At 40.7% G+C, this 72089-nt stretch overlaps 1 non-coding gene and 1 pseudogene across 1 annotated transcript; both read right to left on the reverse strand.

Annotated features, from left to right (window-relative positions):
* Positions 1-36241: 36241 nt before the first annotated feature.
* On the reverse strand, positions 36242-36347 carry LOC120108131 (small nucleolar RNA R71). The gene has a single exon (XR_005509604.3). It is a non-coding gene; the product is annotated as a small nucleolar RNA R71 (small nucleolar RNA).
* Positions 36348-64027: 27680 nt separating this feature from the next.
* LOC120109268 (small nucleolar RNA R71) lies at positions 64028-64125 on the reverse strand (annotated as a pseudogene).
* Positions 64126-72089: the final 7964 nt, after the last annotated feature.

The following is a 72089-nucleotide window of genomic DNA, read 5'->3' on the forward strand; positions in this document are numbered from 1 at the left end:
AGTCGAAGGCTGGGCTGGGGACCGATCACGTCCGACCCGTCCATCTCGGGCGCGCCCGGGTGATGCCTCCGGAGAAACGGTAGTCTCGGCATCGGAGGGCTGATACAGCGTCAACTCCCGGTCCGCGCCCACGGCGTCCCCCTGATCGGTGGGTTCGGACCCGTCTGTCGGCGTCGGAGTCGCCTGCCGGTGGGACTTCTTCGCCGGTGGGGCCCCGCTCGGAGGAGCTCGTTTCTTCCTCCGGACTGCTTCCAGTAGGGACGTCCTACCAACAGCCGTTGCCTTGTCTGACCGCATGACGTCGTCGATCTCTGCAAAAAGGACGAAGTGGTCGGAGGTTGAGAAACTGAAGGAAAGAACGAGACGAAAGAGGAGAAAAGAGCTAAAAAAGAAATGGTGGCGGGCTCACGGTCAGCGGGGACCGAGCTCAGACCGACGTTCACCAAGGTATCCTCGGAAATAAGGCGAGCCACCGGGGGGAGCCGGCCCTCGGCAACCAACTCCTTCAAGACGGCGACGCCATCGGATTCCTCCCTCGACAACCTCGATAGGCCAATCGGGGACTTCATCGGCGTCTCCCAGGTTGCCCTGATTCCCCAAGAGGGATCTGCGTCAACGAAAAAGAAGCGCCCCTTCCAGCCGTGAATGGAGGTAGGAGCCTCCTTGACGAGGCCGCACCCTCGCCGCGCCGCAAAGCACCACCACCCTTTATCCTGGGGGTGGCCGCTCAGGCCGTAGCATTCCCAAAAGACATTCAGGGTGGCGGGAACCTCGTGCATGCGGCAGAGAACCTGAAAGGCCGTCAGGGCGCGCCATGAGTTCGGCACCAGTTGCGTCGGCGCCACTCTTAAACCCCGAAGCACCTGAACGACTAAGTCCGAGGGGGGAAAGCGGAACCCGGCCTAAAGAATGCCCTCATTGATGGCAACCTTCCCTGGAGGAGGATGGGACATCCTCTCCTCAGGCCCAGGGAGTGTAACATTGCAGGCCTCGGGAAGGTGGTATCGAGCCACGAACCTATCTAGGTCTTCGGCGACCAACTCCGACTTAATGCGGTCTGCTCTCACTTCGCCCATCCCTAATGGCCAGTGAATCTACGGTCAGGACAGGGTCAAGAAGGGGGAAAGGACCGGAACGACTGGAGTACACTAATACAAAAGGAGAGTATGGAGAGCCCTAAATTAAAGAATGAGGCAACTCACCGGAAGAGAAGGAAGAACGGCTCCGAGAGCGTCAAAGGAGGAGCAAGCGAACAGTCCGACGGCGATGACGGCAGCGCAAAGGAGAAACTCGAAGATGTCTGTAAAGAGAAAGGCGGACGGAGGAGGACCCCGGTTAAATAGGCGGAAAGGTGGGTGACGCCTCGGTGACGCCAGAGGACGCCTGGCTGCCGAAGGGTCGCTCGCGCCCCAAAGGCGAATCGACACCATTAAGGAAGGATGTCCGCCGAAATCCTCAGACTGCCAGGTCAGCAACAACCGCCATACGCCATAAAGAAGGCGGGGAGCTCGAAGCGCGCGCGCCTCTCCGAGGGATGGCGGCAATCTCGAAGCATCACTTCCTTCACCCGTTCCCCTTCTGGTTCCAGGCTCGGAAGTGGGGGGCTACTGTTACGGGGGAACTCAGCCACCATGCCCCACGTGACCGGCACGCGCGCCCAAGAAGACTACAGCTGCCCCTTGATCCAGTAACCCGACCCCGAGTCGGATATCTTCGGCTTCGCAGCCCGACCCCGAGTCGGCTGCCCCTTGATTCAGTAACCCGACCCCGAGTCGGATATCTTCGGCTTCGCAGCCCGACCCCGAGTCGGCTGCCCCTTGATCCAGCAATCCGACCCCGAGTCGGCAGTCTCTCGACAACGACAGGCTATTCCCCTGAAGCACGCCGCGACCCTCTGCTCCACTACTCCCTGCAACGGTCGTATCCGGCGCTGCTCCACGATCTCCTGTAACAGCCGTACAAAGCGGAGCTCCACTACGCCCTGTCATGGCCGTACCCAGCGCTGCCCCATGACGCCCTGTAACGGCCATGTCAGTGGCAACTCCATCGTGCCACACGATGACCAACCCCCCAGAAGGACCCCCCAGCCTGGTATATATGCGGCTGGGGGGGAGAAGGGGGGAGGTAAGCAAGAACTTCCAGAGCATTCTCCTACTTGCTACTATAATCTCTCCTTCTCCTCCAATCTCCTCTGACTTGATCGTCGGAGGGCCCCCACTACCCCAGTGGTGGTGCGAGGCTTGCTTGCAGGTTTTTCGGTGGAAGGTGGAGCGCAATCAACACCAACCAAGGCAACTCAAACGGAACCCCGTTCACACCGCTGTGCCAATCGTTCTCGGTTTGGACCACCAGCAACAAACACAATCTACTGAACCCACAGAACCGGATTCAATTAGATCAAACCCGGAGCCCAATGTAGAAGCACCATTAAGGCAATCAGGTAGAGTACTGCGTCAAGTGGATAGATACTATGGTTTCTTGGTCCAAGACGCAGATCCCATTGAGCTCGATGAGAACAATGAGGATCCGATCACCTATATGGATGCTATGCGGAGGTCCGACTCTGAGTTGTGGCTTAACGCCATGAGATCCGAAATGGAATCCATGGAAATCAATAGTGTATGGACACTAGTTGATCCACCCGAAGGGATAAAACCCATAGGGTGCAAATGGATCTTCAAAAGAAAGAGAGGCGCAGACGGAAAGGTGGAAACCTATAAAGCCCGTCTGGTTGCCAAGGGCTATCGTCAACGTTATGGTATCGATTATGACGAGACTTTTTCTCCTGTGGCAATGCTAAAATCTATTCGGATCATGCTAGCTATAGCAGCATATATGGATTATGAAATCTGGCAAATGGATGTGAAAACAGCTTTTCTAAATGGAGAGCTGGAAGAAGAGGTGTATATGATACAACCTGAGGGTTTCACATCCATAGACGAGTCCAAAGTATGCAAGCTACAAAAGTCCATTTATGGACTTAAGCAAGCTTCTCGAAGTTGGAACATACGTTTCGATAAAACTATCAAAACATATGGCTTCGTTAAGAACGAAGAAGAACCTTGTGTCTACAAGTGGGTTAACGGTTCAGTGATCACATTTCTTGTGTTGTATGTGGATGACATTCTCTTAATTGGGAATGACATTCCTGCATTACAAAATGTGAAACTTTGGTTGTCATCACAGTTCTCCATGAAGGATCTGGGAGAAGCATCCTACATCCTAGGGATGAAAATCTATAGAGATAGATCTAAGAGGTTGCTTGGATTGTCCCAATCCACGTACATCGACACTATGTTGAAGCGGTTCAACATGGAGAATTCCAAGAAGGGCTATCTTCCGATAGGCCAAGGAATTTCTCTCTCTAAGAAAGATTGTCCGACAACTTCCGAAGAGAGAGAGCGTATGAGTAGAATCCCATATGCTTCTGCAGTAGGTTCTATTATGTACGCCATGACATGTACAAGACCGGATGTTGCTTACTCACTAGCAGTAGCGAGTAGGTATCAGTCTGATCCGGGTGAGAACCATTGGAAGGTGGTGAAAACCATCCTTAAGTATTTAAGAAATACTAAGGACCAATGGTTAATCTATGGAGAATCTGACTTAAAACTTGTGGGGTTTACAGACTCTAGTTTTCAGTCAGACCATGATGACAGTAAGAGTATGTCAGGATTTGTGTTTACCCTGAATGGAGGAGCAGTCTGCTGGAAAAGTTCCAAGCAGCATTCAGTAGCCGATTCCGTATGCGAAGCAGAGTATGTTGCTGCATCAGATGCGGCAAAGGAAGCTGTTTGGATCAAGAAATTTGTAAATCAACTTGGTGTTGCTCCCTCAATCAACGGTCCAGTTCTTTTGTATTGTGACAATACTGGAGCCATTGCACAAGCAAAGGAGCCAAAGTCTCACCACAGGACCAAGCACATTCTGCGTCGCTACCACCTTGTACGAGAGATTGTGGAACGAGGTGACGTCAATCTTCAGAAGATCGATGGAAAGGAGAACCTAGCTGACCCATTCACTAAAGCCCTTTCTGTAAAGGAGTTCGATTATCACAAATCGAAGATGGGTATAAGATACTGTACAAATTGGCTTTAGTCCAAGTGGGAGTTGTTGGGAATTGTGTCCCAAAGCCAATTTTTAATTGTAAGAAATTGGATTATGTATATATATTTTATTAAAATGAATAAAAATTTATTCTGGTAATTTTCTATTCATCACAAGTGTTGCATCTTCAAATTGAACTCCTGTGTATTGTGATGAAGTCCTTAGGACTAATTTAGTGGATAAAAGAGGTTTTATCATTTAGTCCTTAAACCAGTTCGCGACCAAATGACAAGCTGTCAATTGGACGATAGCTATGTCAAGTATAGGTCGTTGTGTGCCATTTAGTTGGTTGTCCTCTTAAACCAAGGAGTGTGGAGACACTGTATGGCATACAGGTGAGATGTAGGAGTACATCGTCACTGAATAGTGACTCACCTGCGTAGCACTCCACTGTCGGGAGTTAGCTCGTAAAACGTATGGGCATAAGTACCCCTTAGACCTGAGACTGTCACGGTGACTTGCAAGCAACTCACTGTACTTAGGCACTGGATGACCTGAATTTCTAATTCAGGGATCGGAAGGATGCTGGGTGCAGTCAAGTACTCGCGAAGTCTGTGTACGAGTCAAGATGGGATTGACCGCTCCAGATTAGAGGAGTTGATGTCTTGCTGTATTTCAATTCAGTAAAACCTTGGCCAGGGTAAACCAAGTGATGGTCACTTGATTTGATTAATTGAAATATACTATGGATGACCGGATCCAGAGTTCGACAGTCCACTCTGAGGTCATCTTGAGCATCGAAGGTCATAGGGATGAATTATGCAACAACCATACGTCTAGGTTCTTGAATGTTGCTTTGCATATTTGACCTATCCGAACGTCGGGTATCATTGCTAGATGGTCACCTCGATTAGTGCATGGAGTAGTCCATGTACTACCGGCTTAGTGTTCGAACCTATCGGAGTCACGCACATTAGTCAAGCTGAGTAGGAAGGTCTTGACCCAATTTAATTAAGAATTAAATTATGGGTCATTTGGAATTTGGCTCTGTCCATGTTCAGCTAGCACTGAACATGAGGTACATGCTAAATTTCATGGATGAACAACTAATTAAGTCTGTATTTCGGGTCAATCAAGTTTTAATTAATATAATTGAACTTGATCAGGACTCAATTGTTGAGATTGGATTTGATTGGGTCTAAATTAGTGTAATTGGGCTCGATCATGATTTAATTGGGATTTAATTTCGTATTTGTTCTGATCTAAGTCGGACTTGGATCGAGCCGAAACTAGACCCAATTGAATCTCCTATGAGTCAGACTCATGTGGAATTTTTTCGGGTCAAAAATTCATTCAAATGGGCTGCAAATTTGGTTTAGAACCAAATAGACTAACTTATGATCAAATGGGCTAACCCATTTGTATCAAGTTGACTTTTTCCATTTTGTGTGGTTGCTGACCGTGAATAAATGCCGTGGACCCGTGGACCACTCCCTTCACATGGACCCTTAGCATTTGTTTTGTGAGCCGCGACTCACCTGGGACGCATGAAACAGAGCTTCTCTGTTTCACGCGTCCGCAAGCTTTCCGACCGGCGATTGCGCGGCCAACCGGCCTCCGGCCAGACGGCCGACTGGACCGGAATGTGCGGTTTTGAACCGCCAACATTCCAGTCCAGTTTGATTTTTGAAATCCGGCAATAATAGGCATTAATCGCTGGTTTATTCCATGGTTGTTTTTGAAACAACCGTTATCAAATTCATTCATATTTGATAATGAATGAATTCAATAACGCTGGACCATTACGCCTCTTAACTCCTCTCAGCGTTAGCCTATTTGTATGCCACCGTTTCCTCTCGAATGGAGAGAGAGAGAAAAAAAAATTTCTTGGGAAGAAAACGTCAGACAGAGAAGGAGATTTGATTCTGTGGAGAAGAAGAAGAAGAGAAAGGAAGGAGTCCTTTCTCTCTGGTGGTTTGGAGTTCGGCCCAGATCCGGTGTCCTCTCCTCCCTTCCATTCCCTCTGTGATCGGGATCAAGAGACGGGCATCTGTGGCTTGTGCGTGCTGTGAAGAAACGGGAGAAAAGAAACTGAAGAAAGAAAGAAAGAGAAGAAAGAAAGAAAGAGAAAAGGGAACGTCCTTTTTCTGGATTTCTTTTCTTCCAAGGGTCCTTTTTGCAAAAGATTGTTTTGCACGAGTAAAAACATCATCCAACCTTCTTGCGAAGTTTGACGTGCGTGCGAAGTAGAGGGCTTGTAGATCCAGGCCTCGCAGAGCTACCTTCAGGGATCTAGATCCAGATCCAGATTCAAATTACCTCGACCAACTTCCGCTACGGCCTTGAGGTAATTTTACACAAAAGTTAAATTTAATATTTATAATTGTTATAAATAAAATAAAAAAATTAAAACTGATTTTTCATGCCTGGCGTTCGATTTTATCGGACAACTCGGGAAATTTTTCCTTCATCCACACGAGGCAAAGTACCGATCGAAGCTTTTAGATCTCCCCGAGGTGCTAGATCCCTTGCAAAGATGGCTATTGATGGCTGATATCCTCCCTATCAATCAACTCTTGAATGCCTAAGGGAGGAGAAAGAAGAAGGATGGTTCAATGGAAGGAGAATAAAAACCCGCAGCCTTTTCTTTTTCCTTAGCGTTGGAACCAAGGAAGGGGAGGAAGTAGACCACGCCAAGAGCTTCTTTTCCCTTGCTTCCTTGTGGCTGAAAGGAGGAATGGAAGGAGGTTCCTTGCTGCCAAAAATCTCAAGAAAAACCATGAAAAATTCGGAGCCCCTTTGAACCCCTCTTTTATGGTGTGTGGATAGAGATGAGCTCCTAAATTTTAGAAGCTCATCTTTATCCCTTTGTGAATTCAAAATAGGTGGGGCATGGCCCCTTCTTTTTCCTTCAAGCTACCAACCAAGGGAGGGGCATAGGCCCCTCCCTCTTCTCCCATTTGGTTAGCCCCTACTTAATCTAATTAAGTGGGGAGGGTTGGGTCCAAGTGCTAGGATTCAATCCTATTCAAAATAGGATTTGCACCCATTTCAATTTCCTCCAAATCCTAATCTAATTAGGATTTAATTGAACCATGACTTAATTGAACTATTCAATCCTAATCCAATTAGGAGTCTTTTAATTAATTAGATTAAAATTAAAATTAATTAAGACTTAAGAAAATTCTAATCTAATTAGGACTTATTAAATTTCAGCCCTAAGGCAATTAGGACTTTAGAAATCCTACTCCAAATAGGACTCTAATTTAATTTGAAATACTAATACAATTAGGACTCCAAGGATCCTACTCTAAGTAGGACTCGTGATCAAGTTCAATTAATTAAATCTAATTAATTAAATTAAATTGCAATCCGTTTGCAATTATTTATTCTTCAACTCACTAACTCTTAGCGGGTTCACCAATTATCAATCAAATTGATTATTTGTGATTTCTAATCACAATTCAACCATCGGATCGATCAATACCTCTAATGTGTGTGACCCCATAGGTTCTATTCTGACTGGTAGTGAGATATATTGCGATCTCTATTACAATATCATTGAAAACTTCTTTCAATGGGTTGAAACAATTCCAACTCAACTCACCAGGGATCATCAACCATCAAGATGGTCCCTATGAGTCACACCAACCACCAGTGACACCTAGCAGCATGTAGTGGCAACCCAGTAGAATGGAATGATGAACCTCTAGGTGCAGTTATCGTATGATATAGTCCTTCTATCGTAGATCTCTACAGAACGGAGGTCATGGATAACTCGTCAAATTCCGTCGTCTGTCATATGTCTAGATTTATTCGACTTGAATTCAAGAGTGGAAAACTCTTTCTCTACTGTATATACTGCCCTGGCCAAGGTCTTAGAACTCAGTCTTATAAATTACATAGGATCACTCCTCATCTATCAAGGTCGATAGATTTCATGTAGGTGCATACCCTACTCCTACAGTGAACCTATGGCAGCCAATCTATACTACAAGGATTCAAATGACTAGAGACCATGTATATGTATAGTCAAACTACAATAACCTCACTGTGAGTAGCCGAATCACTGCAGGTCAAAGGACCAGTCACACTACTGCAACATCAAGCAAGTCACGGACGAGTGGATAGACATCCAAGTGACTTCTTATCTTGGTCACGCTCAGTACCCTTGTTCTCTAACAAGCACCTGCACTATCACTTTAGTGTCTCTACACTATGAACTCGAGTCTCGTCCATCCATAAGAAAAGCGATCTGTGCACTGATCTTATCGGATCGATCACCGTCCTCGTGATGATCCATTGATCAGGAGCATTTAGAATTTAATCACCAATGATACATGGCTCAAATTCTCAACTCTTGAGAATATGTATTATCATCTTATTAATTTCTTGGACGATTCATAGGCACATAAATAATGTGAATGAAAAAGATGCCCATTTATTATTCAATATTAATAAAGTCAAGTACAAAACAATGTCTCAGAATTAATAATGTGTCAGCCAGATTGGCTTCTAGGGCATATATCTAACAATCTCCCACTTGCACTGAAGCCAATCAGTCATATATCTAAGTCCCATCTTCTTAAGATGGGCTTCGGTCTTCTGCTGACTTAGCTTCTTAGTGAGCGGGTCCGCTACATTGTCTGCGGAGTCTACTCTCTGCACCTCGACATATTTCTTCTCGAGGTAGTCACGTATGAGGTGAAAGCGCCACTCTATGTGCTTAGACTTCTGATGAGACCTTGGCTCCTTAGCAAGAGCTATGGCACCATTATTATCGCAGTAGAGTGTGATGGCATCTGATGGCATTATATTTAGCTCTGCAATAAATTTCTTGAACAAGAAGGCTTCCTTTGCAGCTTCAGAGGCATTGATATACTCAGCTTCCATGGTAGAATCAGCAATGATCGGTTGTTTGAAACTCTTCTAATTTACCGTACCACCATTGCACAAGAATACATATCCAGACGTAGACTTTCTATCATCAATATCAGTCATAAAGTCTGAATCTGTGTATTCTTCTACCTTTAACTCTGATGCTCCTTCAAAAACCAAGAATAAATTTTTAGTTCTTCTCAAGTACTTAAGAATGTTCTTCACAGCTGTCCAGTGCTCTTTGCCTGGATTCGACTGATATCTGCTAGTGACACTCACAGCAAAGGTTATATTAGGTCGTGTACACAGCATAGCATACATGAGGCTCCCTACTGCAGAAGCATAAGGGATCCTGCTCATGCGTTGAATCTCTTCAGATGTATTGGAAAACATCTTCTTGGAGAGATGAATCCCATGCCTAAGGGGTAATAGACCCCTTTTGGAGTTTTCCATGCTGAACCTTTTCAGCACCTCCTCTATGTACATTTTCTGTGATAGGCCAAGCATTTTTTTAGATCTATCTCTATAGACCTTAATTGATAAGTGCTTAACAATATATAATTTAGTTATTTTTTCATAGCACTTATTGATGTTCTTAAACTGATAAATACATATTTTATCATAAAATTGAATGAACACTGAAATAAATTTAAAATATGGTAACAGGTAAATAATTCTTTTCTTAAAACAGACTCTGAACTTGTCTCTCTTCTGGTTGTGATCTTTCATGAAAACATATAAGGAGGAGATTGTGTTGACCCGGTTTAGTAACCTGATGGAGTTGTAATCAAGCTAAGGCTATGATTAAATAGGTTTTGGTCCTGATTAGATTATTATTCTTGTATGAGGAAAAAGGTTTGATTAACCCTTTTTATTAAGTCACGGTCCTGCTTTTAGTCTTATCAAGATCGGTCTGAAGCAGTTTACCAAGAATTAAATGACATTGGGCTCGAGAACAAGTTCAAGCAAATCAACGATCATGACCCACCTCAAACCCAAAGTCAATTTCCAACCAATTCCTTACCTGCCTTCATATAAAATTTATAATTTTAAAACAAATATATATATATAAAGAAAAATAAATAATATCCACTGTTGCCCAGAGATGGTCACCCAAGAGGGGGGTGAATTGGGTGTTTTAAAAACTTTTTGACTATTTAAAAGTAAAACACACAAATATAAGAGCTAAAGCAAGAATAAAGCTATGAAGACAACCAATCGCAAACACAGGCTTTTATAGTGGTTCGGAGCCTCCACTGCTCCTACATCCACTCCCCAAAGCACCTTTGGGAATTTTCACTATAATCCACGATTACAGTACGGTAGTTTTGCGAGTTCACTACCCAACTCGTTGTTTTACACCGGGCTCACAACAAACCCTAAAACCCCCAATTTAACCTAGGTTTGGGATGCCTTTCCCTTGTTCCAAGTCCCTTGACTGGAACAAGCACAATGTTAAAAGAGTTTTACAAACAATTGGAAAGCTCTAAATAAGCAAATATGACAATGATAAACAATAGAACCCGGAAGAATCCTTTTGCCGTTGGAAGCGTGGGAAATGGTGATTCTTCCGATGTGGATCGCGTAGGTTTGAGTGTGAGCTTTGAATGCACGAGCGGAAGAGAGTAGTTGAGCTTGAAATCACTTGGGAAGCTTGAAAGCACTTGATTTCTTCACTTGAATGCACTAACTCCCTTGAACCTCTTTTTCTTTCTTCTCTCTTGAATGATTTTGCTTTGGGTTGGTGAAGAGTTGTTTAGAAGCACTTAAGAGGTCCCTTTTATAGCCCAAAAAGCAAATATAGCCGTTAGAGATAAAGTGAAGGAGATTTGAAATTCAAACCAAACCTGAAAAATTGTCAGTCGCGTCCCAGGCGTTCCGGGGACGTCTCCGCTTCAACGAGAGACGTCTCGGCTACAAGATTTTACTTTTTACGTTGTCTGGGGACGACTCGGCTCTTTACGGGGACGACTCTGGAATTGTACCATTTGAATCCTTGCCTTTCTGATTTGCTGAGAGGGTCGTCTCTGCACTTTACGGGGATGTCTCGGCTTGTTTGCACTTTTTGAATGGGGACGACTCCGCTCCCTCGGGGACGACTCCGCTTCTTTATCTCAGAAAAACATGTCTTCTGGAATTCCCTGAGAGAGTCGACTCCGCTCTTTCAGGGGACGTCTCTGCTGCCTTATCACCGAAAAAATCATTCTCTGAAAAACCCTGAGAGAGCCGTCTCCGCTATCTAGGGGACGACTCCGGAGATCTGCTTTTTACTTGCGGGGACGACTCCGCGTATGGTGGGGACGTCTCGCGCATATCTCTTGAAAACTGCCTTTCTGCCGCCACTGAGAGAGTCGACTCCGCTATCGCGAGGACGACTCGGCAGGTGTCGGGGACGTCTCCAGATGTGCCAGTTCTTCCTGTTTGTGCTAGAGACGTCTCTGAGACTATCAGGAGACGTCTCGGCTGTCCCTGAACTTTTTCTTTCATCTCAAAAAATTCTTCAATAAATTCATAAAAATTATGGAAACATGCCTAGATATTTCTTAACAATATTCTTAATAAAACACATGAATTTCTCAATTAAATTGTTAAGATAAATGGAATTATACTCTAGTGTTTTGTATTCATCAAAATCCATTAGGGGGTCAACAATCTCCCCCTTTTTGATGATGACAAAACACTGAGTATATGCAAAATTCGAAATTTAAACATATACACAGTATTTGCTCAGATGTACAGGTATAATGTTTTGATTAGAACTAGATACAATGTGAAATGAAATATTGATGCTAAAGATAATTGAAAGCTAAGTTCTTTTTGACTCCCCCTTTCTTTTCGCCAATATTCTTCAATTTTATCTCTTCTAATTCAACTTTTAAGCATGAATTTTGTATTTTGCATTCCAATGTATCCATATTGGTTCTACTCCCCTTATCCATATTGGTTCTATGGTTCTACTCCCCCTTTTTGTCATCAACAATGAAGGGGACAAATTATCTGTAGGTGCTTAAAGCATACTTCCTAGTAAGATTCAGCATATTTCCATGAACCACTCAAGAATATTCAAGTTGTGCTCCCCCTGTCCAAGTCATTTCTATTAATGAATTCAGTCATTCATATCACTCCCCCTTTGTTTTGGAATTCATTTCAGACTCATCTTTTTGTTTAGTATAGTTATCACAAGATGTGCTCCCTCTGTTTTATATGCATTGTTTCTTTGTATCAAATTTGAACACTCAAGGTATGTGATAAGATTTTTATGGCACATCACAAAATCACATACACAATCACATACACAGAGTTAGAAATGTACACAGGGTTTCAAAAGAAATTGTATGTCATTCATATGTCATTGTAAAGCTTTGAAGTCAGTACATAGTCAAAAGAAGAAATCATTACAAGTATTGATTTCTAATACAAAAAGTGTTTCAAAATAGCCTAGGGTTTACAAAAAGAAGATCCCTAGATGTTTACAAAACGTCCCTTATCGGCGACGTTGCTCATAAACCCTACAAGCTGCATCTATAAAAGCATTGATTGAATCCATTAGGGTCTTAAATTGATCTCCCTGTGACTTGTGGAAGGCTGCCACAAGTGCTTCAAATTCTTCAGTTGCCATTTCAATCCTCCCTCTAAGTTGGGCAACTAAAGTGCCCACATTGCCTCCTGGGCTTGTCAACTCTTTGAGACTCTTGGAAATGGTCTTCAAGCTGTCCTTGAGCTCAATTGACCTGCAGGTTTGGGTGGCACCCACACCAATCATTTCTTGCGTTGTAGCTTCAATTTGAGCTCTAACTTCCTTCAGCTCTTGTAGAAGCCCTTCATGTGAAGCTCTGATGGGGGCCAACTCATTGGAGATCATGGATCTCATCTCCTCCCTCATCTGCTGGCAAATGACAGATGCTAAGGTGCGCATCTGATCCTCTGATAGGAAGGAAGGCCCACTGACTGGAGGAGATGGTGGCATGGATGTGGAAGGTCCAGCTGAGCTGGAGGGTATATCAGAGATATCCATGTGGCTAGGTGGAGGAGAGTGATGGTCAGACTCGTGATGTGGGATCTCAGGCTCTAGGGTTTGTGCTTTTCTTTTTGGAACCTTGACCCAAGATCCATCTATCTTATGAAACTCCATTCTTCTCATTGTGCCCTCATTATAGTAGTCGGTGTTTCTCAAGGGCTTTGCAGGTTCATTTTCGGGAATGTGAACCTTAAAGTGTTTGAAAACTAAGGTAAAGATCATGCCATAGGGTAAACTAAACCTAGAATACCTATGACATAGGGCAATGTAGTTTAGCATGAGTCTAGGGAGGTTTAGAGGAATCCCTAGTAGGATATGGTGCATTATAACTAAATCTCGCTCCGAAACAAAATCGAAGCGACCGGTTTTGGGAAACAAGACCCGGTTGACAATACTTAAAAGTAATCTCATTTCGGCGTTTAGGTCTTGGGAGTTGACAACATCAAGAGGGCCGCAGTCCTCTCGTCCTAAAAGTAAATTTAGGGCTGACTCCCTTTGGGGATGTGAGGTTGGAGCCTCACCGTCCTTAGGGATTTGCAAGACAGTGGATAGGACATCTTCATTGACTTCTACTAATGTCCCCCGGACATATGCAGTGTACCCTAGGTCCCCTAAGGCCATATTGCTAAAAAGTTCTCTAACTAGGCTGGGGTAGGTCGAGGTATTAAGGGTACAAAGGTGCTCCCACCCTTGGGCTCGGAGTCTCTCTCCAATAGAGAACCCCTCATTATCTAAAAATGAAAAATCTATATACCTACCGGTCGTGACTGTGCGATTTGCACAGGAGATGGTTGTGGTTGGCGGAGCAACCGGAGGAGACGGCGCGGAAGGTTCTTCCCTCCGTTCCTCACCGTCGGCCGCTGCCCTAGGTCGCCTTCCACGGGTCGTCCTAGCTCTTTTGGGTGCCATTGAGTGGAAATCCTAAGGAAATGTGGAGAAGGAGGCTAGGGTTTGTGATGGAGAACAAGCGGAGGCTAGGGTTTTTGGTTTTGGTCGGGAATGAGAGAAGATAGCTCGGGTCGGCTCGAGCTGTTTCACTTATTTTAAAAACCTTAGTTCGGTCCCCGAGACGTCTCCGCGACTAAGGCGAGACGTCTCGCCTGGGGGGACGTCTCTGCGATTTGCCAGAGACGTCTCCGGCACTGAAAAAATTTCAGACTGAACTCTATCTTTTTCCAATTTTTGTTTAATCACCCTAATCAACATGATCTCTTTTGATAAACTCAGAGTGAATTTGTTTGTGATCCTCCCCCTTAATAATACATCCTATAATAATTTGATAATGATTTTTGAATTATTAATATTGAAATGAGGAATGTTTGACCAAATTTCGAATACCTATGAAATAGGCTCTGAAAATATCTCCATGAAGAGTCCAAGGGAGGGTAACCATCCTCCGGAAAGTCAAACAGTTCGTCATTTAGCTTAGATGAATTCATGTTTTCACTTATGTTTACTTTGAGGTGGATTACTAGTTTGAGTAGCAAAGCAATGCAATACAAGTTCAATTCATTTACTAGGATCATACAAGCTCAAAGCATTCCTTAAGAAGTTGAATCTATCTTTACAAAGGGGCTTTGTAAAGGTATCGGCCAATTGATTTTCAGTGCATATATATTCAATCATCACATCATTTTTCAGCACATGATCCCTAATAAAATGATGCCTAATCTCTATATGCTTTGACTTAGAGTGTTGAACAGGATTTTTTGTTAAATTAATTGCACTTGTATTATCACATTTAATTGGTATATTATCCATTTTGATACCGAAGTCTTCAAGTTGTTGCTTAATCCAAAGAACTTGGGCACAACAGCTTCCAGCTGCTATGTACTCAGCCTCAGCTGTGGACAAGGCAACTGAATTTTGTTTCTTGCTAAACCAAGAAACCAAATTAGCACCCAAGAATTGACATGTGCCACTTGTGCTTTTTCTGTCGAGTTTGCACCCGGCAAAATCAGCATCGGAATAAGCAATTAAATTTATGTCAGATTGTTTAGAATACCATAAGCCTACATTAGATGTCCCTACTAGATATCTAAAAATTCTCTTAACAGCTTGCAAGTGTGATTCCTTAGGACATGCTTGGTATCTAGCACACATACAAACACTGAATAATATATCTGGTCTACTAGCAGTAAGGTAAAGTAAAGAGCCTATCATACCTCTGTACAATTTGCAGTCTATACTTTTACCTCTTTCATCTTTGTCAAGCTTGCAACTTGAGCCCATGGGTGTGCTGATTTCCTTTGCATCCTTCATCTTGAATTTTTCCAACATTTCCTTGATGTATTTGGATTGACTGATGAAGATGCCTTCCTCTGATTGTTTTATTTGTAGCCCAAGGAAGAAGTTGAGCTCACCCATCATGCTCATTTCAAATTCTCCCTGCATAAGCTTGGCAAACTCTTGACAAAGATTATCATTAGTAGCACCAAAAATTATATCATCCACATAAATTTGCACAAGCAATAAGTCATTTCCTTTTCTTTTGATAAAGAGGGTTTTGTCTACATTTCCTCTCTTAAATTTGTTTTCAATTAGGAAATTACTTAACCTTTCATACCATGCCCTAGGAGCTTGCTTAAGTCCATACAATGCTTTATGCAATTTATACACATAATCTGGATGTAAGTGATTTTCAAAACCTGGAGGTTGTCCTACATAAACTTCCTCCATTATATAACCATTTAGAAATGCACTTTTTACATCCATTTGATAAAGTTTAAAATCCATGAAGCATGCATATGCCAAAAGTAATCTAATAGCTTCTAATCTAGCAACAGGAGCAAAAGTTTCATCAAAATCTATTCCTTCCTCCTGATTATATCCTTTGGCCACTAGCCTAGCTTTGTTTCTTATTACTATCCCATCTTCATCTAGTTTATTTCTATATACCCATTTGGTGCCTATAATTGAAACATTAGGGGGTCTTTTCATTAGAGTCCAAACTTCATTTCTTTCAAATTGATTTAATTCCTCTTGCATAGCATTCATCCAATTGTCATCTTTTTCAGCTTCTTCTAGTGATTTAGGCTCTATTTGAGAAACGAAAGCAAGATAATTACTAGTATTTCTTAGAGAGGATCTAGTTCTTATACCTTGTGAAGGATCACCAAGGATTAGATCCTTTGGATGACCATGTGCATACCTCCATTCCTTAGGAAGATCTTGATTTCTTGATGGAGGTTGATCTTCTTCACCTTGCTGATTTGTATCTTCTTTGATCTCATCCTCATGTTGTTTGTCTTGAATGGAGAATTCCTTCATTCGGTCTTCAAGTATACCTGCATCACCATCTTCTTCTTTTCTAGAAGAATCTCCATTAGCTTCATCAAAAACAACATGAATGGATTCTTCAACAACGAGAGTTCTCTTGTTGAAGACCCTGTATGCTCTACTAGATGAGGAATAACCTAAGAAGATCCCCTCATCTGATTTAGCACTAAATTTGCTTAGATTGTCCTTTCCATTATTTAAAATAAAGCATCGACAACCGAAAACATGAAAATAGCTTATATTTGGTTTCTTACCTTTTATTAGCTCATAAGGTGTTTTCTTCAAGATGGATCTAACTAAAGCACGATTCAAAATATGACATGAAGTATTTATTGCTTCAGCCCAAAAATACTTTGATAGATCTGATTCGCACAACATGGTACGAGCCATATCTACTAGTGTGCGATTCTTCCTTTCTACCACCCCATTTTGTTGGGGTGTCCTAGGTGCCGAGAAGTTGTGATTGATACCATTTTCTTCACAAAATTTTTCAAAATACTGATTTTCAAACTCGGTACCATGATCACTCCTAATTGCTTTTAGTTTAAGATTGAGTTCATTTGAAACCCTATTATGAAACTTGATAAAAGCGGGAAAGGACTCATCTTTGTGTGCAAGAAATGAAACCCATGTAAAACGTGAAAAATCATCAACGATTACAAGACCAAATTTCTTACCCCCTAGACTAGCAGTTCTAGTGGGTCCAAACAAATCCATGTGAATTAGTTCTAAGGATTTTGATGTTGAGACTATGTTCTTAGACTTGAAAGAACTTCTTGTTTGTTTCCCTAATTGACATGCAGCACAAATTTTATTCCTTTTAAAGTCTATTTTTGGTAGTCCTTTGACTAGATCCTTTGTAATTAATTTAGAGATTAAATCCATGCTAGCATGCCCTAACCTACGATGCCATAACCAACTAGTCTCATTGACTTTGGGATTCATGGCTACAAGACATTGGCCATCCTTCATGGTGAGATCATCAAGATCTACCATGTAAACATTTCCATGCCTATGTCCTGTGAGTATGATCTCATTATCAATTGGACTACTAATTATGCATAGTGATGATTCAAATGATACTTTAAATCCCTTGTCACAAAATTGACTTATACTTAATAAATTATGTTTTAGTCCATTAACTAACAATACATTATCAATAAATGAGGAGGGTGATATGGAGATTTTACCAACACCAATGATTCGGCCTTTAGCATTGTCTCCAAATGTGACTACTCCTCCTTCTTTTGATTCCAAGGTGACGAAGAGACTCTTGTCACCGGTCATATGCCTTGAGCAACCGCTATCAAGATACCACATTCTCTTTTTATTTCCGGCTGCAAGGCATACCTGCAAAATGATCATGTGAAGCTCTTAGGTACCCAAGTTTTCTTGGGTCCTTCGTGGTTAGTGTGGTTGGTTCCCTTAGGCACCCATACTTTAGTTATGTTTTTGGCTTTCACAAATGTACTCTTGTTAGTTTGGATCTTTCTTTGAATACAAGAGTAGGCTTTATGTCCATTCTTTCCACAATGAAAGCATGTAGGTTTTTCAGTTTTTACATCTTGTGCTTTTATGAAGAAATTCTTTAGATACTTTTGTTGTTTGTTAGTTTTATATCCTAATCCGGCTTTATTGAAAACAACTCTTTGATTTGAAAGAATAAGATTTAGTTTTTCAGAGCTTTGTGTAAATTTTTCAACAATTGGTTTGTACTTATGTACCTCGTTCTTAAGATTCAAATTTTCTTTAACTAGTTCTTCCTTATCCTGTTTAAGAGATTCAACATTTTGTGCAAGTGAGGTATTATTATTGAGTAGGAATTTTATTTTTAGATTTAATTCCTTAATTAGTGTTTTTGCCTTTTCATTTTCAATGCTAAGTTTTGAATTTTTGATTTCTAGGTCAATAGTGTTAATATTTTTAATGCTCTCTTTTTCAATTAATAGGTTCTCAATATCTTCCTTCAGTTTTTGATTGGAGACTTTTAATTCTTTATTCTTTGCTCCTAACATACTACAATCACCCATAAGTTCTTGAAAAGCTTCATACAATTCTTCTAAAGTAAAATTTATAGTTGGGTTTTGACATACCTCGTCGTCTTCGAACGCCATGAAGCATAAATTGGCGGTCTCTTCCTTCTCTTCCTCGGAGGATGATGTGTCACTATCATCCCATGTTGCCTTCAATGCCTTCTTCTTCTTCTTTCCAAAGTACTTCTTTTGTTGAGGGCATTCAGAACGAATGTGTCCCGGTCTCTTGCAATCATAGCATATGATTGGGTCTCTTTCTTTTTCTTTTTCCTTTTCCCAATCATTTCTCCCTCCAAACTTTTTCCTAGGGAAGGGTTTCTTTTTCCTCATGAATTTTTTAAACTTCCTAACTATCAAACCCAAGTCCTCGTCCTCACTTTCTTCCTCACTCTCACTACTTTCTTCTTCACACACACTCGAAGTAGCCTTGAGTGCAATTATCTTCTTCTTTGGCAAATCATCTTCATGTTGCTTCATCGTGAGCTCATGCGTCATTAATGAGCCCAAAAGTTGTTCTAGCCCCAAGGTGTTGAGGTCTTTGGCTTCTACGATCGCCGTGACCTTTGCTTCCCATGCTTTTGGCAAAGACCTGAGAATTTTACTCACAAGTTCCGGGTTAGTATAATTTACCCAAACTTTTTAGACCATTAATTATATCGGTAAAGCGTGTAAACATGCATGTGATGGTTTCATTGGGTTCCATTTTAAACAACTCATATTTGTGAACTAGAATGTTCACTTTGGACTCCTTGACTTGATTTGTACCCTCGTGGGTAACTTCAAGCTTATCCCATATTTCCTTAGCGGAACTACATGTGGAGACTCTATTAAACTCATTTGCATCTAAAGAACAAAATAATGAGTTCATGGCTCTAGAATTGAGTTGAGCCATCCTATCATCATTCTCATCCCAATCCTCCTCGGGTTTGGGAACTCGAATGCCATTAACCATGTGTGATGGTTCTTGTGGTCCCTTGACTATAACCCTCCACAAGGCATAGTCTTGTGCTTGAATGAAGATTCTCATTCTAGTCTTCCAATAGGTATAATTTGTCCCATTGAAGAGTGGAGGTCTATTGGTTGCTTGCCCCTCGGCAGGAACATTGTTAAAGGGTGTTGCCATCTAGATCTTTGGCTAAGACGGTTAGGTCTTTCAAGAAATACACAGAGCACCCGCTCTGATACCACTTGTTGCCCAGAGATGGTCACCCAAGAGGGGGGTGAATTGGGTGTTTTAAAAACTTTTTGACTATTTAAAAGTAAAACACACAAATATAAGAGCTAAAGCAAGAATAAAGCTATGAAGACAACCAATCACAAACACAGGCTTTTATAGTGGTTCGGAGCCTCCACTGCTCCTACATCCACTCCCCAAAGCACCTTTGGGAATTTCCACTATAATCCACGATTACAGTACGGTAGTTTTGCGAGTTCACTACCCAACTCGTTGTTTTACACCGGGCTCACAACAAACCCTAAAACCCCCAATTTAACCTAGGCTTGGGACGCCTTTCCCTTGTTCCAAGTCCCTTGACTGGAACAAGCACAATGTTAAAAGAGTTTTACAAACAATTGGAAAGCTCTAAATAAGCAAATATGACAATGATAAACAATAGAACCCGGAAGAATCCTTTTGCCATTGGAAGCGTGGAAAATGGTGATTCTTCCGATGTGGATCGCGTAGGTTTGAGTGTGAGCTTTGAATGCACGAGCGGAAGAGAGTAGTTGAGCTTGAAATCACTTGGGAAGCTTGAAAGCACTTGATTTCTTCACTTGAATGCACTAACTCCCTTGAACCTCTTTTTCTTTCTTCTCTCTTGAATGATTTTGCTTTGGGTTGGTGAAGAGTTGTTTAGAAGCACTTAAGAGGTCCCTTTTATAGCCCAAAAAGCAAATATAGCCGTTAGAGATAAAGTGAAGGAGATTTGAAATTCAAACCAAACCTGAAAAGTTGTCAGTCGCGTCCCAGGCGTTCCGGGGACGTCTCCGCTTCAACGAGAGACGTCTCGGCTACAAGATTTTACTTTTTACGTTGTCTGGGGACGACTCGGCTCTTTACGGGGACGACTCTGGAATTGTACCGTTTGAATCCTTGCCTTTCTGATTTGCTGAGAGGGTCGTCTCTGCACTTTACGGGGATGTCTCGGCTTGTTTGCACTTTTTGAATGGGGACGACTCCGCTCCCTCGGGGACGACTCCGCTTCTTTATCTCAGAAAAACATGTCTTCTGGAATTCCCTGAGAGAGTCGACTCCGCTCTTTCAGGGGACGTCTCCGCTGCCTTATCACCGAAAAAATCATTCTCTGGAAAACCCTGAGAGAGCCGTCTCTGCTATCCAGGGGACGACTCCGGAGATCTGCTTTTTACTTGCGGGGACGACTCCGCGTATGGTGGGGACGTCTCGCGCATATCTCTTGAAAACTGCCTTTCTGCCGCCACTGAGAGAGTCGACTCCGCTATCGCGGGGACGACTCGGCAGGTGCCGGGGACGTCTCCAGACGTGCCAGTTCTTCCTGTTTGTGCCAGAGACGTCTCTGAGACTATCAGGAGACGTCTCGGCTGTCCCTGAACTTTTTCTTTCATCTCAAAAAATTCTTCAATAAATTCATAAAAATTATGGGAACCTGCCTAGACATTTCTTAACAATATTCTTAATAAAACACATAAATTTCTCAATTAAATTGTTAAGATAAATGAAATTATACTCTAGTGTTTTGTATTCATCAAAATCCATTAGGGGGTCAACATCCACAGTAATTTCGAGAAGAATTACTGGATTCACTGTTCATATGAACAGTGTCCCGTGAAAACACTGTTCATATGAACAGTGTTTAAAAAAAAATAAAAGAAGAGAAATATACTAAAAAAACTCCACTATTCATCTTCTTCCCCCACTCCGCAGTGTATCACGGTCGAGATTCTCGAGATGGCATCGCCTGAGAGATCTTCCATGAAATCTTCCACACGGCGCAGCCACCTCCCGTTCCTCCGCCTCTTCATCCGCCTGCATCCTCGCTTCCGCACTGCTGTTCCGAGCGTCCGACACAAGCTCCGCATCCTCCCAGCGTATCACACCATGGATCCGGCCACCTTCTTCTTCTGCTCCTCCCAGCATCGCGTCCTAGCCGCTCTCGGAGTCAGCCATTCTTCCACCCGTGACGCCTCCGACCCAGCAATCACCCAGCATCCAAGCATCTGCGTCGTCTCCCCTTCCGGATTGATCCCACAGCCGATAACCCAGCTCGGCATCCATCTCCAGCTCTGTCCCCGTCTTCTCCGAGATCCAGACATTCCGCATCAGCCTCCCATCGATCCCGCGGCCTTCTCGTCTTCTTCCATCCACCACCCGTCGATCCAGCGGCCAGCCCCATTTTCGGCCATCTACAGTCAATCCGGCGCTCCACGGGCCACGTATTCCTCCCAAGATCCAGCCATTTCCACGGATTGACGCCCTTCATCCTCTATAAAAGGAGGAGGTGTTAGAATACCCGCCCATGCCGCAGAAAAATTTCAAAAATTTCAGATGCAGCGGAAGAGGCATGCGCGGGATCAACCGTTCATCGCATGAACGTTGTTTAAAATCGTTCGTAGATAGATAAGGATTAAAAACTTTTTAAGAACATTAGAAGATCATATCTTCACCTTGTGCGGGTAGATGATCACCGCAAACTGATGATCGTGGTTTTTGGATGAAGGTTCGCTTGAAGCCGCTCAAGTGCCCGGCCTCTACGGGTATCCACACGAAGCAGGAACCGATCCAAGCTTTCTATCTCCCCGGGGTGCTAGCTCCCTTGCAGAGATAACTTTGATGGCTGATGTCCTCTCTTTTAATCAACCCTTGATTGTGCTTGGGAGGAGGAAGAAGAAGGATGAAGAGAGGAAGAAGATCAAAGCCCCTGCAGCCTTCTTTCTTTTTCCTGCGTTGGAAGGAAGAAGGGAGGATGATGAGGCCACCTTTTTTTTTCTTCCTTTGCTTGCGGCTGAACCAAGGAAAGGGGAGGAGAGGGGGCCACGAATTGGAGAGGGAGAGGGCTTCAATGAATGCCCTAGGTCAGCCCCACGCCTCCTCTTAAATAGCATGTGGAGCTCCTACTTTGTAGGAGCTCCTTGATTAAATTCCAAGAGGGGCGCCGGCCCCTCTTCTTTGCCGCACCAAGCAAGGAAAAGGAGGAGGGGCGTGTGCCCCTCCTTCATGGTTAACCTAATCCTCCTCTAAGGAGGATTAGGAAGGTCCCTCTTGGTTAGGTCCTAATCTAATTAGGTTTGGACCAAGGGTGAACCAATTTGGGTTTTAATCTAGGTAAGTCCTAATCCAATTAGAACTTGATGAGCCATGACTCAATTGAACCCTTCAATCCTACTCTAATTAGGAGTCATCTTGATTCATTAGATTAATAATTAATTGGGACTTAAGAAGTCCTAATTCCATTAGGATTTATTTAATTCTAGTCCTAATCCAATTAGGACTCTAATTTGAATTCGAAGTCCTAATCCGATTAGGACTCTAGAAATCCTACTCCAAGTAGGAATCCAAATTTAATTCAAAACTCCTAATCTAATTAGGATTATAGGAATCCTACTCCATGTAGGAATCCTAGTCCTACTCCAAATAGGATTTCCAGTCCAAGTAGGAATCCCAGTCCAAGTAGGAATTCCAGTCCTAATTCAATTAGGACTCCAAGAATCCAACTCCAAGTAGGACTCTTGTTTCAAGTCCAATTAATTAATTTCCTTTGTTCCTTCTTCAACTTATTATCAATCGAATTGATTACTTGTGATTCCTAATCACGATTCAACCATCGGATCATTCAATGCCTCTAGTGTGTGTGACCCCATAGGTTCTACTCTGACTGGTAGTGAGATATATTGTGATCTCAATCACAATATCATTGAAAACTCCTTTCAATGGGTCGGAACGATTCCAACTCTACTCATTAGGGTTTATCGATCATCAAGATAATCCCTATGAGTCCCACCATCCACCAGTGACACCTAGCAGCATGTAGTGGCTACCCAGCAGAATAGAATGATGAACCTCTAGGTGCAGTTATCATGTGATACAGTCCTTCTATCGTAGATCCCTACAAGACGGAGGTCATGGATAACTCGTCAAACCCCTTCGTCTGTCATATGTCAAGATTTATTCGACTTAAGTTCGAGAGCGACGAACTCTTTCTCCACTGTGCAATCTGCCCCGGCCGAGGTCTTACGAACTCAGTCTTATAAATCACGTAGGATCTCTCCTTATCTATCAAGGTCGATAGATTCCTTGTAGATGCATACCCTACTCCTACAGTGAACCTACTGCAGCCAATCTACACTGCATGGACCCATATGGCTAGAGACCATGTATTTGTGCAGTCAAACTACAATAACCTCACTGTGAGTAGCCGAAGCATCGCAGGTCAAAGGACCAGTCACACTACTGCAACATCAAGCAAGTCACTGACGAGTGGATAGACATCCAAGTGACTTCTTGTGTTGGTCACGCTCAGTACTCTTGTTCTCTAACAAGCACTTGCACAATTGCTCCAGTGTCCCTACACTATGGACTCAAGACTCGTCCATCAAAGAAAGCAATATGTGCACTAATCTCAGCGGATCAATCACCGTCCTCGTGATGATCCATCGATCAGGAGCAATTCAGGAATTAATCACCAATGACACATGCCTCAAATTTTCAACTCTTGAGAATATGCATCATCATCTTATTAATTCCTTGGACGATTCATGGACACATAAGAACATGAATGAAAAAGATGCCTTTTATTTATTCAATAATAAATAGTCAAGTACAAAATTATGTCCTAGAATAAAATAATGCGTCAGCCAAATTGGCTTCTAGGGCATACTTCTAACAATCTCCCACTTGCACTAAAGCCAATTAGCCATAAATCTAAGCCCCATCTTCTCAAGATGCGTTTTAGTTTTCTGCTGAGTTATCTGCTTAGTGAATGGGTCCACCACATTTCCTGTGGAGTCTACTTTTTGATCCTCTACTTATTTCTTTTCGAGGTAGTCGCTTATTAGGTTAAACCTCCGCTCTATGTGCTTCGGTTTCTGGTGGCTCCTTAGCTAGTGCTATGGTGCCTTTGTTATTGCAGAAGAGTGCTATGGCATCTGATGGCATTACACCTAATTCTGCAATGAACCTTTTAAACCAAAAGGTTTCCACTGCACCCTTAGAGATCGCTTAACATTCAGCTTCTAAGGTAGAATCTACAATGATTGGTTATTTGGAACTCTTCCAATTTACTCAACCATTATTGCACATATTCTGATGTAGACTTTCTATCATCAATATGTGTGCATCCTTCTACTTTCAACTCTGATATTCTTCCAAAGACCAAGAATAAATCTTTAGTTCTTCTTAAGTACTTAAGAATATTCTTCACAGTTATCCAGTACTTCTTGCTTGGATTTGACTGATATATGCTCGTGACACTCACAGCATATACTATATCATTTCACGTACATAGCATGGTATATATGAGGCTCCCTATAGCCGAAGCATAAGGGATCTTGCTCATCTGCTGAATCTCTTCAGATGTGTTAAGGCACATCTTCTTGGAGAGATTTATCCCATGCCTCAGGGGTAATAATCCCCTTTTAGAGGTTTCCATGCCGAACCTCTTCAGCACTCCCTCTATATACATATTCTGTGATAGGACAAGCATCCTTTTAGATCTATCTTTATAGACCTTTATTCTCAAAATATAGGATGCTTCCCCAAGGTCTTTCATGGAGAACTCTTTTAACAACCAGACCTTGACCGAGGTTAGCATGGGAATATCATCCCCTATCAGGAGGATGTCATCCATGTACAGTACGAGAAATACGACAGCACTCCCACTAACCTTTTTGTAAACATACGGTTCCTCTTCGTCTTTGATGAAATCAAACGTTTTGATTGCGTCATCGAAACGAGTGTTCCAACTCCGAGATGCTTGCTTTAGTCCATAGATGGACCTTTGCAGCTTGCAGACCTTGTGATCTCCATCACTGGAAGTGAAACCCAAAGGCTGTTCCATATAGATATCTTCATTAAGATATCCATTCAGGAATGCAGTTTTCACATCCATCTGCCAGATTTCATAATCATGAAATGCTGCAATGGCAAGCAATGTTCGGATGGATTTTAACATGGCTACAGGTGAAAAAGTCTCCTGATAGTCAATGCCTTCGCGTTGACTATACCCTTTCGCCACTAGCCTTGCTTTACAGGTCTCTACCTTTCCATCCGAACCTATTTTTCTTTTGTAGATCCATTTGCATCCAATAGGTACAATACCTTCTGGTGGATCTACTAGGGTCCAAACTTGGTTGGAATGCATGGAGTCTAACTCCAATTATTTCTCGGAATCGATATCAGATATCGCCTCGTCATAGGTTTTGGGATCTTGTATGTGATCCCTATCTCCCACTAGGAACATTTCCTCGGTATCCTCTTCTAGTATACCTAAGTATCTATCGGGAGGATGGAAGACCCTACTAGATCTACGAGGTGATTGAGGGACATCGTGTACTGGCTTAATATAAATAGGTTCTATAGGCACAATGGTTCGTTGCTATTTAGAGACTTTCTCTTCAAGCTCAATTTTCCTCCCACTGTCTCTATCAAGGATAAACTATTTCCATGAAGATAGCATCTAGGCTCACAAACACTTTGTGATCCTTTGGGATGAAAAGTCGTATCCTAATGACTCTTTAGGATATCCTATAAAACGAGCATTAATTGTCCTATCCTCTAGCTTGTCTGCCTGTAGTCGCTTGACGTGGGCCGGACATCCCCAAATCTTGAGATGACCAAGACTTGGTTTCTTACCATGTCATATCTCATATGGTGTGGTAGGAACGGACTTTAGAGGGAACTCTATTCAATAAGTAAATAGCTGAAAATAGAGCATCTATCTAAAGAAACAAGGGTAAATTAGTGAAGCTCCTCATGGACCGGACCATATCCAATAGAGTCTGATTCCTCCTCTCTGATACTCCATTGAGCTAAGGTGTACCAAGAGGAGTCCATTATGAAACTATACCATTCTCCTTGAGATAATCACGAAACTCTCTATTAAGGTGTTCACCTCCTCGATCTGATCGAAGAACCTTAATGAGTTTTTCTGTTTATTTTTCTACTTCATATCTTAACTTTTTGAAACTTTCAAAAGTTTCAGATTTGTGTGTCATACACATATCCATACCGTGAGTAATCATCGGTAAATGAAGTAAAAATTATAACCCCTAGCTTTCACATCGAATGGGCCACACATATCAGTGTGTACTAGGGTAAGTATTTCAGCGGACCACCCTGTGTCCTACAAAGGATAATTTGGCCATCTTTTCTTGAAGGCAGAATTAACAAATCGAATATGACTCGAAAGTCAATGAGCCCAAAAGTTCATTTTTTTTCAATTTGTTTATTCTGTCTTCTCCTATATGGCTAAGCCTGAGGTAGCAGAAATACTTTGGATTTATCTCATTTCTGGATCTATTAGATCCTATGGTATTGACTGTTTGCTCAGATACATTCACAGATACATCCATATGTATGTGATAGAGAATGTCAATCATTAAACCACGTTGAACTAATTTATTTCTCAAATAAATGGAACAGTAGTCTTATAAAAATCCTTTTTGTACTAAACAAAATACAGAAATCAAATTTCTGCTAGCAATAGGTAATAGTCCCTAAGTATCCTTGAGCATATCTGACATACCTTCTGAAGGTCGTCACCCTTCATGTTTTTATGCTTTCCATGTATGTAGGACAGTTCCTCTTCCAATGGTCGTCCATGATGCAAATGAAAACATTTTTCCTTGCAATTGGCCCTTTTCTTGGAACTTCCTTACTTGACGTTTTCTCAGTCTTCTGCTTCTTCGCAGGCTTCTTCTTCTTCCAAATAGACTCTCTCTTAGAATTAGAAACCAACTCGACAGCGAGAACGATGCCCCTTGAACTCTTCAATGTCCCTAAGGTAGTTACCAATTTATTTAACAATTCTGTTTTGGTGCATACAATCTTGTTCATATGATAATTTACTATAAACTGTTCATATAAAGCTAGAAGGGATTGTAGGATCAAATCCGTTTGCAATTCCTTGTGCATGGTCATGCCGAGCTTCTCAAGCTTCTCTAAGTCCTTTATCATGGTCAAACCATGATCATGGATAGACTGCCCATCACGCATCTTGGCCTTGAAGAGCCTCTTGGACATTCAAACCAAGCTGCGTGACTCTGATCACCATACAACTCTTGCAGGTGTTTTAATGTGTCCTTGGCAATCTTCATGTTCTCATGCTGGCATTATAATTTATTGGACGTGGATGCCATTATGTAGCACCTAACTTTATTGTCATCGTTCGTCCGCTTGGCATGCGTCTTACGCTGATCAGTGATCGGACAGATTGGTAATACAGGGATTCCATGGTCTAGCTCATACCCTAATTTCTCACAATTCAAAATTATTTTGAAATTTGCTGAGCCAGTCTTTATAATTGAATTTGGTCAAACGGTTGTTCTACAGGATATGAGTTAAAAATCTGGAAGCTGACATTATAATCCTCATAGAGTAAAGATTCTAGTTAGAATTTTGTACTTGTCCTTATTTGTTCTAGGGTCTTTTTTAGAACAAATGTACCTCCCACTATTTTCTCGAATTCCTCACACTCCCCTGGTAGGAAAACGGAAATCCTCGCGACTAGGGTTTCTAGTAGATACTGCGGTCTCACCAATCTACATGGCACCTCACCTAACAGTTATTGGTGACACATAGATGGATGAGTGTACAACTCTTGTACAATGCTTCTCAAGCATGTTGCAGTGCAACTTGGTCTCTAAGCCATGAAGACCTCACCTAACAGTTATTGGTTCCATTTCTTAGTTAAGTCAGACCCACCGTATAACCGTAGGAATAAAGTCGTCATTGGGTCCTCACCTAACAGTTATTGGTGCCCAACCCCACCTTTATCCTACAACATCTCATGTCTATGGAGAGGTCCAGCCCCCCGATGCAACTTGCCCACTGTATCCAGCCGAGACAAATCAACATCAGAAAGACCTTAGCAGCTCTACTACAGTGGAAGACCTATTGACTTAATATTGGTTAATCAGGTCTTAGTGTTTGTAACTTGAGCTCTTCATAAGAGGTAATCGAACAATTGGCCAGGTAAGCAGGTGGGAGGCTCCCCTTACTCAGAGAGTAAGGTCCTAATTAAGTAACCACCTTTCATGCTTTTCTAGACACCAATTAGATCAATTAATCTAATATGACTCGCTCATGTTGGTTCACTCTCGACTTGATTGAGGAGGTTTTAATTTAGGTCTCATTGGGTTTGCTACATCACATTAAACCTATCTACCCGACTCTCATTCACATCACATGCAAACGGCACATCACAGGCAGTTATAATCGCAGCATCAAATAAAGCTAAACTTTAAATAGGTGATGATCATGGATTCTAATTAGGTCGTATTACAAGCACATGCACGTCAATCGATCAACTGATCTTCAACTCTTGAATTGGTTCCAAGCCTCCTTGACTCGATCCTTGATCAACTCTTGATCCCATCACCATCAACCACTTGGATCGCCGTTCATCTCATGCCTTGTCTTCAACTTGATCGTTGACGTACATCACATCACAGAAATACAACCAGATGTAAAATAAAAATAATAACAAATTACATCCCCTTTTAGGAGGCACGCAGGCCTCTCAAAACATCAAATAAGATGCATGCAAGCATCTGAAAAATTACATGACATTACATATCACATCGCAGGTCATTACATTTGATACCAAAAGGGTTTGAATCCTATGATCATCACTACATGCAACAATTATAATTTTCAGATCTGAAATCTAATTGATTATCTCATGACATAGGTTGCTGATCATGCTAATCATGATTCTAAACTTTGTAATCCCATTAACAATGCAATTAGAATCATCTTTTTATCACATAAAAATCAGCATGCAAAAATCAGCATCCTAGAAAAAATCTGCATGCAGAAAATTTTAAGCATGCATAATCATTTAAATTTCAGATCTAATAAGCCTATGAATAATTAATCCTTATCTTAATCTACGATGCCTAGGTTCTGATACCACTGTTAGAATACCCGCCCATGCCGCAGAAAAATTTCAAAAATTTCAGATGCAGCGGAAGAGGCATGCGCGGGATCAACCGTTCATCGCATGAACGTTGTTTAAAATCGTTCGTAGATAGATAAGGATTAAAAACTTTTTAAGAATATTAGAAGATCATATCTTCACCTTGTGCGGGTAGATGATCACCGCAAACTGATGATCGTGATTTTTGGATGAAGGTTCGCTTGAAGCCGTTCAAGTGCCCGGCCTCTACGGGTATCCACACGAAGCAGGAACCGATCCAAGCTTTCTATCTCCCCGGGGTGCTAGCTCCCTTGCAGAGATAACTTTGATGGCTGATGTCCTCCCTTTTAATCAACCCTTGATTGTGCTTGGGAGGAGGAAGAAGAAGGATGAAGAGAGGAAGAAGATCAAAGCCCCTGCAGCCTTCTTTCTTTTTCCTGCGTTGGAAGGAAGAAGGGAGGATGATGAGGCCACCTTTTTTTTTCTTCCTTTGCTTGCGGCTGAACCAAGGAAAGGGGAGGAGAGGGGGCCTCGAATTGGAGAGGGAGAGGGCTTCAATGAATGCCCTAGGTCAGCCCCACGCCTCCTCTTAAATAGCATGTGGAGCTCCTACTTTGTAGGAGCTCCTTGATTAAATTCCAAGAGGGGCGCCGACCCCTCTTCTTTGCCGCACCAAGCAAGGAAAAGGAGGAGGGGCGTGTGCCCCTCCTTCATGGTTAACCTAATCCTCCTCTAAGGAGGATTAGGAAGGTCACTCTTGGTTAGGTCCTAATCTAATTAGGTTTGGACCAAGGGTGAACCAATTTGGGTTTTAATCTAGGTAAGTCCTAATCCAATTAGAACTTGATGAGCCATGACTCAATTGAACCCTTCAATCCTACTCTAATTAGGAGTCATCTTGATTCATTAGATTAATAATTAATTGGGACTTAAGAAGTCCTAATCCCATTAGGATTTATTTAATTCTAGTCCTAATCCAATTAGGACTCTAATTTGAATTCGAAGTCCTAATCCGATTAGGACTCTAGAAATCCTACTCCAAGTAGGAATCCAAATTTAATTCAAAACTCCTAATCTAATTAGGATTATAGGAATCCTACTCCATGTAGGAATCCTAGTCCTGTTAGATGTATGCCCTAGAAGCCAATTTGGCTGACACATTGTTGATTCTAGGGACATAATTTTGTACTTGACTGTTTATTATTGAATAAATAAAAGGCATCTTTTCATTCATATTATTTATGTGTCTATGAATCGTCCAAAGAATTAATAAGATGATGATACATATTCTCAAGAGTTGAGAATTTGAGCCATGTATCATTGGTGATTAATTTCTAAATGCTCCTGATCAATGGATCATCACGAGGACGGTGATCGATCCAATCAGTGCACAGATCACTTTCCTTCTGGATGGACGAGACTTGAGTCCACAGTGTAGGGACACTGAAGTGATAGTGCAGGTGCTTGTTAGAGAACAAGGGTACTAAGCGTGACCAAGACAAGAAGTCACTTGGATGTCTATCCACTCGTCAGTGACTTGCTTGATGTTGTAGTAGTGTGACTGGTCCTTTGACCTGCGGTGCTTCGGCTACTCACAGTGAGGTTATTGTAGTTTGACTGCACACATACATGGTCTCTAGCCATATGGGTCCATGCAGTGTAGATTGGCTGCAGTAGGTTCACTGTAGGAGTAGGGTATGCACCTATAAGGAATCTATCGACCTTGATAGAAGAGGAGTGATCCTATGTGATTTATTAGACTGAGTTCTAAGACCTTGGCCAGGGCAGTAATATAAAGTGGAAAAAGAGTTTTCCACTATCGAACTCAAGTCGAATAAATCTTGACATATGACAGACGATGGGGTTTGACGAGTTGTCCATGACCTCCGTCCTGTAGGGATCCACGATAGTAGGATTGTATCACATGTTAACTGTACCTAGAGGTTCATCATTCCATTCTGCTGGGTAGCCACTACATGCTGCTAGGTGTCACTGGTGGATGGTGGGACTCATAGGGATTATCTTGATGATCGATAGACCCTAATGAGTTGAGTTGGAATCGTTCCAACCCATTGAAAGGAGTTTTCAATGATATAGTGATAGAGATCACAATATATCTCACTACCAGTCAGAATAGAACCTATGGGGTCACACACACTAGAAGTATTGACCGATCCGATGGTTGAAAAGTGATTATGAATCACGAGTAATCAATTTGATTGATAAGAAGTTGAAGAAGGAACAAAGGGGATTAATTAATTGGACTTGAAACAAGAGTCCTACTTCGGGTAGGATTCCTAGAGTCCTAATTGGATTAGGACTGGGAATCCTAGTTGGAGTAGGACTGGGATTCCTACTTGGAATAGGATTCCTACAATCCTAATGAGATTAGGAATTTTGAATTAAAATTGGATTCCTACTTGGAGTAGGATTCCTAGAAATCCTAATTGGATTAGGACTTCGGATTCAAATAGAGTCCTAATTGGATTAGGACTAAAATTAAACAAATCCTAATTAGATTAGGATTCCTTAAGTCTAAATTAATTATTAATCTAATGAATCAACATGACTCCTAATTGGATTAGGATTGAAGAGTTCAATTGAGTCATGGTTCATTCAAGTCCTAATTGGATTAGGACTAGCATAGATTGAACCCAAATTTGGCCAATCCTAATTAGATTAGGATTAAACCATGAAAGAGGGACCTAATCCTCTTTGGAAGAGGATTAGGCTAACCAAGTAAGAGGGGCATCAGCCCCTCTCCACTTGATTAGGTGCGACATGAAGAGAGAGGGGGCCGGCGCCCCCTCTTGGAAAGTTGTCAAGGGCTCCTAACTTGTAGGAGCCCTTCATCCTTATTAAAGGAGGACTAGGGCCGGCGCCCTAGTTGAATCTTTTTCCTCCTCTTCAAGCCGTGGAAGCCCCCTCTCCTCCTCTTGGTTCAGCCGCAAGCAAAGGGAGAAGAAAAGCCAAGAGTTGGCGGCTTCCTTTCCCTTCCCTTCCTTCATCCAACGCAAGGAACAGCAGAAGGCTGCGTAGGGGCTAATCTTCATCCTCTTCTTCATCCTTCTTCTTCCTCCTTCCAAGCACAATCAAGAGTTGATTGAGAGGGAGGACATCAGCCATCAAAGCTATCTCTGCAAGGGAGCTAGCACCCCGGTGAGATAGAGAGCTTGGATCGGATCCTGCTTCGCGTGGATACCCGTAGAGGCCGGACATTTGAACGGCTTCAAGCGAACCCTCTTCCAAAACCACGAATTCAGATTTGCGGTGATCATCTACCCGCGCAAGGTGAAGATCTGATCTTCCTAATAGTTTTAAAAGTCTTAATTCTTACCTAATTACGAAAGGTCTCGAAACAACGTTCATGCGATGAACGTCGATCCCGTGCATGCCTCTTCCGCTGCCACCTGATTTAATTTTTGAAATATCAGCGGCATGGGCGGGTTCCCAACAAGTCCTACTCCAAATAGGATTTCCAGTCCAAGTAGGAATCCCAGTCCAAGTAGGAATCCCAGTCCTAATCCAATTAGGACTCCAAGAATCCAACTCCAAGTAGGACTCTTGTTTCAAGTCCAATTAATTAATTTTCTTTGTTCCTTCTTCAACTTATTATCAATCGAATTGATTACTTGTGATTCCTAATCACGATTCAACCATTGGATCGGTCAATGCCTCTAGTGTGTGTGAACCCATAGGTTCTACTCTGACTGGTAGTGAGATATATTGTGATCTCTATCACAATATCATTGAAAACTCCTTTCAATGGGTCGGAACGATTCCAACTCTACTCATTAGGGTTTATCGATCATCAAGATAATCCCTATGAGTCCCACCATCCACCAGTGACACCTAGCAGCATGTAGTGGCTACCCAGCAGAATAGAATGATGAACCTCTAGGTGCAGTTATCATGTGATACAGTCCTTCTATCGTAGATCCCTACAAGACAGAGGTCATGGATAACTCGTCAAACCCCTTCGTCTGTCATATGTCAAGATTTATTCGACTTAAGTTCGAGAGCGAAGAACTCTTTCTCCACTATGCAATCTGTCCCGGCCGAGGTCTTACGGACTCAGTCTTATAAATCACATAGGATCTCTCCTTATCTATCAAGGTCGATAGATTCCTTGTAGATGCATACCCTACTCCTACAGTGAACCTACTGCAGCCAATCTACACTGCATGGACCCATATGGCTAGAGACCATGTATTTGTGTAGTTAAACTACAATAACCTCACTGTGAGTAGTCGAAGCATCGCAGGTCAAAGGACCAGTCACACTACTGCAACATCAAGCAAGTCACTGACGAGTGGATAGACATCCAAGTGACTTCTTGTGTTGGTCACGCTCAGTACTCTTGTTCTCTAACAAGCACTTGCACAATTGCTCCAGTGTCCCTACACTGTGGACTCAAGACTCGTCCATCAAAGAAAGCAATATGTGCACTAATCTCAGCGGATCAATCACCGTCCTCGTGATGATCCATCGATCAGGAGCAATTCAGGAATTAATCACCAATGACACATGCCTCAAATTCTCAACTCTTGAGAATATGCGTCATCATCTTATTAATTCCTTGGACGATTCATGGACACATAAGAACATGAATGAAAAAGATGCCTTTTATTTATTCAATAATAAATAGTCAAGTACAAAATTATGTCCTAGAATAAAATAATGCGTCAGCCAAATTGGCTTCTAGGGCATACTTCTAACAGGAGGGTGGCCATCGGCTGAAGGGGGGCGGTTGAGGAAAAACAGGGGAGACCCCCTGTTTCGGTGAAAAGAAGAAGAAAGCCAAGAGGGAACCAGAGAAAAAGAAATAAAAAAAAGAGAGAAAGGAGGGGGAGAGAGAGAGTATTTTGGATATTTTGGGAAGAATGGGAGTGGAAAACTTTCACTTGAAGATGGGAGGTCGTCCAGAAGCCATGAGCGGCTAAACGTCCAATCTAGGGCTGGATGAAGCCCTAGCAATGTATCAGGGCAATTGTAGTTCTTATTTTTTTTATTATTATTTTGGAGCTTATTTAAATTCTTATTTTCAATGAAATATTTCTTTATGATATTTAAACTTTGAGCTTGCTAGTTACTAATCATATTTGCTAAAGTAGTCTAAGATGATCCATGCCTAGGAAGATGAAGTGTGCTACATCCTAGATTAGTATACTTAGGTAGACACTTCATGCTACACCAAAGATGGATCTTCCTAACACGCTTTATGATTTTATTTTAAAAGGCTTGTAGCCAAATTGCATGCCTCTCCAAAAGACAAAAATTAAGAACACAGTCCTTGATGCAATGCTATGTGTTGGATTCCAAATCCTAGATCCATTTACTCTGATAAATTCCAATTCGCATTCATAGTTTAATTTAGTTAATTCGAGTTAGCAAATTCTTCTTCTTAATTTATATTTAAAAGAAAAATAATTTATTCTTCAATCCCTGTGGACCGACACCCGTAATCACTATCCTACAGGATACGTGCTATTGCGTGGTTTATTTTCAAAATTGAAAGAACCGATCAATTTTTGGCGCCGTTGCCGGAGATTGCTAGCATAGTTATTTTTCCTATCATTAAAAAAAATTAATTAAAAAAAAACTTTCAAAATATATATATATATATCTAAAATGTTACTGTTCTTATCTCCTCTTTCTTTCTAACTTTTAATTTTTCTTTTTATATTATTTTATCAGGAATCGAGAAAAAAATCTGGGATGATCAGAAGAGAACTGCTGGAAAAGAAATGCTGCAGAGGTTTGCCTAAAAAAAAATAAATTTAATTGCTGGAAAAATTTCCTTTGGTAACCTCTAAACCTTTCTTGTTTAAATTGATTATTAGCTTAAAATTTTGTGGTGATTGTTTAATTTTAATTTCAGCAAAATTGTGAATGCATGCCTAATAAACTTACACCAATTGATCTACACTTAGTAAGGGAAATCACCCCAACAAGATAAGAGTCGGATTTCATCACCGGACTCTTGCCCAACTTAGGTGAACTCAATCTCACATAGTGTCACATTAATTAAAATCAATTAGACGTTGGCTCCTAGGAACATTCGAGCTCAATAGGACGAAGATCACCGAAAGTTGCACCAGTTTCGCTCTGTGGCTCAGTTAATGTCTAGGCTAGCTTTGTCCCTATAAGGGAGACAGTTCATCTGTTTGAGGCAAGTGGGTTTTAAGTGGGACCTTTGCGAATGCATCGTGACCCCTCCACTTACCTGGGAGCTTACCTGGTCAACTCGGTTCATTAGACCGGATTGGAGGCTTAGGTGCCCTCTTCAAATAAGTTAGGAGCTGTCTAGTAATTTTAGGACAAATACAAGGATTGATGTGTTTTTCTTTTATTGCATGCTTGATTGATCAAGTACTAGTGTATGCAAGGGAGTCATTCTAGAGTATGTAACCTATTACCTTTTGACCCTGAAATAGAACGGACCCTTAGAAATATTCGAGCTGAGATCAGAACAATAGAATCATCCCCACCTCTTGAGATGGCAGAAGGACAACCCAAACTCCTGAGGGAGTACTTTACTCCCACCATTTACACTTCCCCATCTTGCATTCGATTATCTGAAGTAGCAGCTGTACAATATGAAATAAAGTCTAGTGTGATCCAAATGCTCCCATCTTTTATGGGCTCACCAATGAAGACCCTTATAAACACTTAGATGAATTTCTTGAGATTTGCACCACTGTCAAGATTCAGAACTTCACTGATGATGCTCTGAAACTTAGATTATTCCCCTTCTCCCTTAAAGATAGAGCCAAACAATGGTTGAATTCTTTAGAAGCTAATTCGATTCGTTCTTGGGATCAAATGCAACAAGAATTCCTTAAAAAAATACTTTCCCATAGGAAGAACGAACCAGTTTAGACGTGCCATTACAAGCTTCTCCCAAACCGAGGGAGAAGAAATTTTTGAAACTTGGGAGAGATTTCGGGACCTAATCCGTAAATGTCCACATCATCAAATACCTAAGTGGCAGCTAGTGCAATGTTTCTATGACGGATTGACTGAACGAAACCGTCAGATGATTGATGCTGCATGTGGGGGGACTTTCATGCTTCAAAATGAGGATGAAGCATGGCAATTATTTGAAAATCTTAATGAAAACTCCCTCCACCATGCTTCATGTTCTCGTCAAGCACCCCCGAATTCTCAAAGAAAAGGGACCATTTGTGAAATAAGTCATTCTATGGACCTGTCTAGCAAGGTAGATGCATTGTCCCATAAGATTGACCAACTGATGATAGGTGGGCATTACATTAACTCTTCCCAAGCACAAGTGTGTACTATCTGTTCTAGCCTATCCCACCCTATTCATGAGTGCACTTCAGTGCCCTAATTCCTTGAACTCGTGCAAGAACACATCAATGCTGCTCAAACACAGCCTAGACCGGGTAGTAACCCATTTTTCAATACATATAACCCAAGATGGCGGAATCATCCAAACTTTTCTTAGAAGCAGCAAGCTTCGAATACAGCCCAACCCTATTTCCAAAATTTTCAAAATTCTCAGAATTTTCAAATCCCACAAAATATTCATCCCTACTGTCCCTCGATTCAATTTCAACACACTCCTCCTCCACCCCAAAGAAACACAGCCTTTGAGGAGAAAGTGTTGAACGCCTTTCAAGGTTTGGAAACCATTACACAATTGGTACACTCTCACACGCAATCCATCGCCAAGCTAGAATCCCAAATGGGGCAACTAGCTAATGCACTGAACAAGCGAGAGGAAGGAAAGCTTCCAAGCCGACCATTAAGTAATCCTAGGGGACAATACATGGCTCAAGAAAATCAACTAAATGCAATTCATCATGAATAAGCCAATGCTTTGACTACCCTATGGAGTGGACGTGTAGTAGACAATAAGATTGGGGAAGATAACAATAAGGAAGATGAAGAAGAGGGTAGACATGTGTCAAATAAAAATCTAAAACCTTCTTCTTCTTCAGCTAGTCCACCTTCTGCCAAAACTCACATTCCAAAGCCCCATTTTTTGAAGCTCTTAATTCACCCTCTTCCTTTGACAGAAAGGGAACTTCACTAGAGGAAATGATGGAGGTTTTCAAACAAGTGAAAATCAACCTTCCGCTTGTTGATGCTATTAAATAAGTTCCCTCCTATGCTAAATTTTTCAAAGACCTTTGTACCCAAAAGCGAAAATTTAGGACACATGTGCCTAGAAAGGTCTTCCTAACTGAGCAAGTGAGTTTTATTCTCCAACACAACACCCCTCCAAAATTCAAAGATCTTGGTGCTCCCACCATCTCCTGTGTCTTAGAAAATAATTTAATTGATCGAGCACTCTTAGATCTAGGGGCAAGTATCAACCTTTTACCTTATTCAGTTTATGAGAAACTTGGGTTAGGTGAGTTAAAACCAACCTCGGTATCCCTTCAATTGGCTGATCGATCTGTAAAAACACCACGTGGGATAATTGAAGATGTTCTTGTCAAGGTAGACAAATTCTATTTTCCAGTAGATTTCATTGTCCTTGATATGGAACATGAACCTAATCCTAAGAAACAAATCCCCGTGATCCTTGGGCGACCCTTTTTAGCAACAGCCAATGCGTGCATCAATTGTACAATAGGGGTAATGAACATATCATTTGGGAACATGAAGGTAAAATTAAATGTGTTCAATGCGGACGACCAATTCATAGAAGGAGATGCAAAAACTACCTCACTGTGTCTGGCTGAAGACAATGAACTTAGCGTTTGTTGGGAGGCAACCCAATTCTTTTAGTTTTCTTTAACATTGAGGACAATGTTAGGTTTAGATTTGGGGGTATATTTTTAAATATTTTAATCATTTTTGTTTTGTTTGCATCTCTTGCATTCGTTTTCACTTCACAATGTCAGGTTTAGGTTTGGAGGTATTTATCTTGATTTTCATCCAAAAAAAAAGTCTTCATTTTTTATAAAATAATAATAAATAATAATTAAAAAAATTTAAATAAAAAAAGTTTTTGTTTTAAAAAAATCTAATTTCTGTACATTTATGCAAGAATGATAAATACACAAGGTATATAAAATCTAAAAAGCCCAATGACTAGCCGGAAGTAATACAAAATTAAGTTCTTTTTATTAAGTCTCTCTTAGGGAGTTGCAAGCTAATTAATACTTTGGAATTTCACTACACACTGGCCGACCCTTCTAAGGTCTAGGCTCAACAATATGTTGATAGTATAGTAGCAACCTTGGACCCTAATGAATCATACTTATCTAATTCAAAAAAATAAAATCATCAATAAAAATGGATTTAGTCAGAAACATCGAAAAGGGCTACCTATTGTCAAAGGTCAAGTGGGCTTGTGATGAGGACTCCGAGCATAAGTCCATAGGGGAGTCTTGATGCCCGACACCTTATGCCAACTGGTGTGAGAGTTGTCGACTGACTGCTCGTTACACGAAAAAATCACTACAAGAGTAAAAGTGCACAATTTATATATCTTTAAAAAAAAACTCTGTATTGACCTTGAAAAAGACAATAGTGTGAAAGCCGTCGTCGTAAAAATTTGAGTAAACTAAAATATTACAGATAAAGCTCGTGAGGTACTAAAGTAAACATCCACAACTTTCGAAATTCTGTAGATAAGATGATTTTGAATCAGTGAGCAGGTCCTTTCAACCAATCCTTGGAAACTACTAGTATTAGCAATATTTTGGAGATTCGAACTCTTAGCTTGTGTACGGTTCAGATTTCACCGAGCACTCCAGTATAAATGAGTCTTATAACTTTCTAAATGGAAACTTAATGACTTTAACTTAAATTGCATACTAACCTAGAATTTGGGTTGACTTAGTAAATAAAACCATGTGTACTTTGAAATTCTTATCATTTATGTATCTTAAATTAGATTTTAATAATAAAAAAAGAGAGTTTTTGAAATTCTTTACTAGTATGCATTTGGAATTTGATTTTCACTTCATAGATCAATCGATCTAAAAAATAAAATAAATAAATAAATAAATAAATAAAAAAATATAATAATAATAATTTTTTTAACAATAATAATAAATGATTTATTTTAAGATTGAAGTTTGTGGATATCTTCACTGGAAATCCTCACGAGACTATAACTCGTCCACTAGGGTAACCTAGGGATTTAAAGACTTGTTGCATATGGTAAATGCAATCGCGATGCCTGCGAAAGTGAGTTAGAGTTTTTCTTTTGTAATTTTATTTTGCTCGAGGACTAGCAAAACATAGGTTTGGGGGTGTGATAAGTGCTTAACAATTTATAATTTAGTTATCTTTTCATAGCACTTATCGATGTTCTTAAACTGATAAATACATATTTTACCATAAAATTGAATGAACATTGAAATAAATTTAAAATATGGTAAGAGGTAAATAATTCTTTTCTTAAAACAGACTCTGAACTTGTCTCTCTTCTAGTTGTGATCTTTCATGAAAACATATAAGGAGGAGATTGTGTTGACCCGGTTTAGTAACCTGATGGAGTTGTAATCAAGCTAAGGCTATGATTAAATAGGTTTTGGTCCTGATTAGATTATTATTCTTGTATAAGGAAAAAGGTTTGATTAACCCTTTTTTATTAAGTCACGATCCTGCTTTTAGTCTTGTCAAGACCGGTTTGAAGTAGTTTAGCAAGAATTAAATGATATTAGGCTCGAGAACAAGTTCAAACAAATCAACAATCATGACCCACCTCAAACCCAAAGTCAATTCCCAACCAATTTCTTACATGCCTTCATATAAAATTTATAATTTTAAAACAAAATATATATATATATATAATATCCACAGTAATTTTGAGAAGAATTACTGGATTCACTGTTCATATGAACAGTGTCCCGTGAAAACACTGTTCATATGAACAGTGTTACAAAAAAAAAAGAGAAATATACTAAAAAAACTCCACTGTTCATCTTCTTCCCCCACTCCCCGCAGTGTATCAAGGCCGAGATTTTCGAGATGGCGTCGCCTGAGAGATCTTCCACGAAATCTTCCACGCGACGCAGCCACCTCCCGTTCCTCCGCCTCTTCATCCGCCTGCATCCCTGCTTCCGCACTGCCGTTCCGAGCGTCCGAGACAAGCTCCGCATCCTCCCAGCGTATCACGCCATGGATCCGGCCACCTTCTTCTTCCGCTCCTCCCAGCATCGCGTCCTAGCCGCTCTAGGAGTCAGCCATTCTTCCGCCCGAGACGCCTCCGACCCAGCAATCACTCAGCATCCAAGCATCTGCGTCATCTCCCCTTCCGGATTGATCCCTAGCACCAAGCCGTGATTGGCTCCCAACAGCCGATAACCCAGCTCGGCATCCATCTCCAGCTCTGTCCCCGTCTTCTCCGAGATCCAGACATTCCGCATCAGCCTCCCATCGATCCCGCAGCCATCTCGTCTTCTTCCATCCACCACCCGTCGATCCAGCGGCCAGCTCCATTTTCGGCCATCTACAGTCAATCCGGTGCTCCACGAGCCACGTATTCCTCCCAAGATCCACCCATTTCCATGGATTGATGCCCTTCATCCTCTATAAAAGGAGGAGGGTGGCCATCGGCTGAAGGGGGGCGGTTGAGGAAAAACAGGGGAGACCCCCTATTTCGGTGAAAAGAAGAAGAAAGCCGAGAGGGAACTAGAGAAAAAGAAATAAAAAAAGAGAGAAAGGAGGGGGAGGGAGAGAGTATTTTGGATATTTTGGGAAGAATGGGAGCGGAAGACTTCCACTTGAAGATGGAAGGTCATCCGGAAGCCATGAGCGTTTAAACATCCAATCTAGGGCTGGATGAAGCCCTAGCAATGTATCAGGATAATTGTAGTTCTTTTTTTTTATTATTTTGGAGCTTGTTTAAATTCTTATTTTCAATGAAATATTCTTTTATGATATTTAAACTTTGAGCATGCTAGTTACTAATCATGTTTGCTAAAGTAGTCTAAGATGATCCATGCCTAGGAAGATGAAGTGTGCTGCATCCTAGATTAGTATACTTAGGTAGACACTTCATGCTACACCAAAGATGGATCTTCCTAACACTCTTTATGATTTTATTTTAAAAGGCTTGTAGCCAAATTGCATGCCTCTCCAAAAGACAAAAATTAAGAACACAGTCCTTGATGCAATGCTATGTGTTGGATTCCAAATCCTAGATCCATTTACTCTGATAAATTCCAATTCGCACTCATAGTTTAATTTAGTTAATTCGACTTAGCAAATTCTTCTTCTTAATTTATATTTAAAAGAAAAATAACTTATTCTTCAATCCCTGTGGACCGACACCCGTAATCACTATCCTACAGGATACGTGCTATTGCGTGGTTTATTTTCAAAATTGAAAGAACCGATCATTAATCCCCAAAATATAGGATGCTTTCCCAAGATCTTTCATGGAGAACTCTTTTGGCAACCAGACCTTGACCGAAGTTAGCATGAAAATATCATTTCCAATTAGGAGGATGTCGTCCACGTACAGTATGGGGAACACGACAGCACTCCTACTAACCTTCTTATGTATATATGGTTCCTCTTCGTTTTTGATGAAATCAAACAATTTGATTGCATCATTGAAATGAGTGTTCCAACTCCAAGATGCTTGCTTCAGTCCATAGATGGACTTTTGCAGCTTGCAGACCTTGTGATCTCCATCACTGGAAGTGAAACCCAAAGGCTGCTCCATATAGATATGTTCATCAAGATATCCATTCAGAAAAGCAGTTTTCACATCCATCTGCCATATTTCATAATCATGAAATGCTGCAATGACAAGCATTGTTCGAATGGATTTCAGCATGGCTACAGGTGAAAAGGTCTCCTGATAGTCAATGCCTTCGCGCTAACTATACCCTTTCACCACTAGCCTTGCCTTATAGGTCTCTACGTTTCAATCCGAATCTATCTTCCTTTTGTAGATCCATTTACATCCAATAAGTACTATACCTTCTGGTGGATCTACTAAGGTCCAGACTTGGTTGGAATACATGGAGTCTATCTCTAACTTCATGGCTTCCAGCCATTTCTCGGAATCGATATCTGATATAGTCTCGTTGTAGATATTGGGATCCTGTACATGTTCCCTATCTCTCATGAGGAATATTTCCTCGGTATCCTCTATAAGCATACCTAAGTATCTATCAGGAGGATGGGAGATCCTACTAGATCTACGAGGTGGAGGAGGTACTACGTGTACTAGCTCTATGTGAATAGGTTCTATAGGATCCATAACTCGTTGCTTTTCAGAGACTCTCTCTTTAAGCTCAATTTTCCTCCCACTGCCTCTATCAAGGATAAACTGTTTTTTCAAGAAGATGGCATGTCGGCTCACAAATACATTGTGATCCTCTGAGATGTAAAAATTGTATCCTAATGACTCTTTAGGATATCCTATAAAACGAGCATTAATGGTCCTAGCCTCTAACTTGTATGCCTGTAGTCGCTTGACATGGGCCGGACATCCCCAAATCTTAAGATGACTAAGACTCAGCTTCTTACCATACCATATCTCATACGGTGTGGTAGGAATAAATTTAGAGGGAACTTTATTCAATAAGTAAATTGCGGTAAGTAAGACATCTTTCTAAAGAAACATAGATAAATTAGTGGAGCTCATCATGGATCAGACCATATCCAATAGAGTCTGATTCCTCCTCTCTGACACCCCGTTGAGTTGAGGTGTACCTGGAGGCGTCCATTGTGAGACTATGCTATTTTCTTTGAGATAGTCCCGGAATTTTCCACTAAGGTATTCTCTCCTCGATCTGATCGAAGAGCCTTAAGAGTTTTTCCAGTTTATTTTTCTATTTAATTTTTGAACTCTTTGAACTTTTCAAAAGATTCAGATTTGTGTCTCATAAGATACACATACCCATATCGTGAAAAATCATCGGTAAAGCCAATGAAGTACGAATAACAATCCCTGGCTAGCACATCAAATGGGCCACACACATTAGTGTGAACCAGGGTAAGTATTTCAGTGGTCCTCTTTCCATGTTCTACAAAAGGTAGTCTTGCCATTTTTTCTTAAAGACAGGATTCGCAAACTGGATATGACTCGAAATTCAATGAGCCAAGAAGCCCATCTTTCTCCATTTTGTCCATTCTATCTCCTCCAATATGGCCAAGCCTGAGTTGCCACAAATACTTCTGATTTATCTCATTTTTGGATCTTTTTGATCCTATGGCACTCACTACTTACTCAGATACATTCAAGACACATCGACATGTAAGTGATACAGACTATCAATCATGAAACCACGTGCAACTAATTTATTTCTAAAATAAATAGAACAACAGTCTTTGTCAAATGTGAAACATAACCATTCTGTGCTAAACATGAAACAGAAATCAAATTCCTGCTAGCAGCAGGGACAGAATAACAGTCTCTAAGCAACAAACTAAAACCAGACGGCAGTCGCAGAGGATAGGTGCCTGTTGCCCAAGGTGACAAGCCAAGAGGGGGGGGGGGGGTGAATTGGTTTCTCTTGATTTTTACTATATTACTTATGTCAATTGATGAGTTAGTGGAATTTAACAAAGCACAATACAAACACACAAGAAGTATAGTGGTTCGGTGCTCTCCTAAGCACCTACGTCCACTCCCCAAGCGACCCCTTGGAAATTCACTATAACCTGCGGATTACAGTTGGATTGTTTTCCGGGCTCACAATCCAAAAATCTTTACACTTTGGTTTTCCGGGATCACCAAAAACCTATGTCGGTTTTACGGGCTCACCAACGAACCTATGCTGGTTTTTCGGGCTCACCAACGAACCTTTACAATTGGTTTTACGGGTTCACCAATCAACCTACACCGTTGGTTTTGCGGGCTTACCAACAAACCTTTACAAGGTGATTAATAAAAGAAGTAAGAAGATTTAAGCTCCTAGATGAGCAAATATAACAATATAATCTACAAAGAAGAGTTTAGAGAATAGTTATCGCTTGATGAGACTTCTCTCTTCTTTGTCAAGGATGCTTCACTCTTCAAGGGTGGATGGAGCTCTTAATGACTCTTGGAATCTGCTCAACCACTTTCTTTTTACTCTTGAATGAAGCACTTGGATGAAGAAGATTAGGGCACTTGTTTTTCTTGTGTACTCTTTGATATTTTGCAAAAAGATGTTTTCTCTGATGAATAGTGCCACTTTAAATAGTTTTCTTCATCCATTGGACAAGCCCCAATGGTTAGAATTCAAAAACTAGCCGTTACTCACTGTTGGAAGGACAAAAAGTACTTCTGCAGAACTAGCCGTTATGCTTCTACCCGTGCTTGGGTCGACTCAACTTTTACTGGGGTCGACCCAACTTTCACTTGGGTCGACTCAACCTTTCCTTGGGTCGACCCTCTCAGAACTACAGAACCTTGCAATTCAGCCTTCCTTCACTTGGGTCGACTCAACATCTTTTTGGGTCGACTCAAGGTTCAGTTGGGTCAACTCAACTTTCACTTGGGTCGACCCTCTCAGGGTTTCCGGAGAACCTATTTTGAATGTCATTGCCTTTGGGTCGACCCTCTCAATGTTTGGGTCGACTCAAGTTTGGGTCGACTCAACTTCCTCTTGGGTCGACCCTCTCAGTGTTTCCAGGGAACTGCTTTCTTGAGGCTTGAGAGGCTTGAGGTTTGGGTCAACTCATGCTTTCCTTGGGTCGACCCAACTACTGTTCATCCGTGCCATTTTTGCAGAAGTGTGCCAGATGCTTTCTTGATGTGCCGAGGTCGACCCAATCAACCTTGGGGTCGACTCAATCCACACTTTGCTGCAACTCAAGGTTAGATTCATCCATATAAACAATGAAATGCATCTTTATCTTATTATACGAATATACTGAGAGTAACAGACCTATAAATGAAGTATCGAATTAACTTGTAACATACTCTTGATTATTGTATTAATCATCAAAATACCACTATCATCCTCAATTTTTTTCTTTTTGATGATTACAAAATATAGAGTATGAGCCTATTGATACTTATCTTAAAATTAGTTTTAAAAGGGCTCAAGTTGCTGAATTTCAGTTTTTCAAATTTGAGAGCGAAGTCTCCCCCTATTTCATCCAAATGTTTCCAATTTGACTTTTTGAATTACTCCCCCTTTCTTTTATATTTCATTAAAGATGAAACTTCAAAAATTTGAGATAAAGCATGAGTTTCAGATTATGTATCAAGGTGTGAAAGGTATGTGCCAAATTCTGAAATTCTATGTGCCAAATTCTGAAATTCAATATAAATTTTAGATTTGATCATTTTTATTATTACAAATTGCTCCCCCTTAAATGTATATGCTTTCCTATTATAATTTTCAACTTGTTTGACAACTTATTTCTCTTTCCTTACTCAACTTATTTCTCTTTCCTTACTTCTCCCCCTTTTTGTTATCATCAAATAGGTGCATGGGAATAGACACAATAATTAACAAACATTTAAACTTCATTGATCAAAAAGGAACATTTTAGTACAATAATGCCAAAATAAAAACAAATACAATATTCCTCAATCAAAGTTCAAAATACATGACCAACACAAAATATATACGAGAACTAGATACATATCCTAGGCTCTAATCAGAAATGCTAATATCAGCCTAGGGGATATCTAATGGCTGTGATCTAGTCCTCATCCTCCTAGCATAAGTGGCGAGGGGAGGTCGAGCCTGATGAGACTGAGTCTGGCGTGGAGCACGGTGAGCTGGATGACTCTGTGCCGAAATCTCTGACTCAGCTGCCTGTGGCACAGATGGTCCATGAACCTCTCTCTCTCTCCGTAGAGCTCCTATCTGCTCTCTAAGATCACTGATCTCAGCAATCATGATATCTAGTCTGCTCGTCAGCCCATCAGTGATAGTCCTCGCCTGAGCTGACATAAGCTCATTCATCCTACTCCAAAACTCATCTGTGTCTCCCGCAGGAACAGATGACGAAGGTCCAGCCTCTGAAGGTGCAGTAGGATGATCCGTATGCTCCTCATCCTCAGAGATAGGGTCTCCAATATCTGGTGCATCACTCTGAATCCCTGCTCCAGCACGTACCCACTGCCCGTTCACCTTCTCATAGCCCATGCGAATAAGGGTTCGTGCAGTGTATGTGTCAGTGAAAAGTAGATGCCTGAAGATCTCTCCCTCTACAGATATATCGTGCTGTCGGAAGATCAAGGTGAGTATCATACCATAAGGCAGGGAGACTCTGGAGTTGCATATCACCTTCCTCATCTGCCTCAGTATCATGGCCGGGAGATTCAGGGGAATACCCTGAATAATATGCTCCATCACAACTAGATCTCGCTCTGAAATGAGATCAAACCTCCCGCTCTTCGGAAACAGAATCCGACCAATGAAGTTGTGCAACAACCTCATTTCTGCAGAAAGAGAGCTTGCTATAACATTCTCTGAGTAGTCGAAGTCTTCATTCTCAAGAATTAACTGCAAGGCTCTCAATTTATTTTCTGGCTTTTCTGGAGTTGCTCCTTCGCAGAGGAGATGAAGCAACTCACTCAAACTCTCTTCGAAAACTCGAACCCTAACTCCTCGAACTTCCGATATAAGCCCTCCCATCCCAGTTTTGAGGAAGGCATAGAACTCACGGACTAGTCTCGGGTATATCACCACATCTAGGGAGCAGAGATACTCCCATCCTTGCCTTCGGATCCATTTCCCCAAACGGAATCCTTCTTGATCTAAGAACTCGGAATGGATCCTTCTCCCCGTTGTAACCGGTCTCCCCGCAAACTTTGCAAGTTGTACTGAAGGGGAGGGAGGAGGAGGTGGCTCTACACGTGTCTTACCTTGTGGAGGCACTGTAGATGGCTCTGTAGCTTCCCTATCCGCACGTGTGATCCGTGAGACTCTCCCGGATCGCTTGGCTACGGCTCTCTTGGGTCCCATTTCTCCAAGATTTTGAAGTAATCTACTGTTTGGAGATGATTGGAGGAGATTTGAGAGTGGGGAATAGGGTTTTCGAAAGAGGACAAAGTGAAAACAGTGCCCTAGATAGCTCACGGGTCCCCCTTTTAACAGTGGGGTCCCGACGTTGGGTCGACTCAAGAATTTTCTTGGGTCGACTCAACGTTGGGTCGACCCTATTCTGGGTTGGGTCGACCCAAGTTCAGAAATTTTTCCTTTCTCTTCCTTTTTCCTTCTAAAAATTTTCCTTACTTCCAATCCTTACAAATTCTTTCTGGGACAATGATACATGAGTAAGGAATCTATAGATGATAAGTTTGACTCATGTTTCATGGATTTTTAGAAATGGGAGGAGTATATCATGAGACTGCTTGCTCCCTTTTATATCTCTTCAATAAAAAGGATCATATATGCCTAATTCCCTCCTAAGCGTGCAAAATCTATCTTCACTCAAAGGTTTTGTAAATATGTCAGCTAATTATTTCTCAGTACATACATGCTCAATACATATGTTTCCATTTTGCACATGATCTCTAATAAAATGATATCTTATTTCAATGTGTTTGGCTTTAGAATGCTGAACCGGATTTTTAGTAAGGTTGATGGCACTAGTATTATCACACTTTATAGGAATGTTATCTAGCTTAACTCCATAGTCCTCTAGTTGTTGCTTAAGCCATAGTATTTGAGCACAACAACTGCCGACAGCTATATATTCAGCTTCAGTTGTCAACAGTGCCACTGAATTCTGCTTTCTGCTAAATCAAGATACTAAGTTATTTCCTAAAAATTGACATGTTCCACTAGTGCTCTTCCTATCTAATTTGCATCCAGCAAAATCAGCATCTGAGTATGCAAGCAAATCTAGACAGGAGTCTCTCGAGTACCATAATCCTATGTTTGTAGTTCCCATTAAATATCTTAGGATTCTTTTAACATCACTTAAATGTGACTCCTTAGGATCTGATTGGTATCTAGCACATATTCCTACACTAAACACGATGTCTGGTCTACTAGCAGTAAGGTAGAGCAAGGATCCAATTAATCCTCTATAAAGCTTAATATCAATATTCTTTCCTTTCTCATCTTTGTCTAGCTTACTAGTAGGATTCATTGGAGTGCCTACTCCCTTGTGATTTTTATTCCCAAACTTCTTTAGTATTTCCTTTGTATACTTAGTTTGATGAATGAAGATACCTTCCTTAGTTTGTTTGATTTGTAATCCTAGAAAGAAACTTAATTCTCCCATCAAACTCATCTCGAATTCTCCGTGCATTAAATCAGCAAACTCTTTGCAAAGATTATCATTTGTGGCACCAAAGATTATGTCATCTACATATATTTGTACCATTAGCAGATTTTCGTCCTTTCCTTTGAGAAAAAGTGTTTTATCTACATTTCCTCTACTGAAGTCATTATTTAGTAGAAATTTGCTTAATCGATCATACCAAGCCCTAGGTGCTTGCTTCAATCCATATAATGCCTTATGTAGTCTAAACACATAATTTGGCAATTCATGATTCTCAAAACCAGGAGGTTGCTCTACATATATTTCTTCTTCTATAAAACCGTTTAAGAATGCACTTTTTACATCCATTTGATACAATTTGAAATCCATGAAACATGCAAAGGCTAGAAGTAATCTAATAGCCTCTAATCTAGCTACAGGAGCAAATATTTCATCAAAATCTATCCCTTCTTCTTGATTGTATCCCTTAGCTACAAGTCTAGCTTTATTTCTTATAACTAACCCATTTTCATCTAATTTATTTCTAAAGATCCATTTTGTTCCAATTACAGAATTATGCTTTGGTCTTTCAGTTAATGTCCATACATTACTTCTTTTGAATTGATTTAATTCTTCTTGCATGGCATTTATCCAATTGGTATCTTTTTCAGCTTCTTCATAAGTCTTAGGTTCTAACTGTGAAACAAAAGCAAGATAATCATTTAAATTTCTAAGAGAGGATCGAGTTCTTACCCCTTGAGATGGATCACCAATGATTAAGTCTTTAGGGTGTCCATATGCATACCTCCATTCCTTTGGCAAGTTTTGAGATTGTGGTGGCACGCAATCATTTCCCTTATCTTGAATTGGCACGTCATCAAGATTCAACTTTTCAAAGTTAATAATTCCTGCATCATCATCAAGAATATTTTCTTTCCTAGCAGACTCACTATCAGACTCATCAAATATAAAATTAACTGACTCTTCGACTATAAGAGTTCTTTTATTGAACACTCTGTATGCCCTGCTAGATGTGGAGTATCCTAAGAAGATACCTTCATCTGACTTGGCATCAAATTTACTTAGATCCTCCTTGCCATTGTTTAAAATGAAACATCTACATCCAAATACTCTAAGATATTTAGCGGTTGGTTTCTTATTCTTCCAAAGTTCATAAGGAGTTTTCTTGGTTATAGGTCGTATTAAAACCCGATTTAGAATATGGCAAGCAGTGCTTATAGCTTCAGCCCAAAAGTACTTTGGAAGATTTGACTCGCACAACATCGTGCGTGCCATTTCTGCCAAGGTCCTGTTTTTTCTTTCAACAACCCCATTTTGTTGAGGCGTTCTAGGTGCTGAAAATTGATGTGAGATACCGTTTTCATTACAAAATTCTTCAAAGTGTTGATTTTCAAATTCAGTTCCATGATCACTTCGAATTGCTACTAAGGTGAGCTTCTTTTCATTTATGATATAATTATAATGTTTCAAGAATTCTGAAAATGCTTCATTCTTATGTGCCAAAAATGAAACTCATGTATATCTTGAAAAATCATCTACTATAACTAATCCATACTTCTTCCCTCCTAGACTCGCAGTTCTAGTGGGTCTAAATAGATCCATATGTATGAGTTCAAAAGGCCTAGTTGTTGATACTATATTCTTTGATTTGAAGGATGATTTAGTTTGTTTTTCTAATGAGCATGGTCCACAAATTTTGTCCATTTCAAAAATCAATTTTGGCACATCTTTTATTAATTCCTTCTTGACTAGTTTTGATATTAATTCCATACTAGCATGTCCTACTCTACGATGCCAAAGCCAACTTGTTTCATTTTTCTTTCTTCATTAGTAATTAAACATAATCCATTTTTCTTGCCTAAATCATGAAGATCTACCATGTAAATATTTTTTTGCCTTTGTCCTACAAGTACAATGCTATTATCTTTAGGATTTGTGATTATGCATACTGATGCTTCAAATGTGACTTTAAACCCTTAATCACAAAATTGACTTATGCTAAGTAGGTTATGTTTCAAACCATTAACTAATAAGACATTTTCTATGAAGGTAGATGGAGTAATGAAAATTTTATCCTTTCCAATGATATACCCTTTTTCATTGTCTCCATAGGTTACTACTCCACCCTTCTTAGATTCCAAGGTGACAAATTGGTCTACGTCACCGGTCATGTGTCTTGAACAGCCGCTATCTAGATACCATCATTTTTCCACTTTGTTAGCTGCAAGACACCCCTGCAATCAAGATCAAGAATGAGCTTTAGGTACCCAAACTATGTTGGGTCCTTTAGGGTTAGTACTTGATGTTCCTTTTGAACCCAAACTTTCTTGAATTTAAGCTTATGATTATTACTCAATTTATTTTGACTGGACTTTCTATAGTTATATTCATATGCTTTATGTCCTAATTTATTGCAGCAATGACAAGTAATATTTTCATTTTTAGCTTTTACAAAAATATTCTTTAAATATTTTTGTTTTCTATTTGTTTTATATCCTAATCCAGCCTTATCATATACAGCTTTTTGACTATCAAGAATCATATTTAATTTGGTTGAACTAAGTGTAAACTTATCTACTAAGGATTTATATTTTTCAGCATCTTCTTTTAACTTGACATTTTCAGCAATTAGATTCTTGGTTTCATTTGTGAGTTTCCTACTTAATGTTTCATAGTTATGAGATAGTTTTAATTTATCTTTGATAAGAGATTGATTTTCTTCTTTTAGAACTTTATTTTTATTGATTAGTTTTTTATGTTCTTCCATGAGTTCTAAAAATGCATCATGTAATTCATCAACAGTAAAATCACATTCAAGTTCAGAATCTACCTCATCGTCATTGGCCATATGGCATATTTGGGCCGTCTCTTGATGATCTTCCTCTTCCGAACTTGACTCCTCACTTTCACTCCATTCAGCCATGAAGTTCTTTTTTTTAAGTTTTCTTGCCATCCACTTTAATTCCGGGCAATCTATCTTATAATGCCCGAGTTTGTTACACTCATAACAAATAGGTGTTTCTTTTTCCTTTTCTTTGTCCTTACCCTTTTCTTTGCTTGAGCTACCTTTGAAGAAGGGTTTCTTTTTATAAAATCTATTCTTACCTCTCATAAATTTTCTGAATTTTCTTCCAAGCATAGCCATTCCTTCTTCATCAAATTCATCATCATCATCAGAATCTTCCGACTCAGTTTGTTGTTTTGGAGTGGTAGATTTTAGGACAATGGTCTTTCTTCTCTTGACCTCATCTTCTGAATTTTGTCTCATGGTCAACTCATGGGTCATGAGTGATCCTAGAAGTTCCTCTAATTGCAGTGTATTGAGGTCCTTTGCTTCCTGAATTGCAGTTACCTTGGCCTCCCAAACTCTTGGTAGAGACCTGAGAATTTTTTGCACCAATTCAGAATTAGTATAAAACTTTCCTAAACTCTTTAGCCCATTTATAATTTCAGTAAAACGAGTAAACATATCAGTTATGGACTCAGTGGATTCCATTTTAAACAATTCATACTTATGTACTAATATGTTTATTTTTGACTCCTTAACTTGATTAGTTCCTTCATGTGTGACCTCAAGTTTGTCCCAAATTTCTTTTGCAGAGATGCATGTAGATATTCTATTGAATTCACTTACATCTAATGAACAGTAAAGTACATTAATCGCTTTAGCATTTAATTGTGCTAATATTCTATCACTTTCATTCCAATCCATTTCTGGTTTGGGTATGATAGTGCCTTCTATACTAATTGTGGGTGTGTGAGGTCCTCTAATTATAATATACCACAATTAATAGTCTAGAGCTTGAATGAATATCCTCATCCTAGCTTTCCAGTATGTGTAATTTATGCCATTAAATAGAGGAGGTCTATTTGTGGATTGCCCCTAACTCATAGAACATCCCACTTGGGTTGTCATGATCTTTAACTCTTGATTGTGAGATCAATAAATACTATTGGAGCACCTTGCTCTGATACCACTTGTTGCCCAAGGTGACAAGCCAAGAGGGAGGAGGGGTGAATTGGTTTCTCTTGATTTTTACTATATTACTTATGTCAATTGATGAGTTAGTGGAATTTAACAAAGCACAATACAAACACACAAGAAGTATAGTGGTTCGGTGCTCTCCTAAGCACCTACGTCCACTCCCCAAGCGACCTCTTGGAAATTCACTATAATCCCGCGGATTACAGTTGGATTGTTTTCCGGGCTCACAATCCAAAAACCTTTACACTTTGGTTTTTCGGGATCACCAAAAATCTATGTTGGTTTTACGGGCTCACCAACGAACCTATGCTGGTTTTCCGGGCTCACCAACGAACCTTTACAATTGGTTTTACGGGTTCACCAATCAACCTACACCGTTGGTTTTGCGGGCTTACCAACAAACCTTTACAAGGTGATTAATAAAAGAAGTAAGAAGATTTAAGCTCCTAGATGAGCAAATATAACAATATAATCTACAAAGAAGAGTTTAGAGAATAGTTATCGCTTGATGAGACTTCTCTCTTCTTTGTCAAGGATGCTTCACTCTTCAAGGGTGGATGGAGCTCTTAATGACTCTTGGAATCTGCTCAACCACTTTCTTTTTACTCTTGAATGAAGCACTTGGATGAAGAAGATTTGGACACTTGTCTTTCTTGTGTACTCTTTGATATTTTGCAAAAAGATGTTTTCTCTGATGAATAGTGCCACTTTAAATAGTTTCCTTCATCCATTGGACAAACCCCAATGGTTAGAATTCAAAAACTAGCCGTTACTCACTGTTAGAAGGACAAAAAGTACTTCTGCAGAACTAGCCGTTATGCTTCTGCCCGTGCTTGGGTCAACTCAACTTTTACTGGGGTCGACCCAACTTTCACTTGGGTTGACTCAACCTTTCCTTGGGTCGACCCTCTCAGAACTACAGAACCTTGCAATTCAGCCTTCCTTCACTTGGGTCGACTCAACATCTTTTTGAGTCAACTCAAGGTTCAGTTGGGTCGACTCAACTTCCACTTGGGTCGACCCTCTCAGGGTTTCCAGAGAACCTATTTTGAATGTCATTGCCTTTGGGTCGACCCTCTCAGTGTTTGGGTCGACTCATGTTTGGGTCGACTCAACTTCCTCTTGGGTCGACCCTCTCAGTGTTTCCAGGAAACTGCTTTCTTGAGGCTTGAGAGGCTTGAGGTTTGGGTCGACTCATGCTTTCCTTGGGTCGACCCAACTACTGTTCATCCGTGCCATTTTTGCAGAAGTGTGCCAGATACTTTCTTGATATGCCGGGGTCGACCCAATCAACCTTGGGGTCGACTCTATCCACACTTTGCTGCAACTCCAGGATAGATTCATCCATATAAACAATGAAATGCATCTTTATCTTATTATACGAATATACTGAGAGTAACAGACTTATAAATGAAGTATCGAATTAACTTGTAACATACTCTTGATTATTGTATTAATCATCAAAATACCACTATCATCCTTAGTGCCCACAGCTACAGCAGCAACTCTTTGCTCCGTTGCCAACCTGAAGGGTTACTGCACCTTCCGCCAGCCTCCTACTTTTCTTTAGACCCTGCATAGTAGTGCACAAATGAGCACTAGAACCAGAATCTATAACCCAACTAGAAGTAGAAGAAATTGTAAGGTTAGTTTCAATTACGAGCAAGTCTAACATACCTTCTGAAGGTGTGTCTGCCTTTTTGTTCTTCAGGCTCTCGAGTTATGAAAGGCAGTTCTTTTTTCAGTAGCCGTCGATGTTGCAGTGAAAACATTTTCCTTTGTCATTAGCCTTTTTCTTGTGAACTTCCTTCTTAGGCTTCTTGTCTTTCTTCTACTTCTTAGCAGGCTTTCTTTTCTTCCAAGTAGACTTTCTTTTGGAACCAGAAGTCAGCTCAGCAGCCAGAACAGAGCCTCTTGAACCTTTCAAGGCCCCTCAGCAGTTACCAACATACTTAATAGTTCGGTCTTAGTGCATTCAATTTTATTCATATGGTAGTTTACTACAAACTGCCCAAATGAATCAGAAAGGGATTGCAGGATCAGATCTATCTGTAGTTTCTTATGCATAGTCATACCTGTTAGGATCTGATGCATGCCGCAGAAAAATTTCAAAAAATTTCAGATCTGCAGAGGAAGGCATGCAAGATCCCGTTCATCGCATGAACGTATTTTAAAACCATCATTTGTAGATAGATTAGGATTAAATTCTTATAAACTATTTTAAAATCATTAAGAAGATCAGATCTTCACCTTGTGTGGGTAGATGGTCTCCACAAATCTGATTTACATGGTATTTGATGAAGGTTCAGTGGAAGCCGCACACGCGTCCGGCCTCTAGGGATATCCACACGAGGCAAAGCACCGATCGAAGCTTTTAGATTTCCCCGGGGTGCTAGCTCCCCTGCAGAGATGGCTATTGATGGCTGATATCCTCCCTATCAATCAACTCTTGAATGCCTAAGGGAGGAGGAAGAAGAAGGATGGTTCAATGGAAGGAGAACAAAAATCCGCAGCTTTTTCTTTTTCCTTCGCGTTGGAACCAAGGAAGGGGATGAAGTAGACCACGCCAAGAGCTTCTTTTCTCTTGCTTCCTTGTGGCTGAAAGGAGGAATGGAAGGAGGTTCCTTGCTGCTATAAATCTCAAGAAAAACCATAAAAAATTCGTAGCCCCTTTGAACCCCTCTTTTATGGTGTGTGGATAGAGATAAGCTCCTAAATTTTAGGAGCTCATCTTTATCCCATTGTGAATTCAAAATAGGAGGGGTGTGGCCCCTCCTTTTTCCCTCACGCCACCAGCCAAGGGAGGGCTCCCTCTTCTCCCATTTGGTTAGCCCCCACTCAATCTAATTAAGTGGGGAGGGTTGGGTCCAAGTGCTAGGATTCAATCCTATTCAAAATAGGATTTGCACCCATTTCAATTTCCTCCAAATCCTAATCTAATTAGGATTTAATTGAACCATGACTCAATTGAACTCTTCAATCCTAATCTAATTAAGAGTCTTTTAATTAATTAGATTAAAATTAAAATTAATTAGGACTTAAGGAAATCCTAATCTAATTAGGACTTGCTAAATTTCAGCCCTAAGGCAATTAGGACTTTAGAAATCCTACTCCAAGTAGGACTCTAATTTAATTTGAAATTATAATCCAATTAGGACTCCAAGGATCTTACTCCAAGTAGGACTCATGATCAAGTCCAATTAATTAAATCCAATTAATTAAATTAAATTGTAATCCGATTGCAATTATTCCTTCTTCAAGTCACTAACTCTTAGCGGGTTAACCAATTATCCATCAAATTAATTATTTGTTATTCCTAATTACAATTCAACCATCGGATCGGTTAATACCTCTAATGTGTGTGACCCCATAGGTTCTATTCTGACTATTAGTGAGATATATTGCGATCTCTATCACAATATCATTGAATACTCCTTTCAATGGGTTGAAATAATTTCAACTCAACTCACCAGGGATCATCGACCATCAAGATGGTCCCTGTGAGTCTCACCATCCACCAGTGACACCTAGCAGTATGTAGTGGCTACCCAGCAGAATAGAATGATGAACCTCTAGGTGGAGTTATCATAGGATAAAATTCTTCTATTGTGGATCCCTATAGAACAGAGGTCATGGATAACTCGTCAAATCCCGTCGTCTGTAATATGTCTAGATTTATTCAACTTGACTTCGAGAGTGGAAAACTCTTTCTCCACTGTATATACTGCCCTAGCCAAGGTCTTAGAACTCAGTCTTATAAATCACATACGATCATTCCTCATCTATCAAGGTCGATAGATTCCATGTAGGTGAATACCCTACTCCTACAGTGAACCTACTGCAGCCAATCTACACTACAAGGATCCATATGACTAGAGACCATATATATGTGTAGTCAAACTACAATAACCTCACTGTGAGTAGCTGAATCTCTGCAGGTCAAAGGACCAGTCACACTACTGCAACATCAAGCAAGTCACCGATGAGTGGATAGACATCCAAGTGACTTCTTGTCTTGGTCATGCTCAGTACCCTTGTTCTCTAACAAGCACATATACTATCATTTTAGTGTCTCTGCACTATAGACTCGAGCCTCGTCCATCCATAAGGAAAGCGATCTGTGCACTAATCGGATCGATCACCTTCCTCGTGATGATCCATTGATCAAGAGCATTTAGAAATTAATCACCAATGATACATAGCTCAAATTCTCAACTCTTGAGAATATGTATCATCATCTTATTAATTTCTTGGACGATTCATAGACACATAAACAATATGAATGAAAAGATGCCCTTTTATTATTCAATAATAATAAAGTCAAGTACAAATTTATGTTTCAGAATTAATAATGTGTTTGCCAGATTGGCTTCTAGGGCATACATCTAACAATCTTCCACTTGCACTAAAGCCAATCAGTCATATATCTAAATCCCATCTTCTCAAGGTGGGTTTCAGTCTTCTACTGATTTAACTGCTTAGTGAGCAGGTCCGCCAAGTTGTCCGCGAAGTCTACTCTCTGCACCTCGACATATTTTTTCTCGAGGTAGTCGCATATGAGGTGAAAGCGCCACTCTATATGTTTGAAATTCTGATGAGACCTTAGCTCCTTAGCAAGAGCTATGGCGTCATTATTATCGCAGTAGAGTGTGATGGCATTACATCTAGCTCTGCAATGAATTTCTTGAACCAGAAGGCTTCCTTTGCAGCTTCAGAGGCGGCGATATACTCAGCTTCCATAGTAGAATCAGCAATGATCGGTTGTTTGGAACTCTTCCAATTTACCGTACCACCATTGCACAAGAACACATATCCAGATGTAGACTTTCTATCATCAATATCAGTCATGAAATGTGAATCTGTGTATCCTTCTACCTTTAACTTTGATGATCCTCCAAAAATCAAGAACAAATCTTTAGTTCTTCTCAAGTACTTAAGAATATTCTTTACAGCTGTCCAGTGCTCTTCGCCTGGATTCGACTGATATCTGCTAGTGACACTCACAGCAAGGGCTATATCAGGTCGTGTACACAACATGGCATACATGAGACTCCCTATTGCCGAAGCATAAGTGATCTTGCTCATGCGTTGAATCTCTTCTGATGTGTTGGAGCACATCTTCTTGGAGAGATGAATCCCATGCCTAAGGGGTAATAGACCCTTTTGGAGTTTTCCATGTTGAACCTTTTCAGCACTTCCTCTATGTACATCTTCTGTGATAGGCCAAGCATCCTTTTAGATCTATCTCTATAGACCTTAATCCCCAAAATATAGGATGCTTCCCCAAGGTCTTTCATGAAGAACTCTTTTGACAACCAGACCTTGACCGAGGTTAGCATGGGAATATCATTTCCTATCAGGAGGATGTCGTCTACGTACAGTACGAGAAACACGACAGCCCTCCCACTAACCTTCTTGTAAACAAACGGTTCCTCTTCGTTCTTGATGAAATCAAACGATTTGATCACATCATTGAAACGAGTGTTCCAACTCCGAGATGCTTGCTTCAGTCCATAGATGGACTTTTGCAGCTTGCAGACTTTGTGATCACCATCACTAGAAGTGAAACCCAAAGGCTGCTCCATATAAATATCTTCATCAAGATATCCATTCAGAAAAATAGTTTTCGCATCTATCTGCCATATTTCATAATCATGAAATGCTGCAATGGCAAGCAATGTTCGAATGGATTTCAGCATGGCTACATGTGAAAAGGTCTTCTGATAGTCAATGCCTTCGCGCTGACTATACCCTTTCGCCACTAGCCTTGCCTTATGGGTCTCTACCTTTCCATCCGAACCTATCTTCCTTTTGTAGATCCATTTGCATCCAATAGGTACTATACCCTTTGGTGGATCTACTAAGATCCAGACTTGGTTGGAATACATGGAGTCTATCTCTGACTTCATAGCTTCCAGCCATTTTTCGGAATCAATATCTGATATCGCCTCGTTGTAGGTATTGTGATCCTGTACATGTACCCTATCTCCCATAAGGAAAATTTCCTCGGTATCCTCTATAAACTGAAAGAGTAGATACCCTATAAGCCAATCATTTGATGGGTTTCTCTTTGTAATCCTACAAATCATGTACTTTGACACTCGATATATATCAATAAAGGCATTGTGTTTCATCATTTGCTGCTTATCTATTTTATTATTGGATGATGAACCCCATAAATTAGGACATTGGTTTTAGGGTTATGATGAGATCATACCAGTGAGACCTAAAATCCAAAAATCCTAATTTAGAATATTCCCAGTCAAATTGATATATTGAGTCGGAGATCAATATTACCGGAAAGACTGGCACATCTTATGTATGCTCAATGTAGAGGGTGATTGATCTCACAATCACTTGTGTGAGACACTAATACAAAGATGTGGGTGCTCATTAGAGGAATGAGTTCAGTGAAATGACCAGCCATGAGAACATCTTATGGATTCTTACTTAATTATCAAAAGATGGTTCTCATAGTGGAGTTGTGCAAGTGATCCTTAGACCTGAGATCACCATGGTACCTTGTGCACTTGAAGCTATGTTTTGGTTTACCCTCATTCACGACATTGCGTTGTGTACGGGGTATTCTGGATATGGTGGATTTTGTACGAAGGTTGTGAGTAGGTCAACAAGGAATCAGTCACTTCTAGTAAGAGAAGGTAACATCCTACTTACTCTAATCTTATGATGATTCAAGAAGCCTTTGATCAAAGCAAAATGAATATTAGAAAGAGTTTCTAATGTTTCATTGTTTGAATTATCATATAAAAGATTGAGAGATACATGAATAAGTGATTGAGTTTGATATTGATCCATACTCATGCACTTATTTAGGATGTAGTATGACTGAGGAATTGAATTGCACAGTAACTTGCCACTGAAGGGTATGTTTGGATTTGTCCAATACATTCCTCATCTTTTGGGTCGACATGATACGTTACTAGACGTCAATCATGTCTTGTGGGTTGATCGGATCAAAGAGTTTGATTAGATCAAAGCATCAGAAAGGTTCTGATTGCTAAGTCAGGTTTAGCACTAAATTGAACCTAAATTGGATTAGAGGTATTCTAATCAGGTTAGGTCAACTTGCACCTGCACCTACTGCTGGCTAAGATAAGGAACCCAATAGGTCACACACAAGGAAATTGATCAAGGGTCTAATTGGATTAGATCATGTTTGCAAGATGAACATGCTAGCACGTGTTGCAAACCCTAGCTCCTGATTCAAATTAAATTCGAATCTGATTCTTAGGTTAGGTTGATCTAATATGATTAGATCATGACCTAATATGGGTTAGCCAAGAGTTGGAACCCATTTGGCTTTAATTAGACCTGATTTGATTAGGTTTAATGTTTTCTTTAAGTTGGTTAAACCCAATTGGATTGGGTTTGATAGGGCCTTCACTTCTGGACCATTGGATCGCTTCCTGGATGAAGGATCTGGTCCACTGGTTGGCGCCTTCATCTGGACCATTGGATGGCTTTCCGGATGAAGGATCTGGTCCACTGGTTAGCGCCTGAATCTGGACCACTGGATGGCTCTCTGGATGAAAGATCTGGACCGTTGCTCAGCGCCTGAATCTGGACCATCGGTGATGGCATCTTGCTTCTGGACCATTGGATGGCACCCTGGATGATGATGCCTTGATCTGGACCATTAGATGGTGCCTAAATCTGGACCATTGGCTTTGATTCACTGCATTTGGGCCCTTGGATCATCAGGATTTAAGAGGGAGACTTTGGTTGACCTATAGTCACGATGCAGTCACATATATAATAAAAATATTTATATGGTTCAGTCTACCATTTCTTTTCTTGCATGTATATATATATAATAAAAAAAAATCCTTATGATGACAAGTCTGGCCTCGTGGCGTAGTCTGGTTCGAGTAATTAAGCCCGAGGGGTGTTTCACTTAATGTCTTGAGCCAACTGGATCGGGGGTCATTGGCTGAAAGCTCGCTACATGGACCTTACTAGAGCCTAATGGGATTGGATAGCTGTAGTTGTCATGTGTATTGAAAAAAAAAAAATTGAAAAATTGAAATAAAAATAATGAGTTGGTTAGGCTGAACCTAGTGACATGTGGTAATGGCTGGTTTGACTCCATTGTATTGGACCTCCGTGTACCCAGGTTGTTTAGTTGAGATTGATAACTCTTTCTTTACATGCGAACCATTCATGACAGATTTAGACAACATGTGATATTCTGAAAATTTGATGGATCAAGTTCTAATAAATTGTAGAAAACACTTGTGAACTTGAGTAGTGCACCTAAAACTCAGGCGGTGCCCTGTTGTGGTGGAGGTATTAGTACTCTGAGAAAGTCATGCGGTTTGATGCACACTACACTTTTATATTTCCTTGCCTTGACAGTTGCCATGCTTGAAAATATATATCAATTAATTACATGTGTATTAGCTTAAGATTTATTTCATATTTCTATTAGAATCTCATGTCATATCATTCATGATGTTTGTGGGTAGCATCCCTGAAAACCCTCACGAGACAACACTCGTCCACTAGGGTAACCTAGGGGTTTAACGGCTTGTTGCACGTGCTAAGTGCAATCGTGATTCCTACGAAAGTGAGTATTTATCTTAATTTTATGCAATTAGTTCTAATAAAACATCAAAGGATGAACCAACACTTTTTGTACTCTCATATTATTATTTACTCTGAATTGCTAGAGACTAGCAATAAGCTAGTTGGGGGGTGTGATGAGAGCACAAAAGTGCGATCTACACATCACTTAAATTAGTATTATTGCTAACAAATAATGATAGAAGTGCTGTATTAATATTATATTTTTGTGGGGTGCAGGTGATCGGAAATCAAAGTTAAAATGCACAGTGGGTTCAAAAAGATGCATCATAGTAGGTGACTAGTCAACCACATGAGGTCAGTCCCAGTTGCAGCCACAAGCCACATCCAGCAGCAGCATGTCCTCCCCATTTCGACTAAGTCCATTTGAAGGAATCCTGCACACATCCGTGCTTCAGCCGAGCCCATATCACAACGTCCATGAGCCTTCTTCCCGTCCAGGTTCATCACCCACGCATCCAAGCAGCCGAGTCCCAGCGTCCGTGCCCCATTCTCACGTGTTCCCGCGATGCAAGCAATTGCAATCCTCCCGTCTTCTCCGCGTGCACCATCCCAGCAAAGTCCAGCCATCCACGGTTCATCTCCCATGCATCCAAGGCCCTTCTACCAGCTTCCCACGCGTCCGACTGATCCTCCCACGCATCTCACGCGCTCTAGCTTTCGGATTCCACGATCAGATCTCACAATCCCTGAGTTCCGACTTCATCCCACTTCTTCCGCCTCATCCGCGAAGCTCCCGAATTTTTCTCCCCACCAGCGCATCTTCCGGATCTCATGCGTTGGAGCATCCCGCAATGCAAGCGATCGCAATCCAGCTTCTCCCGAGTTCCAGCCGCATCCAACGCCTCCCAGCCATTCGCGAGCGTCTTCCCAACGTCCGCATCCCATCCGTCCACATCCTGCAGCCGTCCGCGTTCGAAGATCCCGCATCCCAGCAAAGTCCCGGCCGTCCGCGTGCAAAAATCCACCGCGATCCAGCCTCTCCCAGACATCCCGCGTTCGTGATCTCAGCGTATGCGTCCCAGGTTCTCCCAGTTCTCAGCAGTCCACGCATCCCAGCTCCCCTCGAATCTCCAACGATCCACCCGCGAAGCTCCCAGCGTCCGCGTGCATCCCGCGAAGATCGCGATCCATCCACGTCCGAGCTTCTCGCGTCTGGGATACTCGGCATCTCCACGTATTCTGGGAGATCAGGGACTCATCGCATTTTAAAAGGAGGGCTCTCTCGGCTGGGAGGAGGTATCCCTCATTCGGAAGAAAAGAAGAAACAGAGGAGAGCCCTCTGTCAAAAGAAAAAAAAAAGAAAGGGAAACAGGGCCTCCCCTGTTTCCGAAAAGAAAAAGAAAAAAATGAAAGGGGGATTAATGTTTTCAATGAGTGGCTAATTCTTAGGGAGGGAGATGGATGAACCTTTGATGTATTGCTCTTTGAAGTAAACTCTAAACTTTTGCCTTGAATGAATTATATTTACTGATATGTTTTTGATCTATGCATAGTTATTTCGTAGATAGTTCTTAAATGGATTATGATTATTGATATATGGTTGCTTTAGTATTTGATTCGTCGTAGACGTAGAAAGCACGACGAATGCTTAGAAATTGAGTTCATATATTCATGAAACATATACCATGATTAGATCTATCCTACCACTCATTTTTAATCAAGAACCATAGAGTTTATTTCTTGGATGCAATATCGTCAAGGGGGATTCCAGATCCCTACCATCTTTATTTTATTGAACTTTGTTTATTGCTATATTGTTCTCCGATTTTAATTTCTGAAAATTAAAACATAATTTTAATCCACAAATTTATTGAATTAATTAATCTAAAATTATATTAAATAATCTCATATATATTTCGTTCCCTGAGGATTCGACCTCGGACTTTCGAGAATTTACTACTTGTGCGATTCTCCTGCACTTGGGAGAACAATTTTATTTTTGCATCAAGTTTTTGGCGCTGTTGCCGGGGAACGGCTGATTTATTAGTATATTTTTAGAGTTAATTTTTAGTTGATTTGTTAGTATTTTTCTTTTGAAAAAAAAAAAAAAATTTTGAATCTTTATTGCTGTTTTTTTTATTCCCTGCACAGTCTGCATCAAACTCTGATATCGGAGTAATTCACCGTCTGATTGGATTCAAATTTGGTCGTCGGGTGCAGGACCTGTGTTTCTTTCATCTGAACGGTCTGATTGACATTCTGATACTTTTACGACCATTATATTAATCTGAAACCTTGCTACTGTCTGTTTTGAATTTTCTGTGTTTAAATTTTTTTTTTTTTAGAATCAGAATTTTATTATTATCATATCTCATTAACCCTTGTTGCTAGTTTAAAATTGATAAGAACTTTAAGAAAAGATCAAGGGTGATCATTAAAAGAATAAATAAATAAATAAACTCTGAAACTTTGTATGCTAGGGTGGAATAGGGACGACACCGGTCGATTAAGTCGTACAACTTTAGATCATCCCTTAGGACACATCCTTGAAATTCCTTCGCAGTATCTCACACCTTTTGAGATGGCAAATTTTTCTGATGATGTAGGAAGTCACCATGGTGATGAAGGTAGACCCCCAGTTATGACACTTCGACAATATTTACACCCTACTAGGACTAGTCAACCTTCATGCATGATTATTCCTGAAAATGTAGGACACTTTGAAATTAAACCAGGAGTAATTCAATTGCTGCCAAAGTATCATGGAATGGAATCTGAGAACCCTTATCTTCACCTTAAGGATTTTGAGGAAATTAGCATCACATTTAGAGTGCCAAATGTATCGGAAGATGTCCTTAAATTGACCTTGTTTTCTTTTTCCTTAAAGGATAAAGCCAAAACATGGCTGAACTCCTTGAGACCTAGATCGCTAGGAACATGGCAGGATATGCAAAGAGAATTCTTGAAAAAATTCTTTCCCGTACAAAGGACTAACTTTTTGAAAAGACACATTAGTAACTTCCAACAAAAAGACCATGAAACATTTTATGAATGCTGGGAGAGATTTAAAGATTTGCTTCTCTCTTGTCCTCATCACGGGTTTGAAACATGGAGAACCATTAGTTTCTTTTACAAAGGGTTGTCTCCACAATTAAAACAATTTATAGACACTATGTGTAATGGTCTATTTTTGGAAAAGCAACCCGATGAGGCATGGGATTATTTAGATTCTCTCGCAGAGACTGCACAATTATGGGATACAGGGGATAGAGTGAATAAACCTTTGGCTAAGCCTACTAGCATTGGACACGGGGGCCTTTACAACCTTAGTACTCAGGATGATATTCAGGCTAAAATGGCAGCCCTTACTAGGAAGGTAGAGGAAATTGAACTTAGAAGGATTGAACCCGTCAAGACCTTAGAATATAACAGCGAGTGTTGTAGGATTTGTGAGATGCCTGGTCATCTCACCACTGATTGCCCCACAATACCCGCATTCAAGGAAGTCTTGCATGATCAGGCCAATGTTATGAATACATATCAAAAATCTTTTAATAATCCTTTTTCGGGTACTTATAACCCTGGATGGAAGAACCATCCAAATTTCAGGTGGAGGAATGACCAACCTCAACAAGTATATAACCCAACTCCTCCACCACCGCAACCTCATTATGCACACGCACCCCCTCAAAAACCCAGTCTCGAAGAAACTTTGCAATCTTTCATGCAAGGTCAAGCTAAAATCAATGATGACTTAAGAAATCAACTGACAACGCTGACCACTGTTTTAAGTGCTCAAGAGAAAGGTAAGCTACCAGCTCAACCACAACCTAATCCTCAAATCTATGGCGGTAGCAATGCATCATCTTCAACTTCGCATAGAGAACAAGCAAAGAGTATAATAACTTTGCGAAGTGGAAAGGTTATTGACCGACCAGTCCCAGAACAAACACAAGTCATACCTGATTCTGACCCTCCCAAGACAAAAGAAAAGGATAATGAAGAAAATGAAGCACCAACATCTACTGAAAAAATTGAATGTCCTTTTCCTGCACCATTTCTACAAAGCTTAAAGCCCTTGCAAAAGCTTGAACCAAACTCTGAAATTCTTGAGCTTTTTAAGCAAGTAAAAATTAATGTACCTCTTCTTGATGCAATCAAACAAGTGCCCTCCTATGCAAAATTTTTAAAAGATTTGTGCACTGTCAAGCGTCGTTTAAATGTCAAGAAGAAGGCATTTCTGGCTGAAAATGTGAGTGCAATTTTACAGCATAACAATCTTCCTAAATATAAGGATCCAGGTTGCCCAACTATCTCGTGCATCATTGGCAATTTTAGGATTGAGCGAGCATTGCTAGATTTAGGAGCGAGTGTGAACTTGTTGCCATATACGGTATATGAGCAACTCGGTTTGGGTGAGTTGAAGCCAACAACTGTGACCTTACAATTAGCTGACCGGTCAGTGAAGGTCCCTCGAGGGATTATCGAAGATGTGTTGGTCCAAGTAGACAAGTTCTATTTTTCTGTCGACTTTATCATACTGGACACACATCCGGCTTCCAATTCACCATCTCAGATTCCAGTCATCTTAGGACGTCCATTCCTTGCAACTTCTAATGCATTGATCAATTGTAGGAATGGTATCATGAAGCTTTCTTTTGGCAATATGACTTTGGAACTGAACGTCTTTAGTATAGGCAAACAACCCAGTGATCATGAAGAAAGTAAAGAAGTTGAATGGGTTGAAACCATTGCGGAAGAATATTTGTTAAAAGAAACATTTACTGAATTGACCGACAATGGTTTGATAGATTGGTGTTCTGAAGGTACTGCTGATGATATGGTCCCACCTATTTTAGATAACTCGGATGTCATGATGGTCAATGGGTGGAGACCGAGAATAGAGGAATTTGAACAGTTGCCACCTCTAAAAGCAAAGATAGTACCATCCCATGAACAAACACCTAAGCTCGAGTTGAAACCTTTACCGAAGGAACTCAAGTATGCCTTTCTTGGACCCGAGGATACATTTTCTATAATCATCTCATCTGATCTGGATCATGCCCAAGAAAGAAAATTACTTGGTGTTCTAAAGAATCATAAAGGAGCTTTAGGATGGTCTATTGCCGACTTGAAGGGGATTAGCCCTTTAATTTGCACGCACAGGATATATTTGGAGGACAATGCCAAAACCACAAGGCAAATGCAACGCAGGTTGAATCCTACGATGAGAGATATGGTTAAAGCAGAAGTCCTCAAGTTGCTTGATGTGGGTATTATTTACCCAATTTCCAACAGTAAATGGGTAAGTCCTACTCAAGTCGTTCCTAAGAAGTCGGGTCTGACGGTAGTCAAAAATGAGCAGGGTGAACTAGTTCCAACTCGTGTTCCGACGAGTTGGCGCATGTGTGTTGACTACCGAAAATTGAATTTGGTCACTAGGAAAGATCACTTTCCCCTACCCTTCCTAGACCAAGTTTTAGAAAGAGTTGCAGGACACAATTTCTATTGTTTTCTCGATGGCTATTCTGGATACTACCAAATCGAGATTTCACCAGAAGATCAAGAGAAGACTACCTTCACTTGTCCTTTTGGCACATTCGCTTTCCGTCGGATGCCATTCGGGTTGTGTAATGCACCTGCAACATTCCAAAGATGCATGCTCAGTATTTTTGAAGACATGAATGAGAAATTTTTAGAAGTGTTTATGGATGATTTCTCTGTTTTTGGCGATTCTTTTGATGATTGTTTGTTATATTTACAAACTGTCTTATCTCGGTGTATAGAAAAGAATCTGATACTGAATTGGGAGAAATGCCACTTCATGGTGCCAAAGAAAATTGTCCTAGGACATATTGTTTCATCGAAGGGCATGGAAGTTGATAGAGCTAAGATTGACTTAATCGCCAAGCTACCTGCACCCAAGACGGTTAGAGATGTTAGATCATTTTTGGGTCACGCGGGATTTTATAGGAGGTTCATCAAGGACTTTAGTGTCATAGCTCGACCATTATATAACCTCTTATCCCTTGATACACCGTTCGATTGGACCGAAACATGTCAAGAGGCATTCGAAAAATTGAAGGCTATGCTTAGCACTGCACCCATCGTGCGACCACCTGATTGGTCATTACCTTTTGAGATCATGTGCGATGCTAGTGACTATGCGATAGGAGCTGTCCTAGGACAACGCAAGGATAATAAGCCATATGTCATCTACTATCAAGCAAAATCTTAAATGATGCTCAAATGAATTACACCACCACCGAGAAGGAATTGCTTGCGGTAGTATTTGCATTAGACAAATTTCGCTCTTATATCCTTGGTGCTCCTATTGTTATCTTTACAGATCATGCAGCGCTAAAATATTTATTGGATAAGAAAGATGCCAAACCACGCTTAATACGATGGATACTTCTACTCCAGGAATTTGACATCACTATCAAAAATAAAAAGGGAGTAGAGAATGTGGTTGCTGACCATCTATCACGGCTAGTTGTTCATGATTTGGTGCCACAGTTGCCCATCAAGGACTCGTTCCCTGAAGAACAATTGTTTGCACTTTCTACTATGCCGTGGTATGCTGATATTGTAAACTTTCTTGTCACGAACCGGATGCCGGAGCATTGGGGATCAAATGATAAGAATAATTTCTTGCGTGAAGTAAGGAGTTATTATTATGATGCCCCCTATTTGTTCAAGTATTGCAATGATCAAATCTTTAGAAGATGCATACCGGATCAGGAGATTCAAAGTGTACTCTCTTTTTGTCATGCCAGTGCTTGCGGAGGACACTTTGCATCTAAGAAAACAGCAGCTAAGGTGTTACAATGTGGTTTTTATTGGCCTACACTATTTAAAGATGCCCACGAGTTCTGTAGGACATGTGACCCATGTCAACGTATTGGAAGTCTAACTCGTAGGCAAATGATGCCTCTTCAGCCCATTACTGCTATTGAAATTTTTGACATGTGGGGCATGGATTTTATGGGCCCATTTCCACCATCTTTTGGATATGAGTATATTTTAGTTGGTGTTGAGTATGTGTCAAAATGGGTAGAAGCTGTTGCCTGTAGAACTAATGATCACAAACCTGTTTTGAAATTTCTAAAAGAAAATATTTTTTCACGATTTGGGATGCCCAAGGTTATAATTAGTGATGGGGAAAAACATTTCTGTAATAAGCCTTTTGAGATCCTATTGCAAAAGTACGGTATCACTCATAGAATTGCAACTCCTTATCACCCGCAGACTAGTGGCCAAGTAGAGTTAGCCAATCGGGAAATTAAACGAATTTTGGAGAAAACGGTGAATCCATCACGCAAAGATTGGCCTTTAAAACTTTTTGACGCATTGTGGGCTTACCGTACTGCTTATAAAACTATTCTTGGTATGTCCCCGTATCGGCTAGTCTATGGAAAAGCATGTCATCTACCTGTTGAAATAGAGCATAAATCGTATTGGGCCATTAGAAAATTAAACTTTGAACTGTCAGATGCTGGTTTCGCTAGAAAATTACAATTAAGTGAATTGAATGAAATTCGTCGGGATGCGTATGACAATGCTAGACTTTGTAAAGAACGAATGAAAATTAGGCATGATAACTCAATTCTAAGAAAATCTTTTGAGCCTGCACAAAAAGTTCTTTTGTATGACTCTCGCTTACATCTGTTTTCTGGAAAGTTACGATCAAGATGGACAGGTCCTTTCATTGTAAAAACTGTTTTTCCACACGGGGCAGTTGAAATTGAGAATCCACAGGATGGTCAAATTTTTAAGGTAAATGGACACAGATTAAAACCTTTTCTTGAAAATTTTGCAGATGAAGAGGACTCCTTTTTCTTGGGGGAGCCTTCTTATGACTGAACATGAAGGCCAAGGTACGTGTATATTAGTTAGAATAAAATTTTTTCTTTTATTTCTAGTTTTCTTCTTATTTTGTAGGTCTTTTTTTTTGAAAATCAACAGCTCAAGGTATTCTTCTTCTCTCTATTATTTTCTCTATTGTCTCTCATATATAGTTTTCTTGCATTTTTTTTACATTGAGGACAATGCAATGTTTAAGTTGGGGGGAGGGAAATTTTGATCCAAAAAAAAAAAAAAACTTGTTTTTGCATTTGATTTATTCTATTGCTTTCTTTTCTGAGCAAATGCACATGTATTTTCATATTGAGTTTGTGCAACTATTAAGGCAAGGAACACATGCATACTATGACTGATCAGAGACCTATTATTAGATCCCCACACGTGTACTAAATGACAATAGGAAGGCCTCAGGAGTTCATATTTGTTAACTGCATTTTTGTTAGCCTTATCCATGAAAGAAGTATGAGTATTCTTGTTCGTACCATAAGGTTCAGGATTTGGTTTTCACATAAAGATAGAGGTTGAATATCCCGACTAGATTACTTAGGTGCCTTATGATCCGACTTTGGTTGACCTATAGTCACGATGCAGTCACATATATAATAAAAATATTTATATGGTTCAGTCTACCATTTCTTTTCTTGCATATATATATATAATAAAAAAAAAAATCCTTATGATGACAAGTCTGGCCTCGTGGCGTAGTCTGGTTCGAGTAATTAAGCCCGAGGGGTGTTTCACTTAATGTCTTGAGCCAACTGGATCGGGGGTCATTGGCTGAAAGCTCGCTACATGGACCTTACTAGAGCCTAATGGGATTGGATAGCTGTAGTTGTCATGTGTATTGAAAAAAAAAAAATTAAAAAATTGAAATAAAAATAATGAGTTGGTTAGGCTGAACCTAGTGACATGTGGTAATGGCTGGTTTGACTCCATTGTATTGGACCTCCGTGTACCCAGGTTGTTTAGTTGAGATTGATAATTCTTTCTTTACATGCGAACCATTCATGACAGATTTAGACAACATGTGATATTCTGAAAATTTGATGGATCAAGTTCTAATAAATTGTAGAAAACACTTGTGAACTTGAGTAGTGCACCTAAAACTCAGGCGGTGCCCTGTTGTGGTGGAGGTATTAGTACTCTGAGAAAGTCATGCGGTTTGATGCACACTACACTTTTATATTTCCTTGCCTTGACAGTTGCCATGCTTGAAAATATATATCAATTAATTACATGTGTATTAGCTTAAGATTTATTTCATATTTCTATTAGAATCTCATGTCATATCATTCATGATGTTTGTGGGTAGCATCCCTGAAAACCCTCACGAGACAACACTCGTCCACTAGGGTAACCTAGGGGTTTAACGGCTTGTTGCACGTGCTAAGTGCAATCATGATTCCTACGAAAGTGAGTATTTATCTTAATTTTATGCAATTAGTTCTAATAAAACATCAAAGGATGAACCAACACTTTTTGTACTCTCATATTATTATTTACTCTGAATTGCTAGAGACTAGCAATAAGCTAGTTGGGGGGTGTGATGAGAGCACAAAAGTGCGATCTACACATCACTTAAATTAGTATTATTGCTAACAAATAATGATAGAAATATTGTATTAATATTATATTTTTGTGGGGTGCAGGTGATCGGAAATCAAAGTTAAAATGCACATTGGGTTCAAAAAGATGCATCATAGTAGGTGACTAGTCAACCACATAAGGTCAGTCCCAGTTGCAGCCACATCCAGCAGCAGCATGTCCTCCCCATTTCGACTAAGTCCATTTGAAGGAATCCTGCACACATCCGTGCTTCAGCCGAGCCCATATCACAACGTCCATGAGCCTTCTTCCCGTCCAGGTTCATCACCCACGCATCCAAGCAGCCGAGTCCCAGCGTCCGTGCCCCATTCTCACGTGTTCCCGCGATGCAAGCAATTGCAATCCTCCCGTCTTCTCCACGTGCACCATCCCAGCAAAGTCCAGCCGTCCACGGTTCATCTCCCATGCATCCAAGGCCCTTCTACCAGCTTCCCACGCGTCCGACTGATCCTCCCACGCATCTCACGCGCTCTAGCTTTCGGATTCCACAATCAGATCTCACAATCCCTGAGTTCCGACTTCATCCCACTTCTTCCGCCTCATCCGCGAAGCTCCTGAATCTTTCTCCCCACCAGCGCATCTTCCGGATCTCATGCATTGGAGCATCCCGCAATGCAAGCGATCGCAATCCAGCTTCTCCCGAGTTCCAGCCGCATCCAACGCCTCCCAGCCATTCGCGAGCGTCTTCCCAACGTCCGCATCCCATCCGTCCACATCCTGCAGCCGTCCGCGTTCGAAGATCCCGCATCCCAGCAAAGTCCCGGCCATCCGCGTGCAAAAATCCACCGCGATCCAGCCTCTCCTAGACATCCCGCGTCCGTGATCTCAGCGTATGCGTCCCAGGTTCTCCCAGTTCTCAGCAATCCACGCATCCCAGCTCCTCTCGAATCTCCAACGATCCACCCGCGAAGCTCCCAGCGTCCGCGTGCATCCCGCGAAGATCGCGATCCATCCACGTCCGAGCTTCTCGCGTCCGGGATACTCGGCATCTCCACGTATTCCGGGAGATGAGGGACTCATCGCATTTTAAAAGGAGGGCTCTCTCGGCTGGGAGGAGGTATCCCTCATTCGGAAGAAAAGAAGAAACAGAGGAGAGCCCTCTGTCAAAAGAAAAAAAAAGAAAGGGAAACAGGGCCTTCCCTGTTTCCGAAAAGAAAAAGAAAAAAATGAAAGGGGGATTAATGTTTTCAATGAGTGGCTAATTTCTTAGGGAGGGAGATGGATGAACCTTTGATGTATTGCTCTTTGAAGTAAACTCTAAACTTTTGCCTTGAATGAATTATATTTACTGATATGTTTTTGATCTATGCATAGTTATTTCGTAGATAGTTCTTAAATGGATTATGATTATTGATATATGGATTGCTTTAGTATTTGATTCGTCGTAGACGTAGAAAGCACGACAAATGCTTAGAAATTGAGTTCATATGTTCATGAAACATATACCATGATTAGATCTATCCTACCACTCATTTTTAATCAAGAACCATAGAGTTTATTTCTTGGATGCAATATCGTCAAGGGGGATTCCAGATCCCTACCATCTTTATTTTATTGAACTTTGTTTATTGCTATATTGTTCTCCGATTTTAATT

This window comes from Phoenix dactylifera, chromosome 6 (genome assembly GCF_051530095.1).
Source record: "Phoenix dactylifera cultivar Ajwa chromosome 6, Ajwa_hap1_PhDact_Kaust_v1.1, whole genome shotgun sequence".
Lineage (NCBI taxonomy): Eukaryota > Viridiplantae > Streptophyta > Magnoliopsida > Arecales > Arecaceae > Phoenix > Phoenix dactylifera.